At 34.0% G+C, this 60,578-nt stretch overlaps 5 protein-coding genes and 1 pseudogene across 9 annotated transcripts; 3 read left to right on the forward strand and 3 right to left on the reverse strand.

The window, feature by feature from the left end:
- Positions 1-6,757: 6,757 nt before the first annotated feature.
- LOC107912244 (ABC transporter B family member 21) lies at positions 6,758-12,974 on the forward strand. Its single transcript, XM_016840326.2, has 13 exons — positions 6,758-7,202; positions 7,505-7,912; positions 8,028-8,082; positions 8,175-8,350; positions 8,469-8,690; positions 8,786-9,024; positions 9,113-9,638; positions 9,739-10,012; positions 10,318-11,192; positions 11,303-11,569; positions 11,661-11,924; positions 12,027-12,320; positions 12,441-12,974. Exons 2-13 carry the CDS (start codon positions 7,577-7,579, stop codon positions 12,798-12,800), a joined length of 3,888 nt encoding a protein of 1,295 aa, XP_016695815.1. The 5' UTR covers positions 6,758-7,202; positions 7,505-7,576; the 3' UTR covers positions 12,801-12,974.
- Positions 12,975-14,658: 1,684 nt separating this feature from the next.
- Positions 14,659-16,384, forward strand: LOC121223728 (diacylglycerol O-acyltransferase 3). Its single transcript, XM_041105987.1, has 2 exons — positions 14,659-15,232; positions 15,440-16,384. The coding sequence occupies exons 1-2, from the start codon at positions 14,780-14,782 to the stop codon at positions 16,190-16,192; spliced, it is 1,206 nt and encodes a 401-aa protein (XP_040961921.1). The 5' UTR covers positions 14,659-14,779; the 3' UTR covers positions 16,193-16,384.
- A 5,684-nt stretch (positions 16,385-22,068) lies between these two features.
- On the reverse strand, positions 22,069-24,706 carry LOC107912242 (L-cysteine desulfhydrase). 4 transcript variants are annotated; one of them, XR_005921072.1, is made up of 3 exons: positions 23,071-24,610; positions 22,513-22,593; positions 22,069-22,430 (listed from the first exon to the last, which is right to left on the reverse strand). XR_005921072.1 is itself a non-coding variant. In XM_016840324.2 (2 exons), exon 1 carries the CDS (start codon positions 24,428-24,430, stop codon positions 23,075-23,077), a length of 1,356 nt encoding a protein of 451 aa, XP_016695813.1. In that variant the 5' UTR covers positions 24,431-24,706; the 3' UTR covers positions 22,069-22,434; positions 23,071-23,074. The 4 variants fall into 4 exon arrangements, 2 of the variants coding, with proteins under 2 accessions (XP_016695813.1, XP_040961922.1); XR_001688107.2 differs by having other exon boundaries at positions 22,069-22,434; XM_016840324.2 differs by lacking the exon at positions 22,513-22,593 and having other exon boundaries at positions 22,069-22,434; positions 23,071-24,706.
- A 70-nt stretch (positions 24,707-24,776) lies between these two features.
- LOC107912241 (protein transport protein SEC23) lies at positions 24,777-29,128 on the forward strand. 2 transcript variants are annotated; one of them, XM_016840322.2, is made up of 7 exons: positions 24,777-25,054; positions 25,133-25,237; positions 25,328-25,949; positions 26,163-27,983; positions 28,404-28,520; positions 28,627-28,698; positions 28,820-29,128. In XM_016840322.2, exons 3-7 carry the CDS (start codon positions 25,470-25,472, stop codon positions 28,955-28,957), a joined length of 2,628 nt encoding a protein of 875 aa, XP_016695811.1. In that variant the 5' UTR covers positions 24,777-25,054; positions 25,133-25,237; positions 25,328-25,469; the 3' UTR covers positions 28,958-29,128. The 2 variants fall into 2 exon arrangements, with proteins under 2 accessions (XP_016695811.1, XP_016695812.1); XM_016840323.2 differs by having other exon boundaries at positions 25,335-25,949.
- Positions 29,129-29,430: 302 nt separating this feature from the next.
- On the reverse strand, positions 29,431-31,012 carry LOC107912243 (uncharacterized). Its single transcript, XM_016840325.2, has 6 exons — positions 30,559-31,012; positions 30,428-30,475; positions 30,259-30,319; positions 30,065-30,169; positions 29,783-29,950; positions 29,431-29,698 (listed from the first exon to the last, which is right to left on the reverse strand). The coding sequence occupies exons 1-6, from the start codon at positions 30,621-30,623 to the stop codon at positions 29,612-29,614; spliced, it is 534 nt and encodes a 177-aa protein (XP_016695814.1). The 5' UTR covers positions 30,624-31,012; the 3' UTR covers positions 29,431-29,611.
- A 2,111-nt stretch (positions 31,013-33,123) lies between these two features.
- On the reverse strand, positions 33,124-41,615 carry LOC107912240 (probable WRKY transcription factor 47; annotated as a pseudogene).
- Between the last annotated feature and the right edge of the window lie 18,963 nt (positions 41,616-60,578).

Raw genomic sequence — 60,578 nt, forward strand, 5'->3', positions numbered from 1 at the left:
ACTGTTCCTTTTAGATTATTTTGGTGATTGTTTTTAAACCTGAATTATTTTTGTAAATATAATATTTTTTTGGACTAATTTGATAAAATAGCCCCAATATTAGCACATGCAACGATTGCCTTTTGGTTTTCATTGACAACGTGAGGAAACTCTGACGTATCCTTTGGTGTACTTCAGGCCCATATTAGGTGAGGCATTTAGGAATCAGTTGATGTGTATATGATGGAATCCTTACCTATGATAACCGAACGCAAACATTTTATCCTACTAAATATTGCCAATTATTAATCATTTTATTTCGGACTCAAATGAGATGCAATCGATATATCCCACACTGGATATACATGTCGCCTTTCTGTTGCAATCGGCCATATGCCATTTGGGACCTGCTTCAGCTCATTTGTCTCCATTTGATTTTTAATTTTTTTATTAATTTAATACTTGAGTTTAGTTTTAATGTTTTATTTGATATTTGACCTTTTTTTTAATTGATACTTAAGTTTTTTTTCTGTACAATCAGTTAAATTTAACTTTAATATTCAATTTGATACATTAATTTTTCTTTTAAAATATGAGATGTATTAAGATATAAAAAAAATTTAAAACACCAAGAGTAAAATATACGCAACAAAACTATAATACGTGCATTAAAATTTATATAAATTTTAATTGAGCCATTATTTACACAAAATCCGAAAGTAAACTAAAATTAACGTGAATATGATGCATATAAATGAACATGCAAAATCTACATAAATCAAATTGTTAACGTATAAAAAGTATAATAATTTAAACACACAGTCTTAAATTGGTTTCTAAACTTGAAATATTCTAAAATAAATATATTTTAAAAATTCAATTAAAATATTTTAAAAATTAAAGATTAGTTACAATTAAATAATTAAATTAACCTAAGGACAAATCATACTCTATTATTCCGAAACACCTTTCCTTAGTAGTACGCACATGCTACCACCATCTATTCTATGGCTAATTAAATATTTAACATAAATAAATATTAAAAAATATTATTATGTCGTCAAATTCTGAAATTCTAGATAGAGAATTTTTTGGGAACAACTTTAACATTAGGGTATAGATTTGATTTGAAATTAAAAATTTAATATACTACCTAAGAATAAAGGAAGGAAATGTTCTTCGAAAAAAAAACAAAGAGAGAAGGAGATGTATACGTATGCGAATATCATATTTTAGAAGCAATTTTATATATATCAAATTACTTTATTTGGTTGAAATGTAATTTATGCTGTTTGGCTAGTGGAATGTAAAATTACTTAAAAAATATTTTATTAAATTATTTTCAATTATAAACAAATATAAAAAGAGAACAAAAGTTAAATATGAAAATATATAATATACTTTTTTTCAAGTGAAGAATGAAAAAGTCAGTTATAATAAGTAATATAATTGATATGTGAAACTTTTAATGAACTAATATAATTAATTACAAAAAGTTATTGGACTTTAAAGTTGAAGATGAAAAATGGAGTGTTATTCGTACTCGGCAGAAAATCCTTATTACAGGACCAAGTTTACTGCTTCAACAAATATTTATTCCAATTTCAGATGGACAACAACAAAGAGTTCACCCCCTCCATTCCAACAACAATTAAGGATATGATTTTTCCTTACCAACAAATCCTACCCTTCAAGTTCAAGGCGGTTGGTAAATGCCTAATTATCTATTGAATTCTTCTCCTGCCCCACACCTATCTGCTTCTTTTCATCATTTCTTCTGACTTGTTTTTAGTTTTCTAATTTTATACAATCATTTTTTTCAGAAAACATAAAATCAGTTTTAATCTATTGGTTTCTCCAACATCATTTTTTCTGACTTGTTTTTAGTTTCTCACATTATATTTTTAAATATATCATCAATTCTTTTATACAATTAACCGGTAAATTCACAAACATAAAATTTAACTCCAATTTTTCATCAAAAAGAGTTCAATTTCATTAACTATGGAAATTCAATTCACCAATTATTCCCATCTCTATTTTTTTCCTCAAAAGATAAAAATAATTGCAAAATATAAAAAAAAAATAAAAATGTTGAGAAAGAAGAGATCATTTCCTTTTACGTTTATTTTTTTATATTTTTCCTATAATTAAGAATAAAAATAAAAAATTTATTAATTAGATTCTTAATATTATTTAAATTTTTTTCCAAAAATAAAATAAATGTGATTGGGTTAGGTATAGATTATTTTAAGTTAAATTATGGTTGGGATCTCTCTATTTTGTTTAATTTTAAGAAAATGGTCCCTATACTTTCATAGTATCATTAATGAGTACAATTGTAGTTAACGCTCTTAGTTATTTTGGTTTAATTGTTGAAGCGAAATTTTTTCTGAAAAGTACGGATTTTAATTTATCATATAGAGATAGATATTTTTGCATGGTAGGTGTTTTAAAAAGAAATTATCTCTGCATTTTATCAAAATAGCTATGGATACCATGCATATCTTATGGAATGGAACTCCAACTCAGAAGTTTCGATCGGTAAGAGGTGTACATTAGGGATGTCCATTGTCTCTTTATTTATTTGTCATGTGTATGGGATGGCTCGGACATACTATTCTTTCCGATGTCAACTCTAGGTGATGGATTCCTATTTGTCTATCTCGTTCAGGTCCCTCTCTTTCCCATCTTTTCTTTGCTGATGACCTGATTCTCTTTGGTCAAGTTGAGGAAAATCAAGCTAGGGTTTTAAAAGAAGTGTTGGACAATTTTTGTGACTATTCTGGACACAGGATTAATGCTTATAAAACTAATATATATTTTTCAAAGGGAGTGAATGATGAGTTAGCAGGACGCTTATGTCATATCCTTGGGTTTCATAGAGTTCAAAATCTTGGAAAATATTTGGGGGTTCCTCTCTTTCACAATAGAGTGACTAACAATACTTTGCGTTTTGTCGTTGATAACGTCCGTAGTAAATTGCAAAGTTGGGACGCCAGGAAGTTGTCGCTAGCCGGAAGGGCCACTTTGGCCCAGTCGATTTTGATGGCGATTCCCAGCTATTTTATGCAATCAATGACGATTCCCAAAGGGCTCTGTGAGGAAATAGAATGAATTGGTTAGACAGTTCATTTGGGGGTCTTCTAATGGTGAGAAGAAATTGGCTTTGGTTAGTTGGGACAACATTTGCCAACCTCGAGATCATGGTGGTCTAGGTTTCTGAAAGTTGAAAGATCACAACACCTCTTTTATGATGAAATTGGGCTATAATATTATAACTGATTCTAAGGCTCTTTGGGTTCAGATTCTAAGGTCCGAATATGGGATTTCAAGTGGATTGCTAGAAACATTGTCGCAGGGAAGAGGTTCTTTCTTATGGACAACCCTCGCTAAAGCTTGGCCACTTATTCGAGAGAATTTGATTTGGTCAGTAAGGGATGGTACTAAATATTAGGTGTTTGTGTGACCCTCAGATCTCGAAAGTGGGATCGTTGGCTAATATGGTTTTTGGACATTCCACTCTAGACATGGATTGTCTTTTGACTGATATGGTGACAAAGGATGGCGATTAAAACCTAGATCTCTTTCGTCTTTGGCTCCTAGATGAGGTGATTCAGAAGATTGTAGAGATTCCTCTGCCTCATCCGGAAGCAGGACCTGATAGGATAATTTTAGGAGGTATTTCGACAGATTCCTTTTCCCTTAAAAATGCCTATGAGAAGCTCCGAGAAGGGTCGTGGAATCCGAAAGAACCGATGTGGCGCATCCCCTAAAAATTCCAAGGGCCCTAACAGGTTAGGTTCTTTATTTGTCTTACTTTCAATCAACGCCTGCTTACCAAGGTGGAACTCGCACGACAAGGACTAGGGCATGATTCAATATGTGACGTTTGTGGTCATGATTCAAAGGATGTGCTTCATGCGATTAGGGATTGTCCTGCAACGAGAAATGTTTAGGATCATCTAATTCCAGTCGAATGGCATTCTATGTTCGTTGCAGGAAATTTATATGAGTGGCTTGTGTTAAACTTGCAAAATCAGCATGGTTGGTGCTTGGGAGATGTAGATTGGCAATATCTATTTGGGATCATCGCTTGGCATATTTAGAAGAATCACAATCTTTTCCTTTTCCAGGGTGCTCCATGGAGTGATAATGAAACTATTATGGTGACGTATAGTTGGGCAAAGCAATATGTGTCTTCTACCAGGGGCATGTCAATTGAAACACGATGTAAGTTTTATCATCTTCATATTTAACTAACGATTGGGTCACTTTGAGTACAGATAGATCTATCCAGAAAAAAGTTGGTTTTACGGCGGTAGGGGGAATAGTGCAAGATCGAGGTGGAATGTGTACTCTTGGATTTAATAGACATTTGGGAAATTGTTTTGTTTTTGATGTTGAGTCGTGGGGTATTTTGGATGGTCTAATTATTTTAAGTGAGCGGGGCTATGACAGTGTGTTAATTCAATATGACTATCTTGAGGCGGTTATGACTATTTAAGAAAGGTCTTCAAAAGGGTCCAATTCTGCTTTGGTCAGGAGAATTCATTAGATGTTGTCGCGGTTCAAATAGTGGAGCATTAGACACACTTCTAGAGAGGAAAATCAAGATGCTGATCATTTGGTCAATCTAGTCCAACATAGAACTAAAGATTTACGCTTGTTTGAGATCTCATGGTTTGAGGGATTGGTCTAATTTTTGTAATGAATTTATTTATTTTACTTTTTCACCAAAAAAATAAGTTATGGATAATAAATATTTAAACTAATTAATATCATTACAAAAATAAATGATTAAATTATGTTAAATTAAAATATAAAAATTAAATCAAAATATGACGATAGTATGGATTAAGTTGCTCCATTATCAGTGCAGCGTGAAAAAGGACAACGGAAAAGAGTTAGGCGGGTTTAGACTTGTAGCTTTTCTTTTTGTTTTCTCTCTTGTGATTCACGTCCGTTACATAATTTATTTCAAATTCCTTTTCATCAAATGCTATTACACCTCTTACGTCAAAAGTTTGAAAATCCTTCTTTATAATGTTAAAGAAACCCTTAAAATCTACCTTTTTTTTTATTATTTACGTTTTTTCAGACTTTTCTTTTTGATATAATATTGTCTAATAATTATGACTTAGATATCACATCCTTACTTAATCACATTAATTTTTTAAATAAAATTGATATTTTTATTTGAAAAAAAAAGCTTGAAGTTTGTTTGTTCTTATACGAGTTTTTTTAATATATCTTTTAATAGAATTTTTTTAACATGAAACAAAGGAAAATCAATAATAACAAATTGGTCCGTATTATTGAGACATGTTTTAATTAATCAATCAACTAATATATTAGCTTCTCTAAACACATGTTAAAATTTGATAGTCTAAATTTACCGGCATTACTCTTTTATCCTTCAAATCAGAGTCATTGGCGGGACTTCCTTTAAGATATCCTCAAGCATATCAGTTACAATCTTGCTTTCACATTCAATTATTATTTTAAAATAGCTCCTTAGTCGAACTCAAAGCAATAATTGCCCATAATTCAGCGGTAAGAACAGAACATGTGTTGCTGTTAATCTGCTGGAAAATAATTGCCCATTCTCATCATCAAACTGCCGAAGGGAATCACAAGAAATAAGAAACAAACCAAGGCTAAAACCAACATGATTTGGTAGCCTAAATCATCATCTCTTTTGAAATGGCCATATCTTCTGGGATATCGCTTCATTTTCTATACAATTAGTACTATCCTGGACCACCTTTCTTTTTTCATAAAAAGATTAATAATAAGAAGAAGAAAATAAAAATAATAACGTCGAGTGTTATTCCCTAATGCCTATATTTACAAACTTTTAACACCTGAATTTTAATCCAAGGTGTGACGAAGGGTTTGTCCAGAAATCTGACTTCAAGCAAGTGCTAATTGTGGAGTTAATTTCTTTTATCAGCAATCCCATCTTAATTTTGCTTTGGATAATTATTGCCTTAATTATAAACTTAAGCTCTAAATTATATAATTTTTCTCACTTACTTTGAATTCGAGGATAGCAGATTAGGGTGTAATGTTTGCTGTCGCTTGTTGGTTTTTGTGGAAGAATAGGAACAAAATTATTTTCCAGCAGATTACCAGCCACTCTGAAGAGGTTCTTCAAAGTAATAATTGCCCATAATTCAGAGGTTTTTGTATAACGTGTTACGGGATTCCTATGGTAACTGGATTGCAGGTTATAGAATTTTTATTGGGAGAGGTTCTGTGATTACCGCTGAATTATGGGCAATACTTTAGAGCTTAATTTTTGAAGAACCTCTTCAGAGTGGCTGGTAATCTGCTGGAAAATAATTTTGTTCCTATTCTTCCACAAAAACCAACAAGCGACAGCAAACATTACACCCTAATCTGCTATCCTCGAATTCAAAGTAAGTGAGAAAAATGATATAATTTAGAGCTTAATTTTATAATTAAGGCAATAATTATTCAAAGCAAGATTAAGATGGGATTGCAAATAAAAGAAATTAACTCCTCAATTAGCACTTGCTTGAAGTCAGATCTCTGGACAAACCCTTCGTCACACCTTGGATTAAAATTCAGGTGTTAAAAGTTTGTAAATATAGGCATTAGGGAATAACACTCGACGTTATTATTTTTATTTTCTTATTATTATTATTAATCTTTTTATGAAAAAAGAAAGGTGGTCCAGGATGGTACTATATTGTATAGAAAACGAAGCGATATCCCAGTAGATATGGTCATTTCAAAAGAGATGATGATTTAGGCTACCAAATCATGTTGATTTTAGCCTTGGTTTGTTTCCTATTCTTGTGATTCCCTTCGGCAATTTGATGATGAGAATGGTTGTCTTTTTCAGTGGCAAGTTACTACTCCAAGCCATGCCAAGCCAGCAATCTTATATTTCATGCCGTTACACTATTGTTTGGAGACAAGGAAAAAAACAAACGGGATACGGTTGATGAAAGTGAAAACCCCAGAAAATTTTGACTAGGTTTGCAACACATCTGCCTAGGGTTTGATTGAATAACGGTGAATGATATTTTTTTACATGGAAAAAAAGGCTTGCTGGTCAAGACAAATACTCACCAGTCACCAAAGAGCATATAAATATGCTTTTAAACAAAGAGAGGCTAGCCTTTAACAAAGTTTGGAGTAAGTTGAAACTCCAAAATCCCTGAGAGTATTTCATTTCGAACTTTTATCAAGTAAATGTTTCTCAATCTCTCTTTTCATTATTCTGTTCTGTTCTTAGCTTTGTCTTTTTCCTTGGTGAGTTGGGAGGGTATCTCAAGTTTGGTTTATGCTCAAATGATGCCTCTACAAAAAAAATTTCTTCACTTTCTGTTGCACTGCTGAAAAAGCATAACTGCAGCTTTTGCAAATTTGTTTTTTTTTTTTTCCTTTAGATGGGTGCTTGGGAGTCATTGTTGCAGAGAAATTTCCTGTTAATAATAGGGGAACAATCTTGCTTAAATTAATTAGCTTAAATTAATTGATTTGTTTGCAGCAACCACAATATAATAAATCCTATAGATTCTGAAGTTGTTGAGTATCAAAGTAATTACTTGGGAGCCACTCAATGGCCTCTGAGAATGGTTTTAATGGTGAGAAAGATACCGACTTGCATGAAGCCGGCACATCGAAAAGCCAGGAAGAGTCACAGAAAGTCCCTGGCGATAATGGAGAAAATCAAGATCCTGCAAGCAGCAAAGGAGATGAGAAAACTAACACGGTTCCATTTTACAAGCTGTTTGCATTTGCTGATTCTACGGATATCTTATTAATGATCGTCGGCACAACCGCTGCAACTGGGAATGGTCTATCTATGCCCCTTATGACAATCCTGTTTGGGAATCTCATTGATTCTTTTGGAACAAACAAGAGTAATGGCAACGTGGTTGAAGCAGTCTCCAAGGTATTTCTGCATGTAGCATGAACATAGCTGGTGTGTCTTTTTACTTTTAGTTTATTGTTTTGTTTAAACGTCTCACATGGGGATTATCAACTGAATTCTTAAAACTATATCTAAGGTTTCTGTGAGATTTGTCTACCTGGCGATGGGGGCTGCGGCGGCTGCGTTTCTCCGTAAGAAAATCTCTAATTTAAATCATATTGCCTGATGTTTAATGTGGCTTCAGACTCATGCTGAAAAGCTTGGATATTGTTATCTTTTTCAGAGGTGAGTTGCTGGATGATCACAGGTGAGAGACAAGCTGCACGAATACGGGGCCTGTACTTGAAAACCATATTGAGGCAAGACGTTGCCTTCTTTGATGTGGAAACAAACACAGGGGAAGTTATTGGAAGAATGTCTGGGGACACAGTTCTCATACAGGACGCCATGGGCGAAAAGGTATATGACTATACTATCCTAGTCTTGACTAGGATGTTTAGAATCTTCGTTGAGTAAGATGTTTTCATTGGAATCATAGTATACATGTAACCAAGGAATATTCACCTCTTTTTTGCAGGTAGGGAAGTTTTCACAATTGATATCCACGTTCATTGGAGGCTTTGTTATAGCATTTGTCAAAGGATGGCTTCTTACTCTCGTAATGTTATCTGCTATCCCTCTACTTATAATATCTGGTGGAACCATAGCCGTTATAGTATCCAAGATGGCATCCCGGGGACAAAATGCTTATGCTAAAGCTGCCACTGTAGTTGAACAGACAATTGGTTCGATCCGAACTGTAAGTTCTATATAAAAAATAGTCGCAATTAAGTTATCAAATTTTGCTTCTATTTTTTGGTGAAAATATATGGCCAATCATTGACTTGATTCCAGGTTGCGTCGTTTACTGGTGAGAAGCAAGCAATAAACAATTACAATAAGTCACTTGTTACTGCTTATAGATCAGGCGTTCATGAAGGCACTGCTGCTGGAGTAGGTGTTGGCTTAGTTATGCTAGTTATATTCTGCAGTTATGCTTTGGCTGTCTGGTTTGGTGGGAAGATGATTTTGGAGAAAGGGTACACTGGTGGTCAAGTACTTAATGTGATCATGGCTGTATTGACAGGTTCCATGTGAGTTTAAATTTTGAATTTTGTCCATCTTCTACTTTATTAAGCATGCTTCATAGGCTAAATTCCTTGGTACTTACGGATGTTTCAGGTCTCTGGGGCAAGCATCTCCATGCATGACTGCGTTTGCGGCTGGTCAAGCTGCAGCATTTAAGATGTTTGAGACCATCAAAAGGAAGCCAGAGATTGATTCCTATGACACGAGTGGAAAAGTGTTGGAGGATATTCGTGGGGATGTAGAACTGAGGGATGTTTATTTCAGTTACCCTGCCAGACCAGAGGAGCAAGTTTTCAGTGGATTCTCTCTTTCTATTCCAAGTAGCACAACAGTAGCTTTGGTTGGACAAAGTGGAAGTGGGAAATCAACTGCAATCAGTCTGATCGAGAGATTTTATGATCCACAAGCCGGTGAGGTTCTTATCGATGGCATTAATCTCAAGGAGTTCCAGCTTAGATGGATAAGGGGAAAGATTGGTCTTGTTAGCCAGGAACCAGTGTTGTTTACGTCAAGCATAAGGGATAATATCGCATATGGTAAAGAAGATGCAACCACAGAAGAGATAAGAGCAGCAGCTGAGCTTGCAAATGCTGCTAACTTCATTGATAAACTACCTCAGGTTTTAGTTTATTGTCCGATTAATTTTATTTTATATATCAACTTCAATATATGAATTGCACATTTTAATTTACTTTTGAAACTATGGACTCCATGCATAGGGACTAGATACCATGGTTGGAGAGCATGGAACTCAGCTTTCTGGTGGACAAAAGCAGAGAGTGGCAATTGCAAGAGCAATCTTGAAAGACCCACGGATTTTGCTTTTAGACGAAGCCACAAGTGCACTCGACGCAGAATCTGAAAGAGTTGTTCAAGAGGCATTGGACAGGATAATGGGCAATAGGACTACTGTCATTGTTGCTCATCGTTTAAGTACTGTGAGAAATGCAGATTCGATTGCTGTAATTCATAAAGGAAAGATGGTTGAAAAAGGTAGTTATAATCATATATTTCTTGAACTTCATCTTAATTGTAAGTGGAGCTATCTAACAGACGCATGTTATCAAGGGGATACATTTTTATTCCACCAACTAAACCTTGATTTGCCTGCATTTTGGTGTATTTTCGGACATTTTGCGTATTTCCATTGTTTATCTTAAATATTAAGGAATATGTTTGTAACACGTTTAACATATTGATTGTAGTTCTTATTTCTTTTTTTTGCATTTGCATCAGCAGTGTTATTCTCCACAACAACATACTTTATCACAGTCGATAACATTTCTTCGAATTGACAGGGTCGCATTCAGAACTGCTCAAGGATCCTGAGGGAGCTTACTCTCAGCTCATTCGTTTACAAGAAGTAAATAAAGGGTTGGAACAGCTTGCAGATGTATCAGATGTTAATCCGGAATTGTTTAGACAATCGAGCCTAAGAAGGTCATTCAAGCGATCAATCAGCAGGGGATCATCTAGAACTAGCAGCCGCAATTCTTCTTTCTCTCAACCTTTTGGTTTACCTACTGAAATGAATGTCACTGATCCTGCAATGTTAGATACAGAAGACCCTGCTGAACCACCATTGAAACAGGCTAAGGAGGTTTCTATCCTCCGGCTTGCTTACCTCAACAAGCCAGAGATTCCTGTGATCTTAATTGGAACTCTTTTTGCAGCTGCCAATGGTGTGATACTTCCACTTTTCGGTATCCTGATTTCCAATATGATCAAAACATTTTATCAACCTCCTGATGAATTGAAAAAGGATTCAAGATTCTGGGCACTGATATTTTTGTCCCTTGGCCTGGCATCATTTCTGATAAATCCAGCTCGAACATACTTCTTTTCTATCGCCGGATGTAAATTAATCCAACGAATCAGATCAACATGTTTCGAGAAAGTGGTCCGCATGGAAGTTGCTTGGTTCGATGAACCTGATAATTCAAGTGGGTCAATAGGTGCAAGGCTCTCGGCAGACGCAGCCTCAATACGTGCCCTGGTTGGAGATGCACTAGCTCAGTTGGTCTCAAGCTTTGCATCAGCATCGGCTGGTTTGGTTATTGCTTTTGCTGCAAGTTGGAAGATGGCATTTATTATCCTAGTACTAATCCCTCTCATAGGGGTCAATGGATACATTCAAGCAAAATTCATGAAGGGATTCAGTGCAGATGCAAAGGTATGCTTGAATATTGCTTACATAATTGTGAAAAATAAGTAAAAGAGTAAAAGGGGCATATATTTTTAAGAATATTATTGATTTATACATGTATATATAAATTGTTGCAGATGATGTATGAGGAGGCCAGCCAAGTTGCCAGTGATGCAGTTGGGAGTATAAGAACAGTTGCTTCCTTTTGTGCAGAGGAAAAGGTAATGCAACTCTACAAAAAGAAATGTGAGGGTCCAATGAAAACCGGGATAAGGCAGGGTTTGATTAGCGGATCAGGATTCGGACTTGCATTCTTCTTTCTGTTTTCTGTTTATGCAACAAGTTTCTATGCAGGAGCTCAACTTGTTGAGCACGGCCAGGCTACATTCACAGATGTTTTTCAAGTGAGTTTGACATCTTTGGATCTTTTTTGTTAAGGCATGCTATTTAATTTTGTATGTCCCTATCATGCTGAGATCAATATTTATTTCGCAGGTTTTCTTAGCTTTAACCATGGCAGCTGTTGGAATTTCTCAATCAAGTTCCTTTGCTCCTGATTCCAACAAAGCCAAGATCGCGGCTGCTTCCATATTTGCAATTATTGATCGCCAGTCTAAAATAGACCCAAGTGATGAGTCTGGGATGACACTAGAAAATGTGAAGGGAAATATGGAGCTTCGTGATGTTAGTTTTAAGTATCCATCAAGGCCAGATATTCAAATCTTCCAAGCCTTAAGCTTGTCTATTCATGCCGGAAAGGTAAACGATCCTTTTGCCATACTGAACTCGCAAACACATCACTTATCAACATAATTGTAGAGACTAAAATCATACACATATCGATCATTTTGTTTCTTTCAGACAGTTGCCCTGGTTGGAGAAAGTGGGAGTGGGAAATCTACTGTAATCTCATTATTGCAGAGGTTTTATGATCCTGATTCAGGAACTATCACTCTTGATGGAGTCAAAATCCAAACGCTCCAATTGAAATGGCTGAGGCAACAAATGGGGCTTGTCAGCCAAGAACCTGTTTTGTTCAATGATACAATCTGTGCCAACATTGCATATGGAAAGGGAGGAAATGCAACTGAAGCAGAAATTATAGCAGCATCAGAGTTGGCCAATGCTCATAAGTTCATCAGTGCATTACAACAGGTTACAGATCTTTTGGAAAATAGTCTCCAAATTGGCTCAATAATGCAACCATTACAAAATGGTCTCCAAATATGCTTTGACTAATGACTGGTTACTGATCTTTTCACCTATATAATCCAGGGTTACGATACCGTGGTGGGAGAGCGAGGACTTCAATTGTCAGGTGGACAAAAGCAACGCGTAGCCATAGCACGAGCCATCGTTAAAAGTCCAAAGATACTGCTATTAGATGAGGCTACAAGTGCACTGGATGCAGAATCAGAGAGAGTGGTTCAGGATGCACTAGATAAAGTGATGGTGAACCGCACGACGGTTGTAGTTGCTCATAGGCTATCCACAATCAAGAATGCAGATGTTATAGCTGTGGTTAAAAATGGGGTTATTGTAGAGAAAGGAAAGCATGACACTTTGATAAATATCAAAGATGGTTTCTATGCTTCCTTAGTTGCACTTCACATGACTGCTTCCACTTCGCAGTAGGTCTTACAAGTGTTGAGAGTCGAATATTATACTTAATGTCACCGATGATTGCATTAAGTGATTGAATTAAATTTTACCTCTGCCTCTTAGAATTTGCAAAATAGTTGCTTGATACAATAACTCATGCAGATAATCATATATTATTACCCAGAGGCAAATGTTGTTTTCATGATACGTTTGCTCGTTCCTTTGAATCCTACGCAAGAAAGAGTCAGATTTGATGAGATAAACCGTGGGAAAATTAAAGAAACTCTACTGCATGTCGTATAATGATGGATAATGGCCAAAGCAATTTTTTTTTAGAATAAAAGTAGAGAAGTTTGAAGAAAAATGTTCTAGGTTTTTAAAATATCATTATTCCTCGTCATCGTTTTTATTTTGCTCAATTAATTTTAACGGTGTGAATATTTCAAAATATATATGTACCACTTCTTCCTTTTTTTATGATTTTTTTTTACAATTTTATTCTATTTTTAATTACTTTTATTCATTTTACTTATAAATTTTTTTTTAAAAATAAATAATTCTTTCATATATTTTTCAAATGATATTTCAACTATAAATATTATTAATTGAGTAAAATTAACATTTTTCTATTACATTACATTTATGCAATTTTATCATTTAATTAATCTACATGTATTAAATATTTACTTTATAATTAAATTAAATCACTATTAATTATAAATAAATTTATTAAAAATTAATACTATGTAGAATAAACGTTTAAATTTAAATCTACATAAAGGAAAAAACAAACAGTGATCAAATTGAATGCAATTAAAATCAAATTAAATTAGTGATGAAATCGCACATGTGGTAAACTGAAAATGACCAAAAAGAGAGTTAACACATCACTAAAAAAAGTGGCGGATTTGGGGGCCAAAAAACGTTGAAGCGCAGACACACACTTTTTATTTTATTTTATTTTGTTTAGAAGTTTTTAATAGAAACTTAATTTGTACTATTACAAATAAGTATAAAATAGTGTTAGCTTTTTTTTTAAAATATTTTAATTTATAAAAGCTATTTGATTTATTCTTTCATATTTAATTTTAAAATGAAATATTTAAAATTACTTTTAATGACCATATATAGAAACTTATCTTTAAGAATTGAATTAAAAACATACTTTAAAAAATTGTGGCAAACTTTTATGATGGATATTATTTAAAAATATTTAATTTTTTTAAAAATACAAATTAAAAGTTAAATAAAAATATTTTTTTTAAATTTATTCTAATATCAATTATCATGTTTTTAAAACTTTTAATTTTATAATTATTTTGTTAATAAAACGTTCCAAAATTAAAAATAATTATGACATAATTAAATAATTAAACATTTATTTTATTTTCACTTTCTCAACCATACTATTTTTGAAACATTATCAAATTTTAAAAACAATATAATATATTTTAATTAATACACGACAGTAATGAAAATAATTTAAACTATTAGATAACAAATAGATTATTTTAAAATAATATATAAAGCAATTGATCTTTTATTTACTTAAAAATATTTTTTAAAAGTATTAGGACTTAGGAGTCGTAATAGTACTTATCCGGATATTCCCCCAAAAAATTCGTTGCCAGTTTTCCTGCCCGTGGCATTTTACTAATTTTCAGGATTTTTTTTATTTACAAATAAGGACACGAAGTGATGTTAGACCTATGTGGCAATTAGAGAGACAACGTAAAGCCACATGGCAGAAAAGCCTCTATGAGCTGGCAAAATCCTAGCCGTCAATATTCGGATGATGTCATCGCACCGCTGATATTAAAAAGGAAACGCATGCCAAAGTGCAAGTAAAGCGTGGCAAACCGAATTCCTCACGAGCGCGCCACCGCCAAGCTCAACAATCCTTCCACATCAGCTTTAGATTTAATCGAACCACTAATAGCGTGCCACATTTGCTAGTTCCTTCCCTTCCAGGAAACTGAAACCGTTGAAGGCAGCGTATATTCAATATATGAATGCATTCTTCCCAATCCATTCTTATATTTTCCAAGCTAAACGGGAATCGAAACCATCTGATTCACGCCATGGAGACCTCTGGCATTGTTTGCAAGACAGTTTCAAGGTTGCCGGCGGCTAGGGTTGATTTTAGCGCACGGTTTTCCAGGGAGTTGAATCATGGTGTTGGAGATTCCAGGGTTTCACTTAGGCCGAGGATTAAATCTTGCAGGAGATTGTGTTGCCAGTTTTCTGATTTAGGGCATGTCCAATATTATGTGTCACCGAGGGGTGGTGGTAGTGGCGATGCCACGAAGAAAGACAAGGGAAAGAGCTGTGAGATTAAACAAGTCAAGAAGAAGCTGAAGCTTCTCAAGCGATTGTCCAAGGACTTGTCCATGCTTCCTCAGATTGCTGATGGCGAGGATATTAGGATTGGATTGGCCGCTGAAGTTAAGGCCACGACGATTCACGTAAGATATTAATTTTCCGTCTTCTTTTTCTACTTCTGTTTTTTTGTGATTGCTTTGATGTGGTTCGTGCCGTGACAAAATGGTTTAATTGCTCTTTAATTAAACTAAGAAGCTTTCTTTGTATGAGAATTGTGAAAAGTGAAAATTTGAAGTGGGATTTTTGTGATATATTGGATTAAAACCTCATATGTTGTTTTGTTCTTTCAGGAAGCAAGCGGTGTTTTGCTGGCCCAACTGCAAAAATTGAAATCAGAACAAAAGGAGTTGAAGAGAAAATTGAAAGAGGAACGAGCCAAGCTCAAAGCCACTTTTGGGAAATCAGAATCATCATCTTCCTCTGAATCAAGTGACAGCGAATGTGGGGAGGTAGTTGACATGAAAGCCCTGAGAAACAATGCTTTGAAACCTTCCCTAGAGTCAGAAACACCAATTGGCAATGCTTTGGAACGACCCGAAGAGATAGTTATAGAAGCTCCAACGGTGGCAGAGGAAGCAACATTAGCTAACTCGCTCATGGAACTAGAAAACTCAGATTCAAGCCCCCAAATTCGGATACGAGTTCCTCTTACTGGATTGGATGGTGAATGTTGCAGTTCAAATGGCTTCAAGGATGGGCAGAGCAACACCCTTGTGGAAGGGACATCAACCAAGAAGATTGAAGTTTGCATGGGTGGCAAGTGCAAGAAGATGGGAGCTGCGGCGTTGTTAGAAGAATTTGAAAGGAAGGTGGGTGCAGAAGGCACTGTTGTGGCGTGCAGATGCATGGGGAAGTGCAAGACCTCTCCAAATGTGAGGGTCTTGAACTCTCAAACGGAAACTACAACGAGAATCAATGAAGACTCTGTTAGACTTGGGATTAATCCTACATGCACGGGTGTTGGGTTGCAAGACATTGACCTCATCGTTGCAAATCTTTTGGGCAAGAACATAGATGATGAATGTCTAATGCTCTCTTCTTGAGTCTTCATTTTGTTTCATTCTTCGATTACGATCATGAATTTGTTAATAGTGTGAATAGGGGAAATATAGTGGATGAGCTATTGGCATGGATGAAACTACTTTAAATCTAGGCTCTAGCGGTCTAGATGATAATGTAAAATGCTTTTATCTTTCACGTTTTAGAGTAATGTCGAATGCAGCTTGTGGTTTTTAGTTTGTTCTGTAAAATTTGTGCCAAAATTTCATCATTTCCCTTCTTTCCGCTCTCCTCCTCGGTTTTCCAATCGCAGGTTCTAACATAAAATTTGGTAATGCATTACTACGGGTTTTGTACAGAAGTAGGTTAAAAAAAAATTTTAATATTGAAATACGTTATCAGATAGATTATTTATCAAAATGAGTTATTTTTTTTGTAATGGTGCCAATGAATATTTTATAATAATTTTTTTAAATAAAATATTATTTTTTATTTTTATAAAATATTTAAATAGAAATACGGGTTAAAATACGGTCAACGGGTTGTATGGGTATTCAGGTGGTGCCTGTCAGATAGGCGCCATTAATTGAGCCTCATAGAGAGGCGCCAATGGCCTTGGCAGCACTGCCTTCTGCCTGCTACTGTAACGCTGCAAAAGCAGCATGGTGTTGTCCCTTCAACACCACAATTTTGGCCACTATAAGTAAATGGTCCCCAAGCCAAGCCCCTTGCATGAACGGTAGAGAGAAAAAAAAAAGAGAGAAAGGAGAAGAAGAGAAGAAAAAGAAGAAATAAAGAAAAAAAGTAATGTTTTATTTTAGTAAATAATTTTGTTTATAATTTAAAGAGTTTAATGTTGGTTTAGACTCACGACTTTGTAGTATATTGATATATATAATATTGGTTTAGACTCGACGACTTTGTAGTCTACTGATATATTCATGCTATACCGCTTAATGGCAAATATGCATTCTTCCTTACTTTCAAATCTCTGGCCCACAAACAACTCCTCTAGATCAGAATATACGGTCATTCTGTGAACAGGTAGTATTTCAGGGTACTCCGAAAACTCGGCTGCTCGCGCCGCATCGGGGTCTATCTGAGACATGTGTGCCCCAAGATTATTGTGCATCACAATACGACGAATCTGGTTTCCAACTGAAGATGCGTTAACGTTTCCATCCTCATTCACGCCTTCGTCGTCAATATCATCCGGGACCTCGTCCACGTCGGGATCACTCTCACTATCAACTTCGTGATCAACAAGATCACTACTATAGTATACATCATCACCAACCACATCAGTCTCGGGTGCAGCATTAAGATCAATATCGATCCCGTGTATAGTTGATTGACTATCAACATACCATACCGAAACCACCATACACGGCGTTTGAACTCCATCTTCTTCACTTAATGGAGTGGGATCTTCAGTTGCCTCCACACCGGCTAACTCAGCAAATAACTGAATCGATGCATTTTGGTTGCTCTGAGTCTCACAATAAAAAGCGACCATTGTCTCCATGTCTTCATCATCTACAAGTTCTATTTCGGTAAATTTTATTGGATCTGTCGAAACTGGAAACTTGTAGAAAAGTTTTGATATCCTTCTCCCACAACGTCTATAAATTTTTTCACTAATTTTCCTTCATATCATCAAACGAGATATTTCTATTAAATCTCATTGTTACTTGTTTACGACATTCAAAAATACATCCCACAGTTGTTGTCAAAATTTCTCCATCGAAATAAACGCATACAAAAAACTGATTCTCCATCTTCAATACTAGATCTGTTAAAAAATTTTCAAAATTCTTAAAACAGTTTCGAAATGCAAAAAAACTACATAAAATTTCTAATGCAAAATTTTTCATTCAGAAGCTAACAAAATTAATAACCTAAGAAAATAACTTTCAAATAATAAAATTACTAACAAGACTCTACATTCTATTTAAAAAGAAATAAACCAAAATACCTTATCATTCTTCTTGTTTGTATCATTCTTCTTGTTTTCCTTTCTTTTTTTCTTCTCCCTACCTTCTTATTTCCGTACCTCTACTAAAAATTATGTCTGTGTTTCAGGGGTATATAAAGGGAAAAATAAGACCATTGGCGCCTCACAACATGACACAACTAGTGACGCTTGTCAGATAGGCACCACTATTGGCGCCTCTAAGATAGGCACCACTACTTTGTATTATACCGGGTCATATACTGACCTGGGAAAAAATTAATGATATTTTATTAAAAGAAAAAAATTTAATATATAATATTCATTGGCGCTATCAGATAGGCACCATTAAAAAAATTAATATAAAATAATCATTGGCGCCTCTCAAATAGGCGCCATTAAAAAAATAACTCATTTTGGTAAATAATCTATCTGGCAACCTATTTCAGTATTAATTTTTTTTAAACCTATTTCTGTAAAAAACCCCATTACTACCGATGAACATGCAACTAACCGATTCGCAGTGGCTATATAGATAAACATGCTATAATTTCACCAATTTAATGTTAAAAAGGATGTTAGCAGATTTGGGATTCGATTGTGGCTCATAAGGTTAAGAATTTCGTGTGGAGAGTTTGTCATAATCTTATTGCTGCTAGGAACGATGTTTCCAACATGATTCAGAATTGTTGGAACACATACTTTTTTCTCGATTTGAAGTTTAATTACAGAACAAGTCGAGAAGGCTTATCTAGTTTTAAGAAATGCTGGGGATGATGTTGCAAACCTTCTCGCCATGTTTGTCTCTATTGATATGAAGGTCTCTATTGGTATGAATGAGCTTGTTTTGTTTGTGCAGTTGGCCTCTATGGAAGGCCAAAAACTGTTCTGTTTTTTAGAACATTCTCAGGAGGCTTTTTGAGTTGTGTGAACAGGGATCTCTTTGCCTCTTGTTGGGGTTGGAAGTGACTGCAAAGATTCACTAAATTGGCAAAATCTTCCTTCGCCTTTGATTGAAGCTTAATTGTGATGCATAATTTGATATTGCAGTGATTTGCAGGGACTATAATGGTGATAACGCCCTTACACCTCTGCTGAAACCATTACAGTTCGTCAACTCTGCTCCTTGGCAAGTCAAAGAGGTTTGTAACGCCCCAAAATTTCTAATTTCGTTATTTTGAAAATATTACACAAATATCTGTTAGTTTTAGTGGTTATGTGTTCTAGGAGTGTTTGGGAGGTCATAAGTTCAAACCTTCGCTTAGGCAAATTTTAGTATTTTGAATGAATTAGGCTTTACTCTTGTTGAGTAGTTTTTTATTTGATTGTTGGGTAAATTATATCAGAATGGGTTTGTTGGTTTGGTGGTTAAATGGTGCCCTATTATGGTGGAAGTTTTGTGTTCGAATACCTATACAAGCAAGGATTATTTTTTGCTTAGATTTCGGGATAGAGTTCTGTAATAGAGGGATTCTGAGTAGTGGAAGTGTAGTAAGAGTTAGGGGAAAAGATTAAGGGATTTTGGGGGTTATCGGGATTTTTTTTTCCATAACCGAATTTTGACTTTCTTTTTCGAAAAAAAATTCTGCCGTCTATTTTTCTCCCTCTCCTCTTGCCAAAATTCTCTAAGTTTTTTTTTATATTTCTCTTCTTTTTCTTCTTCTTGATTTTTACCTAATCCATTTATTTTCATTCATTTTCGCACGCGGTTAGTGCTCACTTAGTTTCGGTAAGTGTTTCTCTTTGTTTCTGTCATGAATATCTTAACGACTGAAGTGATAATATTTTTTCTCTGCGGTTTGGGCGTAGGGGGAGGCTTGGACTGGTGAATTCAGTGTTCTCGTCTTAACAATAGTTAAACGGAGGGTTATCGTTGGTGGTAAGTTGGGTTTCAGTTCGTTCTTGGTTGTCAATTCGCTTGTAAATCCATTAAATTGATGTTGAGTATCTTTATTATAGGCTTTGGAGTGTTCGAGGACTGTTTTAGCATCAAACAAAATCAGGTGTGTACCCGAAACACAAAAAAAAAAAGATTCGGCGAAAAGCCGAAATTGCTTACTGTTTGGACAGCAGCAGTAGGCTAACTTTGAAAAATCGCCATAAATTGTGAAAATCGAATTAGAGGATGAATAAAATATTGAATTAAAAATTATTGAGTCTAGTTTCTCATAGAAGAAACGGTGTAAGTAATGGAATTGTAAATCGTGAGGTATAATAAACTTTGTGAGACAAGATCAGAATGAATTCGGGTTCCCCTGTTCTGACTTTGAAAAATCATCAAAAATTGGAGAAAAATAATTAGGAGTTAAAATTCACATGTTTAAATTATTAATAAGTCTATTTTCAATAAAAAAAATGGAAACATCATCCAAATTTTGTACTAAGAGATAATTAATTTTTAGCAAAGAAGGGACGAAGCTGTCAGACAGCAGAACAGGGGTAATTTTGAAGATTTTACTGTACTTATTGGTTGAACCAAAAATTCTGAAAATTTTATGGTAGAAAGGTATTTGAGTCTAGTTTCAAAGACATCAAGCGGATCTTAATTCGGAATTCTGTAGCTCAAGATATAAATAATTTAGTAACAGTGACTCAAGTAGATAGCTTTGAAGAAACATATAAGTAAATAGTGAAAATATATATGAATAATTAACTAGCACGGGTTACATTAAAAATGGATCACGTGACCAAAGCCAATTTGGGCCGAGTGAGCCACATGGGAATGTGAGCCCATTTTTCTAAAAAGTTCTGTAAGGTTGCATAGGTCGCCTAAGTTGACTGTGGACCTACTGTAGGGTCGGTAAAGCTTAGACCCCTATATGTGTGATCTGTCTGTCAGATTTTTATACCGAGCATGACTTATGATATCTGAATGTATGTACTATTAATTGCATAATGGCGTGTCATATTTTGTATGTGGCATTGCATTAGGGTGGGTTCATGATATTTGGAAGAAGTGTCTGAAAAGCTATTAAGCCTGTTATCTGCAGCTGAGCTGCAACCTTCTGATTATGTGCCGCATTTCGGTACAGCATGGTGTGTAGGGATGGGTGGGTTGATTTAATCCACACATGGTGTGTAGGGTTGGACGGAGATGGTGTGTAGAGATTGGTGGGTAGGATTTTGATTTACTATATCTGCATTTTGTATCTGATATGGGTCAAGACCCTAATGTATTTCTGAGACTGTATCTGACTGAATTCTGTTGATTATCTGTATGCATGTTTTCCGTGGGGATTACATACTGAGTTTACGAAAACTCACCCTTTCTCTGTTTAATCTGTACAGGTAATCCCCAGACTTAACGGGTCGGTGCAGCGGAGGACTCGATGGTTAATGCCTAGAATTTATTACTTATTTGGGGTTTTTGATGTATCTTCTGGATTATGGACTGGTTGGCTTTAAATTTGAGACTTTATACTGTTTTTTATGGATTTTTTTTAAACTGCAACTCCACAAAACACGGTTTTTTCTCTAAAAACTAAGGTTTTTCGTAACTAAAAAAGATTTTCCCTAAATTAATTGGTTACAAAAGCTTCTGCTAAGAGACAAGTTTTAAAGCAAATCAACTAATTTTTTTCGAATTAAATAAAAGTTAACTTACTGTAACGATTTTTAAACTCGACAATCTTGTCTTCAAATCCCTTTCCATATGACATCGCCAAATTCGACCATAACGTCTAGACCGAGTTTGGGGTGTTACAAGGTTGGTCTCATATTATTGTGAAGTCTTGATTGTCTGCAGCTTATTCAAAGATTAAAGAAGTCACTTTCTTGTAAAGATTGGAAAATATTGGGCTCTTGTTGTAATATTGTAGCGCCCACACCTTCCGACTTGCTCATTCTTTTGTCTAATGTAACCTGAGGCTTCATGCCGTTTTCATGAATAAAAAATGACAATGCTGTTGGGGGATAACGTATGAAGATGTGTTGATAAATGCTAAAGACGCTTGCTTTATGGAATTCATATCAGCCAAGGATATACCGATTACTCATACATATAAATTCAAAATATTGTGATACAATTAATTAACAATAAATTTCAGCTGAAAGCAGGTTTAACTGCTAAAAAATGCTGGATTCATTCATACATTTATTATTGCCGAACTACAAGGGATTGATACAAAGCCCTAGGCACCTGTCAGACTACATTGGCAAAAAGTTATTCCAAAACGCTTTCGCGGTTCCAAGAAGCACATATAATAGCTACTTCTTCTACCTTCTCTTTCCCAATCATTTTTGGTTCTTTAAAAACTGTGTGATGTCGCAAGCATCAGAAAACTGGCAAAGCACGTACGTTATTCCATGGAAAGCTGCTCCAACCTTTATGACTGCCTGACAAGCGCAAATAGAAGAAATCAAGGTACATAATCTTATGGATTAGAATAAATTTCATACAAATTGAAAAGGCACATTAAGTTATATCTAGCATGAAATCAACTGTCCCAAGCCCCTTTTTGCCTCTCCTTTCCACCTCCCGTGAATATAGGTTCCCTGAATTATTAATGCATCAGTATGAGCAGTAAACTACTATGTTTTTAGAAATGTCACTCACACATATATATTCTCTGGTTACTAATATTAACCTAATTCCAGTCTTCCATTAGTATTGCGATATAAACAAAAAAGAAAGCAGAGAAAAGATCCAAGAGGAATAGGCAGGTTACGATATTTCACATGCAATTTCATCATGGTGCAATTAAATGAGAATCAGAATACTTCCACAGGCATAGAGATATTGAAGAAATATTGGTTTTTCCTAGTAATAGATTCAGGAGCATAAGACTTTCTACAGGAACACAATTAATAATAACAAGAAACACTAACTCGGTCTTAGGTTTCAACATTATATATGTTCTCATTAAAGGTAAAGAGCAACGATGATTAGCTTTAAGCAGACAAGTAACACTTCTTAACAGAAAATGCCATAAAAGCAATCCAACATTGAGCAAATTAAGTCAAAGAAATTACCTCTTCATTCCTTAAAAAGCATTTTGCAAGTTTTCCCATCCTCGACTAACTGATTAATAGCATCCCTTAACTTCTCATAATCCTCCAATGTATTATAAACTTGATGAGAAATTCTCACATATCCCGTAATAAATCCATCCTTATCTCTAACACCCTCTTCCCCATCCTTTGGAACCTGATGAAAGATTGGAACTTCAACCTCATAACAATCCCGCAAATGTGACCTCAACTTCAAAGCATCCTTCTCACTATTAAGGCACAACCTCGACGGCAAACCAACCATAATCATTGCAGCAGACATCTCCGGGGGAGACCCTAAATTTGTCCCCCATGATTCAACCAACATCTTCCCCATCTTCACCACTTGATCATGGTTCCTCTTCATTATCCCCTCAATCCCTCCTTCAAACCTGTTAACAAACTCCAAAACTGCAGGAACAACTAACTGAGAACTGTAATCCCTAGTCCCAGTCCAGGAGCTTTCAATAGGCAACCCATTTCCATACTCGTGAGAAACAACAGGGTGATGCAAATCAGACGATGTAGTCGATTTATTACAGTATAAAAATGCCACAGAAGGCGGGCAAAAGAACCATTTATGTAAATTGCTAACATAAAAATCAGCTCCAACTTCTTTGACATCCACTTTCACGCTCCCAATAGCGTGAGCCGCGTCTACGAAAACCTGCTCTATTCCTTCCGCTCTACAAATCCTAACTAACTCTTTTAACGGAATAACAACCGATGGCATTGATGTAATATGATCGATAATCGCTAACCTTATCCTTCTACCGTTGAATTTTCCTTCGTCGATCGATTTTTTGAGTTCGGATATGATTTCCTCCTCTGAATTTACCGGGAATGGAAGCCGTACCTCAATGACCGAGCCGCCGGCCCGGGTGACGTACGCTTGGATTGATTTTTTAACGGCTTCATACGCGCAGTGGAGCATCAAAACAGTGTCATTTTTCTGGAACTTCCCTTCGGCGAAACTGCGGCCGATCCGTTGGAGCACGATGGCCGCAGCGGTTGTGGCGTTATCGACGAGGGAGACCTCGTCGACGTGGTCGGCGTTGATGAGGTCCTTTATAATTTTCCGCGAAGCCGTTATTCCGTCACGAAGGGAATTAAAGTAAAAGGCATCAGGTTGACGGAGGAACTGTAGCTGCCAATGGCGTTGGGCAGCAAGAACCGAACCGGGACAGCTACCGAAACTCCCGTTGTTGATGCGTGCGACACGTGGGTGGTGGTGAGAGAACTCGTCTCGGATATCCGACTCAGTAATGAACTGAGATGAAATTTTGGGTTTCTTGGAGCTGCGGTGAGTCGACTCACCGTTTCTAGGGTCATCGTGCTGCATCGGCGGAGATAGGGAGCAAATGGAAGCAAATAAAAGGAAATTAGGGTTTTGTCGTGAAAATGGGCATGATTTTAAGAACTCGACAGTCGACAGCTACCAAACAGTGGTACTAAGTGAGTGCCCTTTTCTTGGTTTTATTTGGTATTTTATTTCCAATAAAAGGTTACCGTATTCGTTTCCAGGGCAAGGCTGGGACCGATGATAATCGAATAGATAACGTTGATGCAAGCAATACGTCTTCGTTTCTTTTCCTCTAAACAATTTGGGGAATATGCAAGTCCAGGGGTCATGAACTTGACACGTAGGAATATGGAAGCGGCGTCGTCTCAATGAAGAACACGTCACACTGTTTGCTGTCAACAGCGGTCGACCAATCAAAAGAAGCGATCGAGCCAGCAGTGCAAAATGAACCATTACCGTGGGTTGAAATGGGAGATCAATGACAATGGCAACGGGCTCTGTTTCTGGTGCTCCCTTCGCTTAACCTTAAGCGCCGAAATCCCAACAAGAGACGGAGAAGAAAGAGAGAGTTAGATCAAGAAGAGTCAAACGTAGCTAGGGTTCCAACTCCTTGATAATTCAAATAAAACACTCTACTTTCTTTCTTATCCCGTCTCGTATCAGGTTGGGATTTTCTTAATTTTCTATTATATTCACAAAACCTAAATTTAATCTCATTTCTTTTTCGATTTTGGATTTTAGATTGGACTTCGGAAGAAGGGATTGTATTGAATCTCGAATTGAGGTGAAGATAGGGAGTTAAGTGATCAAATTCCCCCTTTTTTTTATCCTGTGAGGTTAATTGTGGTGAGTTTTTGGGGCATTATTGAATCTTAATTGATCTCTTGAATTGGGTTTCCTTCAAAATCCAATCTTGTTCTTTGTTTGTTTATGGAGTTTTAAGGTTTTCTTTCGGCTTTTGCCGGTGAACATTGCGTTGAAGTTCTTCGCAAACGCTTTAATCCTGCACCTTTGATCCTCTTCCAAGAGCTGGAATTTGATCGGCATTATATTCAATTAAGGGAAACTTTCAATTGCAATGGCCACTCCGCCACAAGCTTCCCCTGGATACTCTAGAACAATTACTCCTCAGATGGATTCTCTTTCGTCTAAACCTGATCAAAGTGCAATGTCTCCTGCTCCTCCCACAATCTCCTCTGGGGCACCTAGGTTTCCTCCGCCAATTTCACAACAAGATCAGATCCCTTCCCCTTCAATAAAATTACCCACTATGCTATCACCAGCAAATGGAGTCAAAACTGGAAGCTCTGTTCCCCATATGAGTACTCCCCCTGGCCCCCCTGTATTTGCATCACCAGTCCGGCCTGCTGCTGTGCCTTTCCGAACCTCTCCTGCAACTCCTCAGCCAGTTGCTTTCTCATCAGCTTCGTCTTTGCCCACATCTTCTCCTCCCTATTTTTCAAATGGGTCGGTTGAGCTGCAACAGCAACTTCCCAGTGCTATGGAGGAACCTGTGCCTGATGGAAAGTCACCATGTGTTTTATTCTCGGCTCATAAGGTATCTTTCTTTCCTTGTGGGATGAAATGTAAAGCTGAAATATTTTTATTGGTCTTATGGCGAGTTTTTTATGTTTTTTCTATCAAAGTCTTGAATATCTTTTTCAGAATTTTATGATTATGTACATATTATCAAATTTTACATCCTATTGATCTTTGCAGTTATATGCACTATTTCTATCCAAAATTTATTTATCCCTATTTTGTGGACCAGGTGTTGAAACACAAGAAACAAGCAAACGTACCTAGCTTAGGTTTTGGAGTACTGGTTTCTCCTGGGAGGGACACTTCACCAGGTCCCCAAGTGATACAACGTGATCCTCATCGATGCCATGATTGTGGAGCTTATTCGAATTTATACTCCAACATACTAATTGGCTCAGGCCAATGGCAGTGTGTAATTTGCGGGAATCTAAATGGAAGCGAAGGTGAATACATAGCATTGAGCAAGGAAGAGCTTCGTAATTTTCCTGAGTTGTCATCACCTTTGGTTGATTTCATTCAAACAGGGAATAAGAGGCCAAGTTTTGTTCCGGTTACTGATTCAAGAACTTCTGCACCAGTTGTTCTTGTCATAGATGAATGTTTAGATGAGCAACACCTTCAGTATTTACAGAGCTCCCTGCATGCAATCGTTGATTCACTGCCACCAACAACTAGAATTGGAATCATTTTGTATGGTCGTGCAGTATCAGTCTATGACTTCTCAGAGGAATCCATTGCATCTGCTGAAGTGATTCCAGGTGGAGCTTCACCAACTCAGGAGGCTTTGAAAGCATTGATTTATGGGACAGGTATATCCTTGTCCCCAATGCATGCTTCAAAAGAGGTGGCACACCTGATATTCTCCTCTTTGAGGCCTTACAAGTTGAATGTTCCAGAAGCATCAAGAGATAGGTGCTTAGGTACTGCAGTTGAGGTTGCTCTAGCTATTATTCAAGGTCCATCTGCAGATTTTTCACGAGGTGTAGTTAAAAGGCCAGGTGTTAACAGTAGAATCATTGTGTGTGCTGGTGGACCAAATACATATGGCCCTGGATCTGTCCCTCATTCTTATACTCACCCTAATTATCCTCATAAGGAAAAGACTGCAATAAAATGGATGGAGCATCTTGGTCGTGAGGCTCATCAACAGAACACAGTCATAGACATTCTCTGTGCTGGAACTTGCCCTGTAAGGGTTCCTGTGCTGCAGCCTCTTGCAAAAGCTTCAGGAGGTGCTTTTGTTCTCCATGATGATTTTGGTGAAGCCTTTGGTATGAACTTACAAAGGGCATCAGCCAGGGCTGCTGGTTCCCATGGTTTGTTGGAGATTCGCTGTTCTGATGATATTCTTGTTACTCAGGTTGTGGGTCCTGGTGAAGAGGCACATATAGAAAACCATGAAACCTTTAAGAATGATCTTTCTCTCTGTATTCGAATGCTGAGTGTCGAAGAAACACAATGCTTCTCCATATCAATGGAAAATAGACATGACATCAAGAGTGATTTCGTTTTTTTCCAGTTTGCCATTCAGTACTCAAATGTTTATCAAGCTGATATAACTAGAGTGATTACTCTCAGGTTGCCAACTGTTGATAGTGTTCCAGAATATCTTCAATGTGTTGAAGATGAGGTGGCTGCCGTCCTAATTGCCAAGAGGACCCTCTTGGGAGCAAAAAGTCATTCTGATGCAATTGATATGCGTACAACAATAGATGAAAGAGTAAAAGACATTGCTTTAAAATTTGGCTCTCAAGTGCCGAAGTCAAAGCTTCGTCGGTTCCCAAAGGAAATCTCTCTACTACCAGAGTTTCTATTCCATCTTAGGAGGGGTCCATTGTTGGGAAATATAGTTGGTCATGAGGATGAGAGATCTGTACTGCGGAATTTGTTTTTGAATGCATCCTTTGATCTTTCACTTCGCATGGTTGCCCCTCGCTGTCTGATGCATCGGGAAGGAGGTACTTTTGAAGAATTGCCAGCTTATGATCTTGTCATGCAGTCTGATACAGCAGTTGTTCTAGACCATGGTACAGATGTCTTCATTTGGTTGGTATGTAAATTAAACCATCTTTTAGTTTTGGCTTGTATATCTGCTATAGTTGCTTCTGTGTTATCAGGCCACGGTAGAAAAGTGATGATGGCCTGATGTGGGGGGAACATGGTAAGAAAGGCTTGGAAGTGAGAAGCTATGCATGATTTGCTAAATGCACAAAGTGAATATGATTGTAGTTACGTCATCCATCTAACATGTTTTTATCATATTCACTTTTTAAGTTATATGTATACATACCCTGTGATATATGACCCTTGGATGAATTCATTTCCCTTTTCACTCTTCTACTTGTATGTGTTATCTTGGTATGTTCTGAGGGAGAGATTGATGGATTGCTATGCTTGAATTGTATTTAGAAACTATATTTATTTATTTCCGTGACAATATTGAACATCTTCCTGCCAACTGCTGGGTCAGGGTGCTGAACTTGCAGCAGATGAAGGAAGAAGTGCTGCAGCTGTGGCAGCTTGTAAAACATTGGCAGAAGAGCTTACAGAGTTACGATTTCCAGCTCCTCGCATCCTTGCATTCAAGGTTCTTTTTCTTTTAAATTGCCCCAACCTTCTATTAACTGTGCATTGTCACGGTTTTTTTTTTAGCTATCAGAAAGAAAAGAACCTAATGATGTGGTTTGTCGCAGGAGGGAAGCTCTCAGGCTCGATATTTCGTTTCTCGGCTGATACCAGCACACAAGGATCCTCCTTATGAGCAGGTAAGAGGAAAATGGGAAAGCCTTTTTGCTTTTGGTCATAATAGGCCTATATCTATGTCTCTGTATTTTATTGAAAATGGGTATTCAGAAAACAATTAACAATGGCGTGATACGTATGCAGGAGGCAAGATTTCCACAGCTTCGAACCTTGACAACAGAACAGCGGACAAAACTGAAAAGCAGTTTTATTCATTTTGATGATCCTAGCATCTGTGAATGGATTCGGAGTTTGAAAGTGGTGCCACCAGAACCAATCTAGGAGATGTTTTACCTTTTTTCGCCAAAAGGGAGTCCCAGAGAGTTGCATCCAACCATCATTTATTGGGATTTCTACTTCTTTTTGTTCTTCTCCTTGTGAGGGGATTGTAAATGTAACTCATTCATGTTTTCTTTTTTCGCTTCTTTTTATTAATTATTATTATTTTCTTTTCTTGCTCTCTCTTTGATAAAAATTTCACCCTCATTTAAGCTTCAAATAAACAGCTATACTTAATAGAAACTACAAAGTTTTTAACATTTTTCACTTTCTTTGCTTAAAATGCTTTGGTAGAGAGCAATAGTTTCACTTTACTGCTACCCTCCTGTTTTGGCTTTGTGTCCTTTTCCCCAATTTATTTTTTTAAAAAATATTTTTTCATATATGTAGAAAATCATATTTCTATATTTATGTTTAAAAATATATCCGAATACAATTGCTTAGGTTTTGTGTTGTAATTTTTCAAACAAAAAACAGATCTCAATCATGTGAGGCTTTTCTGCTGGTTTCTCGTAGATATCAATTTCTACATTTTAAATCCCTGTCATTACCATAGGGGCAATAACAACATAGAATTAAAATAAAATAATAATAATAATAATAGACAGCTCTTTCCTTCCATTCTGACTGCAAAAAAGAAAAAAAAAAACTGGCAAGTCATTGAACTTGAAGCAGAGCCCTTTGATTGGGTTCGTCACCATCAAGAATTTCCTCCATGATTTGATTGATAGCACTTCCTCGAGCCTATAGTTTAAAAGACAAATATATCAGCACATTGTTAAAAACACCCTAGGGTTAAAAAACAATCAGCAAATTCGAGATCCTAACCTTTACTCCAATTGCAACAGCTGTTTTTAGCTTTACAAGCTCACCCAATCTTAAGGACCCCTTTTTATCATCTTTAACAATGATCAATGGTACCTTTCTTGATTTAGCCAACGTTGGCAGGTGCTTCGTCAGCCACTTTGGGTTGCAATCAGCAGCTAACAATATAGCCTACAAACGCAACAAACATACACCAAGTCTCGAGCTACTTACAGCAAACGTACAAGCAATAAAAAACTAACCCTAGCTGCTTGTTAAAACATGGGTAAAACCAGGATAGCTAACCTGAAGTCTAACAAAAGGTGATTGGGCAGTGCTCCCCTCGTCAATAATGGCTGCCATCCGTTCAAGTACACGTGTTACGTCATTAACACCGATTGCAAATTGTTGCTAAATGCCACAAATAGTATAATCAGACAATAATAAAACCACAAGGTTAATCGAATAAAATGAGTACAGCATTGGCTAAGACATCAAACCTTAAGCCACACTTTTTCAGGCAAGGAGTTTCCAGCCAGAGCTCTGGCTGACTCTATCCCTCTGTTCATTGAAATAACATAATAAAATTTAACTACCAAAAACAACAAGTAGTTGAATTGAAAAAAAAGGGTATTTGTTAATCAAAGCTAATTGTTTCGAATTATTTACCTTCGGATTGATTTAAGCACGTGAATGAGCCGTTCTCCTTCATAGCAACTTTCAGGACCCGAAGAAAAATAAAAAAGTAAGAAATCAAAAGACAGTTTTTATAAAATCTAATGAAATTAAAAGAGACATACTCTTGCTGTTGAGGAAGGGCGCCATCCTGAATGTTGTTTTTGGCGGCCTTGTTTCTAGGCGGCATGTTTCTTGTTTGCAGAGTTCGCTCGCTACCTGTTCGACGAAAAGTTCGTAAGAAATCTATTTAGAGACGAAGAGAAAGGCATTAGAACATTGGGTCATTGAACTTTATGGGTATTATGGTCCTAAAATTGGCCAATTTATATAGTTATCAAGTTAATAGGCCCATGGCTAGTTCCAATCTTGCATTGCTATAACATTTTTAAAAACATATTCATTCCTTCTAAAAAAAAAAAACTAAACCAAATCCAATGATCCAAAAAAGGGAAAAGTTTAGGCTTATTATCCAAAGAGATGGAAAAAAAATAGAGGTAAGTAATGATATTAGCAAAGTGTGACCGGTTTAAATATACTACAATGTAGTCTTTCAAATTTTAAAATCTAGTCTTTTATATTTTAAATTAAAGGACGTTGAGTATTTATATTTTTTTATTTAAAAATTTTGATCTCTCCATTTAATTCTGTCATTAAAGTTAACGATGTTAAAAGCAAAATAATTTTTTAACCCTCAATAATTATATTTTTATCAATTTAGTCCTTTTACTTTAAAAGTACATAAAAGTTTTAAAATATTGTTTTCATACTTTAAATAAAATTAATAAAAATTAAAAATATATATGATTTTTATAAAATTTAAAAAACGGTTTTAAAAAATATAAATATAAATACAAATTTCAAATTTCAAATTTCAATGTTATCTAAATTGGACTAAACCAACCAGTTCGATGGGGAACCGGTTGGGTATCGGTCCAATGAGAGGTAAAAAAACTAGTTGATTTGCGAACCGATACAGATTGGTTAAATCAAGCGAAAAATCGATTGAACCAATTTTGAATTGGTCTAACAAATTGGTTCTAAGCGACCGGCCCAATCAGTTCAAAGCAAATAAATTATTAAAAATTATAAAGATCAGTTCAATTGTCAGATCAACTATGCTTCAGTCCAATTCAACTAGTCTATATCGATTCATAGGTCTATCGAATTTTAAAAAATTTAAACTTTTTTAGCCCTCGACATTTATAGTTTTTTTTGTCAATTTAGTCCATACCCTTTAAAAGTATGCAAAATTTTTGGGTAAACTACCTAGCTAATCACCCAACTTTTTGAGTGTTTTCATTTTAGTCACTCAAATAAAAAAACTTTCAAATTGGTAGCTGTTGCTACAATAATTTATTGTTTTGGTCACCTATCCATTTTCTCACTAACTAATGTGACATGACACATAACTAGTCCCGTAGGCTGATATTTTCCATGTAATTATATAAATATTTTAAATCCATTCTCTTCTTTTCTTTTCACCATAATGTAAAAGCTCTAATCCTAAAATTATTTTTTTTCATAAACTTTCTAGTATGTTTTCTCTTAACGAATTTCCTGATAGATGCAATAATTGTAAGCCTGCAAGACAGGTTTGTTCTTTGGGAGTATTCTCAATGAGATTATTGTTTGAAAGATCCTTGGTGGTAATTAGTGAAAGAATGTGGTATATTCATGGAGTCTCCCTTTCATTACTACTAATTCACTCCTTATGAACTCCCATCAACGAAGTAATCAATAATTGCATTTGTGTCATCTGGTTTGGTAGCCATTGCAGTTAAATTTTGGAAACATTTTGGTATTTCCCGACAAATTGTTCACACCAAGGTCCAAGATTTGCAGTGAACTAAGCTCTCAAAGCTCACAATTTTTACATTACGAAAAATAAAATATTTACATAATTACATGGAAATGTCAGCCGGCAAGGGCGGACGCCATATCAGCTTCCGTTAGTGAGAAAGTAAATAGGTGACCAAAATGATAAATTATTATAACGACATTGATCAAATTGAAAGTTTTTTTTTTATTTGGGTGATCAAAATTAAAGCATCTAAAAAGTTAAGTGATCAATTAGATAGTTTACCTAATTTCTAAAAAGAAATTAAATTTTTATTTATTTATTTAAAAAACACATATTTTAAAAAAAATTATAAAATTATAATATATATATGAAAACTCTTTAAAATTCAAAAACAAAAAATAAAAAGATTTTTTAAAATATAAAAAATTTTAAAATTTAATGTTATTCAAATTAGATTAAAAATTCAGTGGGCAACAGATTAAAAAATCAGTTGAATTGGGAGTTTGGTTTTTGATGTTTTTTTCTGGATAATACTAAAACTGAGGGGTTGGAACATTGGAGTGCCTTCAAAGTCTTAACCCATTAAAGTAGAAGCCCAAATCACCTTAGTTATCATAATCCTCCGATGAAAGGGTATTTTATCAGTCAGATGATATCATTTCACTACAAATCAAATTCATTAATTTATTAAATAAAAACACTTAATTAAAACATAAATAAGTGCTTGTCCATAATTTTACTAGACATGTGTATCTCTTCGTAAAAAACTTTAAATTTAATTATTATGTAGAAAGATTATCTACAACACAAGAAATACTTCGAAGAAATTCATCCTTACAGTGCATTAATCTAAGCTCTCAGTATGCTTAGGATCATATATTCTCTACGGAAAGTATAGTGCATCTTTAGATTAGAAAAGGCGGTCATTATCTAACAACCAACAATCAATATACTGTTGTTGATCAAAAGAGTAGCAAGAAATCCCTTAATATCTCGGAGGTGCAACAGTATTTGTCTGTACATCAGATCTTGTTCCAAATATTTTACTGGTTTGATCATATTGAATATCGGATGGCGCCTGGAAGTGGAACTACCTGTTTTTATAATCATACAAGAGATGGACCCTTCTCTCTAACTGGCTGATTACCTACCAAACGCTTATGCAATAAAAAGTGAAAATATCACGAGCCTGAGAAGACCCAAATTTTTAATCACCCTGGCTAGTTAGCCGAAAAAGTGGTGCAAGACTGTGGAAGCTGGGTTGATCCGGGAAGAGTAGCTACCCCTTTGGAGGAATTGTTATTGCCACCGTTGTTGCTTTTTGCTGCTTCAATAATTGTCGAAATAGCTGCGGCTAAGGCTGTGGTGAAATTTGGATCAGAAGCAATGGCTGCTGTAACAGTTTCAACCATAGAAACAGGACGTTGCCATAACTGCATTGCCGATACTGCAGATAACTTGGGAGGAGCCAACATGGAGTGCCCTAAAATCTGTGGGTAACCGTGCACAGGTAGTGGAAATGTAGCTGCGGAAGGCGGCGGCCGTAAGAAGGGAACTGTATTTGGGCCCTGAGTCAAGTCAAGGGTTACGATAGGGAACGGTGCCGCTGAGGGGGCCATTGTGGATGCATAGGGTAAGGAAGGAAAGTAGCTAAAACTCGGTAGGCTAAGGCCATCCTTGCTTGTTGTTGAACCTGATAGCAACATTGCTGCAGCGGCTGACGTAGTGTTAGCCAGAGCAGTGGCTGCTGGTGGTAGAGGATGATTGTGATTCGCTTCATATGTGGTTATGAGAATGCTTTTATCCTCCGTGTTGTTCCAATAGGGTCGGAAGCGTGTAAATTATTATACTAAAAAATCACACAAAGTTCAATTCCCAGGGAAGAGAGGTGGATCACAAGGATCTCTTAAATACCAAGTCTTTCGTTAGTCAGAATATTCCTTCTAACGTAATTTAATAGCACAATTAAATACTACTATTATACCCTCAAATATTGAAAGAAAAATAGGACAAAAAGAACATAAGAGTTTTAACGAGGTTCGGTAAATTATACCTACGTCCTCGGGCACTAACACCAGATGATAACTTTACTATATCCAAAATATTACAAACAAATAGAATTCCTTAAGAATTCTCAAATGGGAGAAGAGAGAAAACTAAGAGAGAAAGATTGGTTGGGATGGTGTAAATGAGAAATGGTTAGGCCTATTTATAGTTGAGGTTCAGGGACTAACTTGCAAATGGTCTAAAAAATTAGGGACCAAAATTGCAATTATCCCATTCAACTTTAAACAACTTGCCTACCATTTTTTTTCTTTCGGTGCCACTTGCACCTCCCATTTTTTTGACTTTTCAACACCCCTTTAATTTGTCTTTTCAACAATCTCTACCTTGAAGATTTGATTAGGATAATCACATCTTCACATACTTCCTTCAACTCTCCAAATTCGATAAAGCTATCTTTTGTAGTGCCTCCAAATGCGCTCTCGAGCGCCATACACCTAAATGTGCTCAAATTCTCAGGATGTTAATCAAGTTCAAACAATGATTAAACTTGATTGTTGTTACCACCTTGGTCATCATATCTGCGGGATTATCTGCTGTCAGAATCTTCTAAAGTAGAATTTTTCCTTTTTCAAAGACTTCCCGCACAAAGTGATATCTTACGTCGATATGCTTGGTTCTTGAATGATAGACTTGATTTTTCGCTAAATGAATAGCGCTCTGACTGTCACAATATAAACTTATGTGACTTTGAACAACTCCTAAGTCTTTCAACAATCCATTAAGCCAAATAGCCTCCTTAACAGCTTCTGTAACTGCCATATATTCTGCCTCTGTAGTAGAGACAGCTACTATAGACTGTAAGGTAGACTTCCAACTCACTGGGGCTTTCGCAAGAGTAAACAGATACCCCGTAGTTGAACGACGTTTATCTAAATCACCAGCAAAGTCGGAATCAACATATCCAACTACAAACTGACCAAGTGCTTCATCCTGTTCAAAAATTAAACCAACATCTACGGTTTTTCGAAGATACCGTAGAATCCATTTCACAGCTTGCCAATGTCCTTTTCCAAGATCATGCATATACCTGCTCACAACTCCAACAGCTTGTGAAATGTCAGGCCTCGTACACATCATCGCATACATCAAACTCCCAACTGCATTAGCATATGGGACTTTTGCCATATATTCTCTTTCTTCTTCAGTTTTCGGAGATAATTGAGCACTAAGTTTCAAATGAGAAGCAAGTGGGGTACTTACATGTTTTGTGTTTTCATTTACACCAAAACATTATAATACCTTTTTCAGATATTACTTCTGATTCAAACAAAGCTTGCCTCTCTGTCTATCTCTACTTATCTCCATGCCGAGAATCTTCTTGGCCTCACCTAGATCTTTCATCTCGAACTCTTGATTCAACTGAGCCTTCAGCTTATCTATCTCTTTTTGGCTCTTCGAAGCGATTAACATATCATCAACATACAAGAGTAGATAAATGAAAGATCCGTCATGCAGCTTCTGCAAATACGCACAATTGTCATATTTGCTTCTTGTGTACTTCTGCCTTCTCATAAAGCTATCAAATCGCTTGTACCACTGCCTCGGGGATTGCTTCAATCAATATAGCGATTTGTTCAGCTTACAAACCCAATTTCTACCACCAGCATCTGTGTATCCTTCGGGATGAGTCATATAGATCTCCTCTTCTAACTCACCATGCAAGAAAGCCGTCTTAACATCAAGTTGAGCTAGTTCCAAATTCAACTGTGCTACCAAGGCCAACAAAATTCTAATGGATGAATGCTTCACAACAGGGGAAAATACATCATTGTAGTCAATTCCCTCCTTCTGAGCGTAGCCTTTAGCTACCAATCTTGCCTTGTAGCGAATATCCTTCTTGCTAGGAGATCCATCTTTCTTTGCGAATACCCACTTGCATCCGATTGCCCTTTTACCTTTCGGTAATTGCACCAATTCCCAAGTATTATTCTTCAGGAGAGACTGCATTTCTTCATCCATGGCGCTTTTCCATTTATCACTTTCTAAGCTTTGCATTGCTTCTTGATAAGTGATAGGAATATCATCAACAACGGGAAGGGCGTAGGCCACCATATCAGTAAATCGAGCAGGTTTACGAATTTCTCTCCGTGGCCTTGCAACTGCAATTGGTTCTGGTGTACTTAGTGGTTCTTGGGTCAGAACCTCTTCAACCTCTAATTCCTCCATTGTGGCTGGAGAATTAGACTTATTAACTGGGCAAATCCCCATCTGCTCAAACTCCACCTGTTTTGGAGTACACTCCACCTGCTATGGAGTATTGCTCGACTGAATATCTTTATCTGCTACCTTTTTCAATGTGGCAGATTCATCAAAGGTAACATCTTTGCTACAGATCATTTTCTTTGTGCTTAAGCACCAAAGTCGAAATCCCTTCACTCCAAAAGTGATTCCCATAAAGAGAGCTTTCTTTGCCATCGGATCTAACTTTGACTCCTTCACATGGTAATATGCAGTGGATCCAAACACATGTAAGGAATCATAATCTGTAGCTGGTTTTCCAGACCATACCTCCATAGGAGTTTTTCCTTCTAATGCAGATGATGGCAAACGATTAACAAGATGGCCAGCGTATGTCACAGCCTCAGCCCAAAATTGCTTGCCCAACCCAGCATTGGACAACATACATCGAACTTTCTCCAGCAATGTTCGATTCATACGCTCTGCCAATCCATTCTGCTGTGGTGTATCCCTAACTGTGAAGTGTCGAACAATACCATACTCTTGGCACACATCGAAGAACGGATCACTTTTATATTCCCCTCCATTGTCCGTCCTAAGCCGCTTGATTTTCTTGCCAGTCTGGTTTTCGATCATAGTTTTCCATTTAAGAAAAACTCTAAGCACTTCATCCTTAGTTCTCATGGTATACACCCAAACTCTTCTGGAAAAGTCATCAACAAAAGTAACAAAGTAGTGTTTTCCTCCTAATGAAGGTGTCTTGGAAGGCCCCCACACATCTGAGTGAACATATTCCAAAATACCTTTTGTATTATGGATAGCAGTACCGAATTTCACTCTCTTTTGCTTTCCCAGAACACAATGCTCGCAAAATTTTAATTTGTAAGCCTTTGCACCTTTCAACAATCCTTGCTTTGCCAGAATTTGCAAGGATTTTTCGCTGGCATGTCCCAACTTCATATGCCACAACTGCATTGAGTCCAATTCTTTGTTACCGGAAGCTGTAGTGACTGCTCCAATAACTGTACTACCTTGGTAGTAATACAAGTTATTTTTCCTGATGCCCTTCAATATCACAAGTGCGCCAGATGTCACTTTCAAAATCCCATCTCTCATAGTAACAACTGAACCATTGGATTCCAAGGCTCCCAATGAGATGAGATTTTTCTTCAAACTGGGCACGTACCGAACATCAGTCAGAACTCTGGTTGATCCATCTTGATTCTTTAATTGGATTGAACCTATCCCAACAGTTTTACAGGCATTGTCATTGCCCATATAAACAACTCCTCCATTTAGTTCTACTAAATCAGAGAACCAATCCCGGTTAGGGGACATATGATAGGTACAACCCGAATCCAATATCCACTCATCTGAATGGAACGACGATGATGATGCAACCAGTGATAGTTCAGAGTCACTAGTATCATACTTAGCAACACAAGCATCTACAGCAGCTTTTCCCTTATTCTTCAGCTTTGGACAATTTTTCTTCCAGTGGCCTTTCTCATGACAAAAAGCACATTCATCTTTCCCGAGTCTGGACTTTGACTTTGATCTCCCCTTTTGAGTTTTCTTCCGAGTGTATGAACGACCTCGGACTACTAAAGCTTCTGTATCTCTGATTGAGTTTTTCTGTTTGTCCTTCTTTCTCTGTTCATAACTGTATAAGGCCGCACAGACTTCGCTCAGAGATATATCACTCCTGCCATGAAGTAGAGTAGTTTCTAGGAACTCAAACTCCTCAGGAAGTGACCCCAACAGCATCAAAGCCAAATCTTCATCTTTGAATGTCTCATCCATATTCAGCAAATCAGTGACTAACTGATTAAATTTGGTGATGTGATCATTCATTGTGGTACTTGGGACGTATGTGAAGCGAAACAGTCTTTTCTTCAAGTGGAGCTTATTTTGACTGTTTTTCTTCAAAAAAATTTCTTCAAGTGCCACCCACAACTTATTTGCAGAAGTCTCCTTTGAAAAAGCATACCTCTGCTCTCGAGAAAGGCATGATCGAATTGTGCCACATGCCAACCGATTGATCGCCTTCCAATCTTTCTCCTGTACATCATATGGTTTCTCTTCATCAATGGCAATGTCTAGACCCTGCTGAAAAAGGGCATCTAGAACCTCACTTTGCCACATACCAAAATGGCCTGTGCCATCAAAGATCTCCACGGCCAATCTTGCATTTGCAATTGTCGGTCTTGTCCACATGGACGATGTTGAAGCTCCTACACCGACCGTTTTCTCCATAATCTTTCAATATACCTAAGGAAATCTTTTCTGATGTGGAACATCAGTTTAAACTGCAACCACAGAGCATACTACGATTAACCATCGGCTCTTGATACCACTTGTTGTTCCAATAGGGTCGGAAGCGTGTAAATTATTGTACTAAAAAATCACACAAAGTTCAATTCCCAGGGAAGAGAGGTGGATCACAAGGATCTCTTAAATACCAAGTCTTTCCTTAGTCAGAATATTCCTTCTAACGTAATTTAATAGCACAATTAAATACTACTATTATACCCTCAAATATTGAAAGAAAAATAGGACAAAAAGAACATAAGAGTTTTAACGAGGTTCGGTAAATTATACCTACGTCCTCGGGCACTAACACCAGATGATAACTTTACTATCTCCAAAATATTACAAACAAATAGAATTCCTTAAGAATTCTCAAATGGGAGAAGAGAGAAAACTAAGAGAGAAAGATTGGTTGGGATGGTGTAAATGAGAAATGGTTAGGCCTATTTATAGTTGAGGTTCAGTGACTAACTTGCAAATGGCCTAAAAAATTAGGGACCAAAATTGTAATTATCCCATTCAACTTTAAACAACTTGCCTACCATTTTTTTCTTTCGGTGCCACTTGCACCTGCCATTTTTTTGACTTTTCAACACCCCTTTTAATTTGTCTTTTCAACACTCCGTACATCTTTGCACCTGCTTACGGACTGGGCAGCCAACAGCCATGGTGCAACGGTAGTAGGCTCGTGGGCAAGGATTACCCTTGGCCATCTTTTGACCATATTTCCTCCATTAACATCCATCGCTTATCTGAAAATTACCATCCATCATTTTCCGCAAATTTGTCTTAAACGTTGCAAATACAAATTGTACAGAAGCACTTTAGTATATATACTTACCAAGGGAGCTTCTGATCTGGCTCTAATCGACACTCTGGCTTTCCTAAAAGGTACTTCAGAGACTTGCTCTTCCTTGTTAGAATGATCTAGCTTTGGACATTTTGTCGGTCTCCAGCTTTGAGACGTTTGATCGGAACCATCTTCAACAGAAGCGTGCTTTCCTGGAATTTGATGTTCGCCTTCCTTCGATACAACTTCCATATTTTTCCCCGGAGATGCTGACAAATCTTGTGTTCTATCGTCAGATGCCGAAGGTTCATTGACATCTAATGCAGCCGATGGTCGTGGGTCCATGAACTGTGGGACTGACATTATGGGACTTGATGTGCCATTTACTGCATCCTTCTGTTTGAAAACAAAACTCTTTCATTAGCCAATAGCCGCACACACACACATATAAGCTTGATATATTGATCCATGAGAGTTGAAAAACAATGCTAGTCTTATTAAACAATCTCCATCGCATCTAAATATCAAAATCAAACAACACTGTTTTATATTTAAGGTATACACCATGTACTGATTTAACCTAAGAACGAGGGGGGTTTGAAGAAAGGAAAACAAACTCTTTTATCTTTTTCTAAAGAGTGCATACGAGGGGTTGGAAAATAAGCCTAAATAGGTGGTAGAGCTGACGCCGCCTAATTTGTATAGTTGCTAGTCTTTTTACTCTAGTCCTCTATCATTTACATGGGCAATAGGTGTGGCACTTGGTGAAACGTATCTATAGATTGGGGGATCGAATCGTTCATTAATTTAATGACAATTTTACCTTGAAAGATATAGGAAGTTTTCCAAAAAATAAGGTCTAAATGTAAATGTAATAATCTTCGAGAAAAGATGATACCGGATCAAGGGAGCGCACTCTCCCATTCATGTGAAGCACGTTAACCAAGTTTACTTATTTAATTTAGACATAAAAAGGACCTATTTGATGAATTGTGAACACCATATATAGAAATAAATATTAACAAGCTTTAATGTTTAGTCAGTTCTTAAGAGGATAAAATGATTTTGATTCTCCTATATCTGATTGAATACTGAATTACGTAGCAAACTGATGATGATATGTACTAGAAAATATCCGGTGTTTTTAATTAAACTTAAATATTTCACCTTTTCTATTTGATTTCCAAGCGCCAATTTTTGCACCGCCATGAATAGTTGACCTTGTAGCTCTTTGTAGCTTTTGGTAATCTGACCCAACGTGCATCTCAGTCTCCTATTCTCTTCATGTAACCTTTCTAACGCAATCTTAGCATGACTGATCTGAAAAACCCAATTCACCATTCAACAAATTGAAACTCATAGACCAAAGAAATTTTAAAAAATATATGGTAAAATGTTTTTCGAGTAAGAACTAAGAAAAACTTACTTCAGCTTTGGGTTTCTCTTCATTGGCTATCCTTGAAACTCCGGAGCTTGAACTGAGAAGATTTAATCCAATCTAAAACAACATATATATTTAGTCAATGAAAGTAAACTCGAAATTTCCATAATAACTCCAACTAGTACTACTATGAATTTAAATTAATAAATATAAACAGATTTTTTTTTAAATAAATCATATTATAGTGATAATAATGATAATCCAAAAACCTTACGTTTACTTCGGAATCTAACAAAGAAGATAAAGGATTATTATTATTATCAATCTTTCTCCCTTGATGACGATCATGTGATTGATTATGATTAGGAAAGAAATCCATTTCCTTGATGAGAGGCTTAACATGATCACCGGAATCATCTAGGGCACCATCAGGCTCACCAGAATCCTGGATGGGAAAATCACCAGAGTGCAAGAACCTCAGTTCTCAACGGAGCTGCTTCTCCATGACTAAAGGAGAAACTAGAACAAAGAGAAATAAGAGAGCGGTAGTTATGTAGCTTTTTCAAGCTTTCAACAAGAAAGGAGCATTTTCACCATACTTTTATAATAAAATATGGTAACACTACTGTTAAAAATAGAAACGACTTAACCTTAGGGGGGTGGTTCAAAATTCTATATATAAAAGGAGTATTAATGTGATCTCTAAGGACCTATCATCGACTTATCGTCCAGTCTCATCCGTTGGAATGAAAGCTTACCCTTTTTTTCTCGCGGGAGACATGTAGTGACAGAAGATTGCAAATTGGCGACGTGGCAAATTTTGGGTGAGGTGGAACAAAGCGAGTGAAACGGTAGGGGTTGAGACGGGAAGAACGGATAGGGTATGGGCGATCCGTTTGGGGACGTCGTCTTGAGGTCAACGTAATTGACGGCTCGGCTCCATCTGATGGTGGTCAGTGATTAAAAAAAAGGTGTGGTCCAGGCCCGGTTACGGGAGAATACCTAATCTCACTGACTTAAACCATGTCATCACGTCATTTTTTAGATTAATTAGTTCACATTCACGCCATCATATGCTTCTCTGCCTGTACTTTATTTGTTACCGGTGAATTGAGTATTAATGAAATTAGAAATTTAAAGTTATGAATAAATTTTGATTTAATGCGTAATTTAATACATAAATTTTCATAAATATATTTATAAAATTTTGATTGCGGTTTAAATGTATATATGAAACTTTAATTTTGATTCAATATTCATACACATTTAAAGAAATAAAGACATCAATATATTTTTATATTAGATAAATATAACTATTTGTGTATACAATATATAAACTTAAAATGTTACTATATCAATAATTGTATTAATAATTTGTGAAAATTGAATCAAATCAAAATCTCATGTATAAAATTACAATTAGATAAAATTTCATGTATAATTTCAAGATTTAATCCTAATATGTATAAATAATTTATGGTTTTTTAAGAAATAAATAAATTATGCTATAGGTTTGCCTTTTTTCACAAACACCAAGTTTTATTAAAATCTAGATCTCAACATGGTACATTTTTAAAATCATAAATCATACATACAATACTTAGAATTATCTATAGTCTCTTCTCACCATTAAATAAGAAGATAAATGCGATCGAACCCATGCCCTCACACTTTAAAAATAATGTCTCTACTAACTAATAAAATTCCCCTATTATAAAGTAAAATGAATGGGAAAAGTGAGCTGATATTTTGGGGAGGAAAGGAGATCATGAAGGGAAGGGAAACACCACATGAACAACAAATGAAAGAATTGGATGAAATATTGAAATATCTATATAATCCTTTTCAAATTCAATGATCATGATTTGGTTTTATTAGTTTTAAATACAAAAAAAAAAAGCATTATAGGTTACCTGGGTTTGATCATTGTTATTGATGGTCACTAAACTAACTATAATTACGACAAAGGCAAGCGTACCTATCGAATAATAGTATAGCTATGGTGAGTAGAGAGTATCGTATCCACAAGGACTAAAAGTACTAGTAATAACTATTTTTCTATTATTTAGCAGATAAGTTAGGGTGATTGCTTTTAATCTAAATTTACTAATCTAAATTAAATAAGAAGGAAACAGAAAATGAAATAGGAAATAATTGAATAATACCAAAGAGAAAGATAATACTCAGGAAAAAATCCACCTAAACTTCACTTATTATTTTGAATCCAAATTAAATGATTTATTCACTTGTTTCTTGATCCGTAGAAATCCCTAATTTATGTTAATATCTCTTTCGAGAGTAAGAACAACTGACTCTAGGTTGATTAATTGAAATCTCTTTCTAATTAAAACCTCTATTATTGCATTAACTCGATCTATGGATTCCTCTATTAGATTTAACTCTAATCCGGTAGATTTATGTCGACCTATTTCTAGAATTGCATGCAACTCCACTCAATTATGCTAGATCTACTCTTAAACAGGGACTTTTGCTTCACTGAAATAAGCACATTAAACATGAATTAATATCCCAAAAATATTAAAACACGAAATAAGCATACATAATTGAGAACAAGAATCAAATATTTATCATGTAATTCAAAAATCAAATAATAAGATTCATCATAGGTATCATCTTCCCTAGGTATCTAGGGAATTTAGTTCATAATCTAAAATGAAAACATCTCAAAGTGAGAAAAACTACAAGACATAAAGAAATTCACTAAAACTTCGAAAGAAGTTAAAAGGAGATCTTCAATCTTGAAGGAGATCCGCTTCTAAGTTGGCTTCGATGGTGTTCTTCGAGTAATTTCTTCAATCTTCTCTGAGTGCTCCCTTAGGTCTTCTTCTAATTGTTATTTATAGACTTTAGAATGCTCAAAAAGCCTAAAAATTGAGTTTTTTCGCATGTTTAGAAACAGTGTGCAAAATCGACACGGGCTGGCACATGGGCGTGTGGCCAGCCCATGTGGAAATGCTCAGGCCGTGTGGATGCTAAAAACAATTCTTTTTGCTCAATTTTGGCTTGTTTTTCGCTTCCCTATGCTCACCTAAATATAGAAACATGAATTTAAAGTATTAGGAGCATCAAATTTACTAATTTACATAATAAATCATCCAAAAACGCATCAAGAATGGAATTAAAAACATGTTAATTTTATAGCTTATTAGTTATTAAAAAAGATATCTCATTTATTGTAATGAAATAGAGATTTAGAGTAAAGAACACTTATGAATACCCACTCAAATTTGAAAAATAAATTCATAAACTCATTTTGCATCTTTTTAAAAGGAGAATTATACCTTTGTTATTAGTTGCTTACGTAATTTTTTGTTTTATTTATTTATTCATTTTTAATTATAAAATAATAAAAATTAATCATATATTAGAGTATTATATAGTTGACCATATTTAACGTATTTGATAAAAATATATATTTAATTTTAATTAAAATAATATTTTAATTTTTTTTCTAATGGAGTTGGTACCATTTAATTGGAGGATTTATTATAGTTAAGATATAAAAATTTCAAATAAGCACGCTCGTCATGCAATTAGGTAGTAGAAATTGGCGGTGTCAAAGGGTTAGTCGCACCTATTAACTAGTAGATGCTTACTAGTCTGCTAGCCTAGCTACTAAAATTTGTTACTTAACGTCATTGAATACTTACTTGACATTTTATTGAACTTAGTAGAGTCCAAATGGGAGTTTGGGCGGCACAAATTTTGACTCTATTGAAGAGATTTTGTCACATACGATGTAGCTGGGAAGAAAATGCAAATATTTTCATTTTTAAATAAGTTAATATTACGATGGTTAAACATGTATAGATACATCAGATCTAGTTGGAGTGTTTGGGGTGTAAGTGAGACATTAATACTCACAAGTTATTCGAATTTAATTTGAAAAAAAATATGACATTGATTCGGTAATTTATCGAGCCTGAGCGACTCGAGCTATCGGTCGAATCAAATTTGAACTTAATAATAACTGACTTGAATGGCTCACAAGCCTTATCGAGTTTTTCAGATTTTTATATTATTAAATTATATTATTGCCCTTAAGCTTAATTATCGAGCTTAAGTGTTAAAATTGATAAAAAAAAACTTAATCGAGATCGAACTCAAGTAGCCGAGCTCGAGCTTAGAAATAGACGTTTGATCGAGCTCAAGCCAAGTATCGAACTCCAAATCTTGAATCAAACTCAAGCTAGAACTTGACAGTGTTTATGTTCGGCTCAGCTCGATTGCACCCTTAAGTGTGACAGTCTTCTCCCTTACTAAAATTATTTTTCATAAAATCTTTTTAATAGAAAATGAATTCTGGATGTTTGATTTTATTTCAAATTTAAGAGAGAGGATAAACATAAGAATTAGGGTCCGTTTGTTTACATGTAAAAGGTTTTACGGAAAATGTTTTCTGTATTTTCCTGTGTTTGTTTCACAGAAAATAGTTTGGTCAACGGAAAATGACTTACAAGTCAACATAAAATAAGCCCTTTTTCCTGTAAAATGACTTACCATTTTGAAGAGCGTAAGTCATTTTTCCGGAAAAGAGCTCCTCTATAGATAATTTTATTTTTATATAAAAATTAACTTAGATCAAGTTTAATATTATTATATTGATAATAATTTTTATTTTATTTTTAAAAATATTTAAAATTATTAAAATATTATTAAACTTACATATTTAATTATTTATATGTAGTCAAATAATAAATTATTAATATACTGAATATAATTTATTAAAATAATAATTTATTTAATATTTCAATTTTATTTTAATAATAAATTTAAAAAATAATAATTTTAAATAATATTAATCACATATTATTGAAAATATTCAATATTAATATTTTAATAATAAATATTTCTTACAATTATAAATATATTAATAATAAATATTTTGTAGTGTAAAGGTTAAAATATGTCATAAGTCTATGTACACTTCACAAATTTGCAGTTTAGTCTTTGTACTTTTTTTTCAAGAATTTAGTCCATTTACTTTTCAAATTTGAAAATCAAGTCCAATTGTTGACATCGTTAAATTTTTTTGTCAATTTTGTTGATGTCACATTTTTAAATAAAAATACTCATTTATTAGTCATGTAATTAAAAAATAACTTGTAATGAAGCTGAATTTAATATAATATTTTTAATATATGCAAAAAAAATGTAAAATATAAAATTATAGATAAAAATGAATTCAATTAAACAATAAAAAAATCTCAAATGTATGTTTGTTTCATTGAAAATAACTTTTATGAAATATTTTAAAGAAATTTTCCAAACAACAGAAAATATTTTACACAGATTCATCCAAACACTAGAAAATATTAGCTTTTCCAGAAAAATAAGTCATTTTCCAAAAATTATTTTCCAAAAGTCATTTTCAAAAAAACAAACAGAGCCTTAGATAATGTTGCCCTTGGACTCCACCATGTCAATCTTCCAAGCAATTTGTGTACACGGTACCACAAATTATAAATTGACTTTGGCTAACAATGCTAGTAATTTTCTTTAAATGAAATTTAATATGATCCATTGACTAAATATATATTAATCTGAAATTATACGGATGACAAGATTGACAATGGACATTATCCTGTAATTTTTACAGCTGTTTTTGAAATGGATGGTTCGTATGGTCGAAGTTTTTTATTCATTAGAAATCAATGAACGTGTTTCAATTTCACAAGTCATTTAAAAAATTCCTAAAATTACATATATATTTCTTCGCCAATTCAGACAAGATCTTTGGCAAAAGCAAAAGATAATTGAAACTTGGCAAGAAGTAGTCTAACTTTTGCCACAAAAACTTGCAACATATGTTATAAAATGGGCAAGGAGATTCTAAATTAAGCTTTAAGGTGGAGACTCCTTGGGGATCTAGTTTTGATGCTAGTATGCAAAGACACTAGGGGCAGGGACGGAGGCGGAAGAGCAACCAAAACTGTAAGATTAAGGGAAGATGATCCTCTTGATATAAGTGATATGATGGGTGATAACTCAATCTTTCAAAGATAAACTTATGAATTTCTTTAGTGTTTTGAATTAATAGAGGATGATGTTATCATCTACATTGTTGATGGTACACCAACAATAAGGTTTTCTCATAGTGTTTACAATTGAATGGGTAAATTTATGAAGAAAAGTGTCATGAATTAATCATAGTTATTTTTTACTAAATCAACCCTTTTAGCCATTTCAAATTATTTGTAGATGATGAAATTTTTTGACTAATTATAAAGTGCCTCATATCAAGTCAAAATTATTGTGGGTCAAGTCAAAAGTATCATATGTAAAAATTGATGACTTTATATACCACATCATAATTATTTTTTTCAATTAATTTAAATCAATTAAGAGATTAATTATAAAAAATTATATTATCACTAATTAAGTGATTATTTTATCACTTAATAATTATTTAATATTATCACTCCGAATGAAGAGTTTATATTTCATTGAAATTCCTCTGCTATTCAAGTAACTAACATTATAAAAGGGATCACCACTAAGTCATCTTACACATTTCACAAATTCAGAAATCCAAAAGTTTTCTGAATAAACTGAAGAACTTAAAAATTTTTTGAAGAATGTCGCATTGGTTCTAAAGAAAACTTGCCTTCCGGTCCAATTCAACCAAGGAGAGAAAGTCAAAAGTTGTTTCTAAATAAAGTCATCTTTCAATTCAATTAACTAGAGAAGGGAGATCCAAACCTGTTTTAAGAGCAAGTCAACACGAAACTTAAAGCGATCTGCATCTATCCAAGATCAAGTTTAGATGACTCTTAGATAGAAGCTTAAGTGGAGAGAAAAATTAAGAGGCTTTTCTTTATATTCAAGAAATCTAGAGGCTGCAACTTTTTTTCAAAATGTGTACACTATTTTATGCAATCAACACCGGTTCCAAGTGCTTGTGAGAAAAAGAAATGTCAGAAACTTTATTTAGGGTTCAACAAGTGAGAAGTGGAAGCCTACTCTCATTAGATAGGATAACTGTTGGTAACCCTTGGAGAATGGGGCCTTGGTATGAGGAAACTAAAGGCACAAAACAAGTCTTTCATGATGAAAATAGGCTTCAATACATTTACTGACAGGGATTCTCTAAGGGTTCGAGTACTTCGGTCCAAGTACAAAGTGCTAGAAGGCTTTCCGCCAATGATTTAAAGATCAAATTGTTCCTTTGTGTGACTTTCTTTGGCAAAGATTTAGAGAGATATTGATGAAAGTATTTTCTGGTCATTGATGATGGAAAATCTACACGATTTCGGAAAAGATACTTCATTTTTGGACCTTGTATAGATATTTCTTAAACGAAAGCATGCCCATGATTACTGTTGTGTGAGGCAGATGATTGATGTTGTACCTAGATGGAAGTAGGATAAATTCGATATTCGTGATACGACCATGCCCCGGGCACACTTTTGGATCAGCTCCCTAAGCATTGTTTGCAAATCCATGCGAGCTGAATTAGTTCAATTTCATTTCGTTAAGCTCCGTTTAGCTCGTTTCCAGCTCACTCGAGCTCAAGTCAACTCATTCAAGCTCAATTCAGCTCAATCTTAACCCAATGAGCTTATTTTTAGCTTTCTTTATCTTGCATTTATTTTGCTGAAATAAACCATTTAATTTGTCATTAGTTAAATTAGTTGTTTATCTTAAGTTAGTTAATTTGTTAAAATCTGGACAAATAATTAATTAAGTGTTTTAATTATATCTAAATTAAATACTTAATTAATTATGATGTTTTAAATATGTCTGAAATTGTTAATATGTATGGCCAAATTTAATGTGCAAATTATTGAGTTCATATGCTGCTAATTTAATGTGTTTGAAATGCATTTAACTTGCTGATTTAATTTGCTGCAGGTTCATGAACGGATTGGTGCAATGTATGGGAGTGTGCATGCACAATTGAGGTTCAATGGATGGCATTTAAAGGAGCACATGCATTTGGGACGTTCATGCAAGAGGGAGTTGCTGAAAGTTCATGTATTTGAAGATTCATGGATCATATTTATGGGGGAAAATACATGGGACGTTTCATGCATGATTCATGCATTTTCAAGATGACCATTCAAATATTTTAGGCACATTAATGCCTCATTCAGCCAAGGGAGATGTAGGATCATTAAAGAGCTGCACATTCATGGAATTATGGAGATTCTTCAAGGCTAAGGATGCATGAATGCATCAAGTGAAGCATCATGATGGTTCGGCCAATTCATGTACCATCTTCAAGCATGAACTGGATTTTAATGCTATTTGTGTGAACATGTTAAATACCTGTGTGAACAGAATTTAAGTTAGTGTGAACAACATAGATGCCGAATATCAATAGGCATTTTAGGCTTATAAATAGCTTACTTGTTTATTGTAAAAGGTTACAGAATTTGATTATTGAAAACTTGATTTTGAGGTTTCCTCCTATCCTATTTCGTACGAGTCTCGTTCTGACTTATCTAGCTCGCTAGTGGCGTCAACCCGACTTCTTGAACTTATCACCATCCTGGTGTGGCGTTCATCCACCTTTTTATACCTTTGGTTCCTACCTCTCTATAGGTAACGGGTCAAGGTCCATCTTCGACAATCCATTAAACCCACCTTAAGCAATATAAGACTCGGGCAATACTTTTTAGTATTGAACATTCTTGACGTTTAAGTTTTATTTTCCATCTCCATCAATTACCTTTTTCTAACCTACCTTGTTTCTATTCTAAACCGAATTTATCAACACCAAACCACTCATCTAAACCCTCTCAAAGCTTCCGCAACCCTTAGCCTAAATCACCCAATTTTGACAACTCCAACTACTCCTCGTAGATGATCGGGCAACTTTGTGAAACGACTCGATTAACCTGGGCCGGATCACATCAATTCGTCTTCCACAAGAGGTGATCTTGAACATTGTGATATTTACCCCTTGCGAGAGGGAATTGAGCTGGATAAATGCTTATGGAGATGGTCCACCAATGGAAAATTTTCCTTGAATGTAGCTCAAAAATTCTTATGCAAGGATAGTTGGAATCCTAAGGAGGACGCATGGTTTAACATATGGAGGATGCATGTACTCAAAGAGTTTGAAATTTTCTTTGGGTTTTGATGCATAATAAATTACTCACCAACACAAAAAGATGCAAGCGTGGCATTTACGATATAGAAGCCTATGATGTATAAGGTGATATATAATGCAATTAGACATTGTCAAGTGACAAAATTGGTATGGTTAAAACTAATTCATTTTGATAATCGAGATAGACTTTTCTCTTTACCTTTGTGTAAATGGTTACTCGAGAATATGCTTAATAAAAGTTTCATTTATGATGGGGTTGAATGGTGCATTTTTTTGGATTGTGATGTTGGAATTTGTGGAAGCAAAGAAATAGTGAATTTTCAGAACAAGAAGCTTTACCTCTATGGATATAATTAACCAATCTTATGTATCGTCTAAGAATGTTAAGGTAGCATGGCAAAAAGAGCTAAGCTGAGAAGAGAAAAGTTTTGGAATTTCAAAAGAATCCCACATCATTTTGATAAGTAACTTGGATTTTGTTTATAAAACATAATAAAGCTTATAATGGTAAAATGAATCACATAGTTATTGCAATAGTACCAATAAATATAATGTCTGCCAAGGGTTTTTTCAACACATTAAAAATTGTTATTGGTTCTCTCCCTCAATTAAGTATTGTGTTGATTTTTTTATTTCTTGTTTGTTTCTACAACTATACTTTGGATGAGTTATTTTAAAAATAATATTACGCACACTACAAAATGTAATTTTTATAATCGACATTGGTTATTGTAGATAAAACAATGAATGGAGCAACGAATTTCATGATTAAATACCCCATCAACAATGAACCAGGTTTACATATTTGTTATTTATCACCAAGGGCAAAACTAGGGGGCTGGCATGGCCCGACCCCCCTAAAATGAAAAATTTTTCATTTAACCCTTTTAAAATTTTTAAAATTTAAATTAGTAAAAGTAAAATTACAATTTGGCCTCCTTAAAAATATAAAAATTTGATTTAATTTTTTAAAAATTATAAAGATATAGGCTATTAAAATGATGAAAGTGCATTTTTACCATCGTAAAAATTACAATTTAATTTCAAACCCCCTAAAAGAATTTCTGATTTTGCCCATGTTTACCGTGACGACGAGTAAACGGGATAATTATGGAAGATTCGATGAGAATTACTACAAGGATTATGTCTTGTAATAACTAGGGTCTCTTAGTTGCCCTCCTTTCTTTTACCCCAAACAAAAAAAAAAGTCACTGATAATAAATTCAATGAGATTAAATTGTTAAGGAATTGAAGTTATAGTAATGGTGCTAAATTTTCTTCTATAAACTAATATTACATTTTATTAATAATAACTAAATTAATCATAAAAAGATATTAACTAAATTAAAAGGCCATCGATTTAGTGATGGTGGAAAATGTAATACTGCTAATTTGGAGAAAAGAGTGCTCAAAGTTGCTGGTAAAAGACCAGATTGTGAAGCTATGGTTTCCTATTGGATAGAATTAAAATAGATTGTGGACCATTCACTCACCTAATTATGACATTTCATTCAAAGAGTTCATTAAATATTTCTTCAATGAAAAAGATGGCAAAAAAGAGATATAGCTATGAATTATAAAAATTAGAGAAGCTAAGACTATCTTCCATCCAATCTATAATTATATTTTGATTATAATATTCTTTGATTCCATATTGTGTATAGAGAAGGCAACTAAGGCTGAGCCATATTAAGTATTCTATATATGTTCTTACTAAATGCGTTTACATCCACTCTTTCTGTAAGAAATTATTTTTGTTTTGATTAGAGATTCATATATTTTGATTTTTCAAATAGTATTTTATATAGTTTCTTTTTAGTGTGAATTGGTTGGTGGGAATTTTAATTTTATTAGTAAAATTGAGATTTTGTTACATGTGCTAGTTTAATTTTTTTTAAAAAGGGTGATTAAGGTGCTTAGTTAGATCTATTTTTGGATAAGTGTCGTCTCAATTTTTGAAGAACCGACAAGGAAGAAAATTAAGAAAATCCCAATAAAGATCTTGATTAACTTGTCATTAAAAATATGCTCTCTCTTAATTTGATTTAAAGAGAACCATGATATTTTAAATTACACAGAAAAAAATGATTGTCATTCATAATCAGATGAATCAGACCAAAGACTTTCTAAGGTTTTTTTTATGTATAATGTTTTGTAATTTTTATATTAATTTTGATCTTTTATAATTTTAACATTATATATTTATAAAAATAAATGATGACATGGTATAATAAAAAAAATCTAAATAATTTGATAGAACCCCAATTTAAAATAAATATCGCTTTATCCTTAAAAATTTTCATAAAAGAAAAACTAAATTTTGTGATTGAAATTAAAAAAATGAGTATAGACTATAGACCTGGGGTCTGACATGTTGTGAGAGAATTGATGACATATTTTCATGGAAAACTAGAGAATTAGTTTCATCACTAACATTTAAAATTGCAACTAGATAATTTTTTTATCCAATTAAATAAATGAAAATGTGATTATGGGGATCTCTGTAATTTTCAAAAGACTCTTACCAAATGGAAGTCTTATTTTTATACACAAAAGTCCCATCTTAATTACAAAATATATGGGAAACTTTGGTCAATGATTGAAAGATACCCCTTTGACACTGATTCTTTTTTGTTTAATTAAGAACTGATTACAAGTTGATTTGTGATATCAAGGGGTAATTTTCTAGGCTGAATGATTACAAGGCTGTGGCTTGGGAGCACGGTATACTATTACTATCCCAAGTTTTAAGCTTTTTTTTGTCAACAAAATTCAGAAACCCACAAATCAAATCCATCAAATTAAATTTATAAATTAGATCCATCAGAATAATAAGTGATTGAACCTATGAATCAGACCATGATTGATGTGTCGTGAGGAAGTCACATGCATGATGCAACGTGAGAGTGGCGGCCTTTACCCTTTTGTTTAACAGTCAAAACATGAAAAAGGTTAGAAAAAATGGCAGCCATGCATGGCTGAAAGGGCATTCTTTTTTATTAAAATATAAGGAGGGGATGTTTAAATTTAGACTCCAACCGAAATGAGATTATTATAATTGAAAGCCAAACCCTAAAGACGGTTCCCCCAATTGGGAGGGACGATGGATTAACAGCTAGCCCCGCCTACAATTCTACGTTTGGCTCAAATTTAGGTCAACTCACTACACGCTTGAAAATATCATTACTTATCTTTGAGGATCTCAGCTGATGTCATATTTATATTTGTAATATTAATTTTCTTGAATAAAGTAATTTCAGCTTGAGAATCGCTCTTGGGTTTTCATTTCTTTATATGCAGGTGAATTGACCCAAAGCTAGGATTTATAAAATGAAATTTTGGTGACTTCATAGTAAATGAAAAATCAATATTTAATGACATGAGTCCACAGAGGATAGATATATAAATCTAATTTAACACTGTAAAGATTTATAAAAATGTTGGCTGGACTTCATCATTTCCCTTTTTTCCTTGCTAAAAAATATGAGGATTGAAGCTAATTAAGTTGTGACATAAACTCTTCATATTATATAAAACGTTAGATTATTATCTGGTACAAAATTTTAAAATTAAGGTTTAAGTGATAACATGTCATTTGAATTAAATTTTAAAATAAATAAATATATATATCATTATCTTAATTCGATTTTTTCTTTTCTTTTAATAGCAACTAAGAAGACAAGACGGATTATTTTGAAAATCACTTTCTTTCCATCGTGTATTCAAGGGCGAAGTTAGAAAATTTGTTTGGAGGGGGCGAAATTGAATTGTAATTTTTACGATCGTAAAAATATAATTTTATCATTTTAATAGCCTAAATCTTTACAATTTTTAAAGGATTAAATTAAATTTTTATCATTTTAGGGGATCAAAATAAAATTTATTAATTTAAAATTTTAAAAAGTTTAAATGAAAAGTTTTCGTGCATTTATTTAAATAACGTATTTCTGCGTTTATTATCCAAAAAAATAGAATAAAGTTTAGGTTGTGCTAACAAATATTACTAGAATTATAAAATTTGAGTACATATCGAAATGTGATATGTAAATTCACCAAAATCTTACTACAGACCGTCCGAATATATTTCTGTTTTGGGAACCACTTTTCTTGGGCTATAATAAGTCTTCCCTAATCTACTGTCACCCTACCTCTCTTGTGAGTTGATAGTACCATGGTGAAGATTCCTACTAGATAATAGACATCATATAATACTTTGGTTTGAGATGATACCCATTTCAGGGCCTATTAGATGTTGGGCTAAGTGATTTCAGCCCCCTCCAAAGGGCTTTAAGAAAAAAGATAGCAGACATGACTAGTTTTACTACTTCCTTTTCAAAATATGATAATTTAATCAACAAATACATAATATTTGCCTAAACTAAATCAAATTATTGCACATGTTGCTACACTACATAAAATTTTGAGTGTTAGTTGCTGAAAGAGAGATGAAGAGTGAGGAATATTGGGTCTAGCGATTCAAGTTCTACATATATGGCCAGCCTTTTCAGTTTTATGGTATATTGTAAAGTTAAATACTTTGTGTTTTTAAGTCCATTCAATTTAGTTTATATAAGATTTAAATAAATTTGACATATATATGTTACCATTTATTCTAATATTTTAAACATAATGTGAATTTAGTCTTTTAATCATACAATTCAATATGGTAAATTCACATTACCAATCCTTCAATTCTTAGTTACATTTCCTAATGTAATTTTGATTTCTTAAAATTATGCATAATTATTACTATATATAAAAGAAAGCCCTTACTTGACACTTGTACATTGTGTTTTTTTTTTTAACAGGAGAAGATAATGGCTAAATTTGAGTTCTAATACATATATATTTTTTAGGTTATAAAAAATGGTTAAAGTACAATTTTGGTCCTTGTATTTAGCTCAAATTTGAAATATATTCTCTATTGCTTTAGTTTCGATAAAATTTGATATCTCAATTTTTATAATGTTATTAGTTAATCTAAATATTTTATTTTGATTAAAATGCAGATGTGATTCTTTTAAGAATTGTTAATACCATTAAAATTTTCTATTAAATTCAAGTCCATTATAATGCCATTTTTTTTGTTTCCTAGATACCAAGTGTGTATTTCTTTTTTAAGTTCAAAATGACCTAGTTGATACCTAAAATTGTATTCCATCAACCAGGTTGGTACTTCCGTACTAACACTGTTAGTTCGTGTTGACATAACGCTACTAGCTAATTTAGTGGTGCCATGTGATAACCTCTTAATATGTCACGTAAAAAACCTAAATAAAAATATTTTAAAATATTTAAATTAATAAAAAAATATAATCCTTTTCGCATCAAGTACATGGACAACAATTTGTTTTCATATTCATTCTATATTTTTTTTAGTAAATTTATATACTTTTAATTTTTAATAAAATATCAAATTTTATGTTCTTATTTTGAAATATATATAAAAATTATAATTTATAAATTTATAAAAAAATAAATATTAAATATTAAAAATATTTTAAAAAAGTATATAAAAAAACTAAAAAGTGTGTCTAGAATAGAGGTGATCATGGGCCGGGCCGGGCCCAAAAAAATTTGGCCCGTGTCCTAGGCCTAGGCCTGACCCAGCCCGAAATATGGGCTTAAAATGTTGTCCAGGCCCAGCCTGGGAAAAAATTCCTAGGCCCGAGCCCGGCCCGACCAGGGCTATTTTTTTAATAAACACCAAAAATTTATTTTAAAAATAAAAAAATAAAAAAATAAAAAAATATTTTTAAAATATTTTAAAATTAAAAAAATTAAAATATATATTTTTATTATATATTCGGGCCGGCCAGGCGGGACCCAGGCCAAAAAAGTGGTGCTTGAGGCCCAGCCGTTTTCTAAACGAGCCTCGTTTTTTTGCACAAACCCATATTTCAGGCTTATATTTTTACCCGAACCCTCCCATATTTCGAGCGGGCCGTCAGGCCGGGCCGGGCTAGACCGCCCAACCCATGATCACCTCTAGTCTAGAATCATTCTAGACAAATGATTCTAGACAAATGATTGTCTAGATGGAATTGAATCTGAGCAACCATCTGTCTAGATTCATTTTTATGCAAAAAATTATATTTTTTATTAATTTATATATTTCAATTTTCATAAAAAAACTTATATATTATTTAATTTCAAAATAATAATATAAATAATAAAATATTTTATAAATAAATTAAAAATATATAAAATTACTAAAAACATATATATTTTTTTGTAATTTATACATTTGTAAAGAAATTTTTTTTTTTTTACTTTTATTTATGTTTGTCATTGAGAGGTTGTTATGTGACACCATCTTAACTAACTAAGAGTGTCATGCCAACATAAACTAACAATGTTTCTGTTTTGGTACATAAAGTTTGATTCCTTTTGGTCCAATTTTTAAATGCCATTAAAGAAAAATATAAGTGACCAATAAAAATATGCCATATGGCATTATTAATTAAAAATATATTTTTTATCAAATATATTTTAAAACTTATAGAAAATAGAATTAAATATATAAAAAATCAAATATATTTTAAAACTTATTTAACATTATGTGTTAGAGATCAGATGAGGGAGGCATGCGTGAGAGGCTAGGGGATGGGTTTAAGTTAAGCTTTTTAATAATATATGTTTTTTTTTGGTTAAAATATGTTTTTTAATAAAAAAAAGTAATAAAAGTATTTTATGAATGAAATAAGTAAAGACATGTGGCATGTCTAGATTAGGTGAATTTTTTATCGTGGGTTAAGTTTTGGATTAAAATATATAACTGAATGATATTTTACATATTAAATTGGATAAAAAAATCAGATACTAAAATGGAAAATAAGTATATTTCAAGTATCAAATTGTAAATTAAATTTAAATAGTTAACTCAAAACGAAGCGTGGGTGAAAATGTACTAATTTTCAATTTCATTTGAAAGTTTGATTATGCAAAATATAAATTTATCAATACATATCTTAGAACAAGTTTGATTATACAAATTGTATATAAGAAAATAATATTTTTTTAATATTTTCTGAAATCTTTTAAAATATTTATGGTATTTCAATAACCATAAATGAAAGGGTAGAATAACTAACTTCAATAAACATAACCATTGAAATCTAATTCATGCAACAACAGTAGAATAACAAATTCGATGTACCTTTTCTTGGTGCAAAGATTTCTTCAAAATAAAAAGTTAACAAGATCACTAACCTCAATGTTACCCTTATCGTCTTTAACCATATTCATAATACTATAATTTGCGATGGAATGTGAATGTACACTGACCAGACACATCTTTTCTTCTTTGTCTTTAGTATCTCATAAATTTATGAAAATGAAAGCTTAAAATTATGAGAAATTAAATGAAAGTTTCAAGGTGTGCAACTTTTTTAATGTTCTATTTGTCTCCATGTATATGTTGGTGCAAAAAAGAGTTCTAGACAAAATAAATCTTAAGATACAAAGAAACCCAATGATTATCTATATTTTGCATTAACGAAAATAGTATATTAAACATTAAATAACGTATAAAAATATTTTTTTATAGAGCAATCAATGAATATTATAAGATGGAGGAAAATAGAATGAAAATATGTTTTTATACCTTTTTATATGTTTTAGTCATCCATCCAAGTGATTTGAGTCTTATAGGAAACTTCAAGTTTGTTTATGCGAACACAACTTTTCTTAGATAGCCACCTCTCTTAGGAATAAATATTACTATTTAAATAGATATATAATTTTTCGAATTGAAATATATTTGAATAGCTATAATTTTTGGTTAATAATAAAGTGATATACTTTTTTTATCTCATCAAAAATGTCATAGTTAAAATTTTTTAGATAAATTTTTTAAACTTTGAGATCAATTATTTTAAATGATTTATTGGGATAAATAAATTTATACATGGACTTTGGTCTAATGTGCAATTTGATCATGAATTTTGATTTGGTGCAATTATACACATGAAATTTAAATTGGGAATTATATGCATACATGGAACTTTGATTTTCATTCTATTGTACATATTTAAAGAAAAAAATACATACATTTGTTTTTATATTGAATAATATAATTGTTTGTGTATGCAATACATGAATGTAAAATGATGCTAATTTGACAATGGTGTCTGTGATTTGTGATTTGTGAAAATTAAATCAAAATATATAACATCACACAAATTTAAAGTTAATGCATGAGATTGCGCATTGGATCAAAGTTCATGTATAATTTTGATATTTATCCTTAATTTAATTAAATACATTTTATGGAAAATATATTTAAAAACTACTTCATTGAACTTTTTAAATATATTTTTATAAAATTTTACCTATAATAATTAAAAAAAGACATTTATAAAATAAAAAGACATAAAGTAAAGAGCAAAGAAAATAGGTGAGGAAAAAAGAGAGTGTATTTTATTGATCAATGGGAATATTTTACAATGCTTCTTTAGAGTCTATATTTATAGGCATAAGAAGTATAAATGAAATAAAACTCTACTAATAATGACTACTAGAATTTAAAGTATAAAAACCCTGTGGAAAAAAAATCTTAGTGAAGTAAAAAGAATACACATATTTATAATCTGCACAATTAGCACCATTAGACGAGGCGTTGAAGCTTCCAATGCACGATTAGTACGCATATCTATAATACGCATGATTAGCACTATTAGACTGAAATTGCAATAGCTCTAGAAGGCAATTGACAACAACTTGAGCAACAGGTTTGGAGTGACCGTATTACAAAATAAACCATCTACAGTGGACTTGGAAGTGGCAGTGAATGGAATATTGAATAATATTGATCGAGGCGTTGAAGTTTCAATTCAATCATGGAGGATGATAGCTCTAATTTGGGACTGTATTGGGCGAGGATAGCAATGACAATGACATGGCTACATGTTAATTCGCTTTCCGCATGATAATATTTTCAAGGTGGAAATGAGAGTTGTGTTAAAGGGTTTGCGTGTTGCATGGGGGATAGGATTGCGATAGGTTGAGGTAGACTGTGATAATGCACTTCTAGTTGAATCATTGTTGGCTGGTGGATCTGTTAATAGCAGAATGGTGGAGCTACATTTGATTCATGGTATCTTTAATCGTAAGTGAAAGGTGCCATGTTCCTAGATCCCAAAACGCGGTTGCTGGTCATAGGGCAAGACTTGCGATATCTGGTGCTCCAAGTCTAGTGGTTTTTTAATAACCTTCAATGTCGGTCCAATATGTAACACCCCTAACCTGAATCTGTCGCCGGAACAGGGTTACGGAGTATTACCGAAATTTATAAATTAATTTTCAGACATTTCATTTCATCTAACATTCAAATCATATTCACATCAATAACAAACATTTCAAGCATTTAAGAATATAATTCAAGTTACACGAACTTACCGGGCTAAACTGTAAAATACCACAATTCAGGGACATTTTGATAATTTTCCATTTTCCTCGAATTTTCACCCAATCTTGATCTAATTTAATATTTCATTCAACTTATTAATTTAAATAATAAAACAATTCATTTCATGCAATTTGGTCATTTTTGACATTTTTATAAAATTTCCCTTAAAATTTTACTTTTATTCAATTTAATCCCTGAACCTAAAACATGTAAATTAGCTATTTTAAAATAAACCCATATTATCTGAATATTCACATATATTTTTCCTCCTCCACCACTGCATTCCACATCCTTGATATATACATAATACCACTATTTACTTGTTTACTCATAACAAGTTGTTCACTTGAGTCATAGTCACTAAATTAATTATATCTTAAGCTACAAAACTCCAAATTGAGATCAGTAAATTTTATATGAAACTAGACTCACATATATTTTTACCGTAAAATTTTTAGAATTTTTGGTTTATCCAATAAGTACAGTTTATTCTTTAAATTCATCCATATTCTGTTGTCTGACAGTTTGACCCTTCTTCACTAAAAATTAATTATCTCATCGTACGGGATACAGATGATGTTCCCATTTGTTTATATTAAAAATAGACTCATTAATAATTTTAATAATGTAAATTTTAACCCCTAATTATTTTTCTCCAATTTTTTATGATTTTCCAAAGTCAGAACAGGGGAACCCGAATTCATTCTGACCTTGTCTCACAAAATTCATTATATTTCATGATTTACAATTCCATTACTTACACCGTTTCTTCTATTAGAAACTAGACTCAATAAGATTTAAGTACATATTTTTCTCATCCTCTAATTCAATTTTCACGATTTATGGTGATTTTTCAAATTTAACCTACTGCTACTGTCCAAACTGTTTTAGTGCAAGATGTTGATTACTAAGTTTATAACTCCCTTATTCCCTTTCTCTATAATATTTCCCATCACTTTCACTTATTTCCCTTCACTAATATATCAAGAACATAAGACCTTATATAAGAAAACTCTACTATAACATCATTTCCATGCTTTTTCAATAATATCAAACTTAAAAATATATTGAAATCTTGATGTTCTTACCTTGTCATATTGATTTCAATCTTTAACTTGATTTTCTCT

The sequence above is a fragment of the Gossypium hirsutum genome, chromosome D11 (genome assembly GCF_007990345.1).
Source record: "Gossypium hirsutum isolate 1008001.06 chromosome D11, Gossypium_hirsutum_v2.1, whole genome shotgun sequence".
Lineage (NCBI taxonomy): Eukaryota > Viridiplantae > Streptophyta > Magnoliopsida > Malvales > Malvaceae > Gossypium > Gossypium hirsutum.

What these genes read in the sequence shown, in the direction of transcription:
- LOC107912244 (XM_016840326.2), top strand. Translation starts at nt 7,577, where the DNA reads ATGGCCTCTGAGAATGGTTTTAATGGTGAGAAAGATACCGACTTGCAT. An exon ending in CAATTGGTTCGATCCGAACT is followed by an intron (nt 8,691 to 8,785) that starts GTAAGTTCTATA and finishes ACTTGATTCCAG; the next exon opens with GTTGCGTCGTTTACTGGTGA. An exon ending in CATTCACAGATGTTTTTCAA is followed by an intron (nt 11,570 to 11,660) that starts GTGAGTTTGACA and finishes TTTATTTCGCAG; the next exon opens with GTTTTCTTAGCTTTAACCAT.
- LOC107912242 (XM_016840324.2), bottom strand. Translation starts at nt 24,430, where the DNA reads ATGCAGCACGATGACCCTAGAAACGGTGAGTCGACTCACCGCAGCTCC.
- LOC107912241 (XM_016840322.2), top strand. Translation starts at nt 25,470, where the DNA reads ATGGCCACTCCGCCACAAGCTTCCCCTGGATACTCTAGAACAATTACT. An exon ending in TTTTATTCTCGGCTCATAAG is followed by an intron (nt 25,950 to 26,162) that starts GTATCTTTCTTT and finishes TTTGTGGACCAG; the next exon opens with GTGTTGAAACACAAGAAACA. An exon ending in CTCGCATCCTTGCATTCAAG is followed by an intron (nt 28,521 to 28,626) that starts GTTCTTTTTCTT and finishes GGTTTGTCGCAG; the next exon opens with GAGGGAAGCTCTCAGGCTCG.
- LOC107912243 (XM_016840325.2), bottom strand. Translation starts at nt 30,623, where the DNA reads ATGCCGCCTAGAAACAAGGCCGCCAAAAACAACATTCAGGATGGCGCC. An exon ending in GTGCTTAAATCAATCCGAAG is followed by an intron (nt 30,320 to 30,427) that starts GTAAATAATTCG and finishes TTCAATGAACAG; the next exon opens with AGGGATAGAGTCAGCCAGAG. An exon ending in CACCTTTTGTTAGACTTCAG is followed by an intron (nt 29,951 to 30,064) that starts GTTAGCTATCCT and finishes TTGCGTTTGTAG; the next exon opens with GCTATATTGTTAGCTGCTGA.
- LOC121223728 (XM_041105987.1), top strand. Translation starts at nt 14,780, where the DNA reads ATGCATTCTTCCCAATCCATTCTTATATTTTCCAAGCTAAACGGGAAT. An exon ending in TTAAGGCCACGACGATTCAC is followed by an intron (nt 15,233 to 15,439) that starts GTAAGATATTAA and finishes TTGTTCTTTCAG; the next exon opens with GAAGCAAGCGGTGTTTTGCT.